Raw genomic sequence first — 72,089 nt, 5'->3', positions numbered from 1 at the left:
AGACAGAGTATTACTCCATCGCTCAGGCTGAAGTACAGTGGTGTGATCTTGGCCCACTGCAACCTCTGCCTCCTAGGTTCAGGTGAGTAGCTGGAATTACAGGTGCACACCACCACATCCAACTAATTTTTTTATTTTTAGTAGAGAGAGGGTTTTGCCATGTTGGCCAGGCTGGTCTCAAACTCCTGAACTCAAGTGATTCACCCTTGTTGGCCTCCCAAAGTGCTGGGATTACAGGCGTGAGCTACTGCACCCAGCCTCTGCTGATAGTTTAGTGAGGACTCCTTTATATGTGACTTGATAGTTTTCTCTTGTAGCTTTAAAAATATCTTGTTGTCTTCAACTTTTGACAGTTTGATTATAATGTATCCTACAGAGTGTCTTAATGGGATGAAATCAATTGGGAACTCTTGAATTTTCTGAATGTGGGTGTCCATACCTCTCTCAATGCTCAAGACTTTTTCAGTTGTTATTTTGTTAAATACATTTTCTGTGCCTCTCTTTATATCTTTCCCTCAGCCTCTCCTATAAAGCAAATATTTGTTAGTTTAATGATGTCCAACAAGTTCCATAGAATTTCTTCATTGTTTTTAGTCTTCTTTCTTGTTTTTATTTGCCTGACTGGGTCATTACAAAAGACCTGTCTTCAAGTTCAGAAATCATTTCTTCTGCTTGATGTGCACTATTGTTGAAATTCTCAATTGTATTTTTTATTTCATGCACTGAATTCTTCAGCTTGAGTTTTTGTGTTTGGTTCTTTTAAAAGAAATCTATCTCTGTTGGACTTATCATTCACATCATACATTATGATTTCATTGAATAATTTCTGTTCTCTTGTTTCTTGCTGCATTTCCTTAACATTATTATTTTGAACTCCTTTTCAAACATTTTGTTAATATCCTTTTCTTACAGGTCTGTCACTGGAGACTTACTGTGTTCCTTTGGGGGTGTCATGTTTCCTTACTTTTCTATATTTCAAGTGTTCCCAAGTTGGTATCTAAGCACCTGGTGAAATTCTTGTTTATTCTCCAATTTAAAGAAGCAGTTTTCATAGGGAGAGACAGTTTTCTTTATATATTGGTTTAGATTATCTGTCGAGTATTATGCATTGGCTTTGTTTCTGGGTGGACTCATTGGCATGGTCTCCATATAGTTTTTTCAGCTGAAATCCTTGTCAACGATGTCTGTGATTATTTCAGTGGGCTAGGCTATAGGAAGCTGTAATGGTGGTAGCATGGTTTTCCTAAGGGTAGGAGTGCTGGGCTGGTTGTCCAGCCAGGTGCATTCAGGCATAGAGGATCAACAGGCTATCTGGAAGGAGCTCCCAGGAGGTGATGTCCACCAGTGGACTCGCTCTCATGGCAGGATTAGGTATGTGTAGGGACAGCCCAATAGGTGTCTATGTATCTGTCTATTTGAGGAAGTACTGCTGCTGTCAAACTGTCAGCTCTGCTCTGCAAACAGGCACAGTGGTGCCAGGCAACCCTATGGCAGTCTGATTATGTTGGCAGGGACACCACTGGACTGGCTGTTGGGTGAGCTTGGGTATATGTGGGCTTGATGGACCAGCCAGCTGTGCAGCACATGTGCAGGCAGTTGAGGTGGCCAGGGAGTTCTTTGGTGGGTTCTCTACCATGGAAGTTCACCTGGTGTGGGGATGCTGTATAGGTTTGAACACTGGGGTCTCAGTAGTTCTTTCTGACCTTTTTAATTTTATTTTTATTTTATTTGTTCATTTATTTATTTTGAGACGGAGTCTTGCTCTGTTGCTCAGGCAGGAGTGCAGTGGCGCGATCTCGGCTCACTGCAAGCTCTGCCTCCCAGGTTCACGCCATTCTGCTGCCCTAGCCTCCCAAATAGCTGGGGGACTATAAGCGCCCGCCACCATGCCTGGCTAAATTTTTTTTTTTTTAATTTTTAGTAGAGATGGGGTTTCACCGTGTTAGCCAGGATGGTCTTGATCTCCTGACTTCATGATCCGCCCACCCTGGCCTCCCAAAGTGCTGGGATTATAGGCGTGAGCCACCGTGTCCGGCCCTTTCTGATCTATTTTCTATGCAACCTCATGTGGTGCAGCAGGCATTCATGTGAACATGATGGGAATATGGCAGGACCTCAGAAATGGACAGAGTCAGTTGCCTATGGCCTCCAGGGCTAGATAAACTGTAGTAAGGGGGTCCAGTTTCAAAATGGCACTGAACCATAGCAGCTAAGGTTGTGAGAGTGAAAGTTGATGAAGATGGGCTCCTACTTTGATGCAATTCAGCTGTGTAAACTCGCAGTTAACCTCCAAACTGGAATTGAGATTTGTGAGGACTGGGTAACTATCCTGTATCAAGGGTTGTTGGCATTTGTGGTAGCAATGGGGACTGTAAGGGATCTCTAGCTTACCTTTTCTCCATAGAAAGAAGTCCCCGCTGACTTCTTCAGCATAATTCCTCAGTCTGTCTAGTTGAAATATATGGAGGGATGATTGCCAGGTAACTCTACTTGACCATTTTGCTGATATCTTATGATGAATTATTATATCTATGGGATATTCACATCAGAGATCTGGTAGGTTATTAGACACCTGGTTCTCATGCTTAAGAGAGAGAGTGGTCTGGTAAACAAGTTTAAATCAAATAAGTATTGAAAGATGACTAATGGATTGAAAGGAACCACTAGAGAAAAGTTATAAGTGGAAGATACAGAAAACATGCTAAATGAGCAAGTCCCTTGAAAAAGAGGGGAAAACTGTATCTTAAGTGGAATTGGAGAGGTTGAGATCACTCCTGAGGCAGCAGACCACTGCCCTTTTTTTGTTAGGATGGAGGAAGACATGCACACAATAGCAAAGTGGAATACAGAACACTGCCTTAGAAATGGAAGAAAATTCATTACTCACTCTGCTGTAATTTTTAAATCCTTATTGTGATAGCTATTGATTATGTAAGGTTTGATGCATATAATAATGAGTAAGTGATTTATGGAGGTTTCAAATTTAAATATTCAAAGAAAAACATGTTACTTTATAAGAAAAGAAAATTGACAAAAGAGATGTAAGTAAAGGTCTCAAAACAATAGAATAGTTGGAAATACTTGATTACATTGTAAATGGGGTTAAAATGCAATAAAAATTCTTAATACACAAAAAAGCCAAAACAAAACAAGACTAGCATTATACTAATTGTAAGAGAAAAAAATTAAACAAGAATATAATTTTGGGTGAACTAGTAAATGACGAAAGTTTCAGCTCAACACTGATGACAAAAGATAAGGTAATGTTTTAGAAAGTTTAGAGTTTTCCATTTATTCAGTTCATTATCAATATATATCAATCACCTACTATGTACCAGGAACTTTGACAAATAAGGAAGGATAAAACATTAAGAAACAGAGGATATATTTATTACTTAGTTCCCTCTGAAGTCGTGTTTGACTTTGTAACAACATCCTCACCACATTCTTGGTAATATAATTTTCTTTTCTTTATTTCCTTTTTTTTTTTTTTTTTTTTTTTTTTTTGAGACAGAGCCTTGCTCTGTTGCCCAGACTTTGGTGCAATGGCACAATCTTGGCTCACTGCAACCTCCCCCTCCCGGGTTCAAGTGATTTTTCTGCCTCAGCCTCCTGAGTAGCTGGGATTATAGGCATGTGCTACCACGCCTGGCTAATTTTTGTATTTTTAGTAGAGATGGGGTTTTGCCATGTTGGCCAGGCTGATCTCGAACTCCTGACTTCAGGTGATCCACCCACCTCGGCCTCCCAAAATGCTGGGATTACAGACATGAGACACCACACCTAGCCCCAGTAATACAAATTTTAAGAATTGGTTTAAAGGATAGGATATTTTACCTATTGAACTATAAACCAAAATACATTATATGATAAGAACAGAAAGGTACACACACACAGGCACACAAAATTGCATAGATTACTTGAAAAATAAGTAAGCAAATGACTGAAATATAGGTAATTTTGCTTATGTGCAGCAAGCTGAGATGGCAAATGCTTATCTATGTATCTGAATACAGATAAGGATATATTGCTATGTATATAGGAAAGTATACATGACCTATATGTTATCATTAATATAATCAAAGTTTATCTTATTAGTCTAAGCTTTTCTAAATATTATATTTGATCAATCCACATGTACCAGTATTCCATGACAGAGAAACCAACCTGTGAATTACACTGTCAAGCATCAGAGATTAAATTGATTTGCTCTGTAATTCTAGTAAAGTACACACATGAGAAATAATATGCAAGTGGGATGTGAATGATAATGGGAGGGTCTTGACAGTTTGCTCTTGAAAGCCATGAAGCAAAGCTAAAAGGAAAATTCAGATGCTCTCTAGCATTAAAAAAAATTGTTTTAAGTAATCAAAAGTTTAATTTTTCCCTCTGGCAAAGTAAGCAACTTCACAGAATCCTTTCTGAAATAATGATGAATTATAAATAGGTGAACTTGAATAATGATAATCAATTAAAAGTCTACGACCAATAAAAGTGTGTAAGTGGATATAATTCACTGAGTTTAGCTAGTTTTTGAAACCAAATCAAAGCTCATGACGTGAATTTAAAAAACACGTAACAAAGATGAGTCACCTTAAAATGAGAATTGGATGTATGTGTAGATATAAATACACATTCTATACATATATAAACACATTTCTATAAAAGTTGATAATGTCTTTTTGTTCATAAGTGGTTTTATAAATAGAGTAGTACTCTCGTGGTTAATATTATATAACTGGAACAATTAGAATTTTTTTCGTTATTTAAAAATCCACCCCACAAAAACTTCTAAGAAATAAACCTAATTGTGCTGTCTTAGAATTTTATTTAGCAAATAATACTCATCAGAAATTTATTTTGTTAATTTTTATAGAATACCTTTACTGACAACATTTCCTAGACTTAAAAGTTCTTAAAAAGTAAAGTTCTGTTCAGCATTAGTCTGACTGTCCCACCAATGGCCTCTTGCCCAGGAAGAGGAAATGAGTAAGAGTTAGGAAGGCTATGCTTAAAATCAAATGTCATTTTGAAAAAGTAACTTAAAAAAAAAAATCCCTTTTCCTTGAGACATAATGACCACATTACCTGACTGGGCTAATGCTTGGAAGGAAGCCTTCGGATAATGAGCTGTGCTTGAAGAGTATCTGCTCAGTTCACGTCAAGGAGGTAGTTGATAAGATAGGAAGCCTTTAGCTTACTTGTATGCAAGTTCTGTACTTCAAATTAGGTCAGATATTATTTCAATTTAAAATAAGCAGTGCTCAAGAACCAGAAATTCTCTGGTAGAATGCTTAGAAATGTGTGACATGCAGACACACTCCTGATGAATGTTGTGATACCTTTAGAGATGGCCTGCTTTAACCTCCATTAGCAGTAGCCACATGATGATACCAGACATTACTCTTCTAGAATTCTGTCTTTCATACCAATCCTATTGTTGCTTATTGTTTTGAGATTATAGTAATAGTTATCACCTTCTATGTTCTAGGAGGTGTAAATACTATTATAAATACTTGTGCCCTATTTTAGTAAGTGTTAAAAAATGAATAATAGGATGGGAGGTAAATATTTAAGAATGTTACCTGCACTTACCTCACCTTTTGACTCCACGGTGTATAATGGTTTATTTCTAATTATTTAAATTCAGGTGTAGGTTAATAGAATTCATTCTTTCTAAGATTTTTATACTACATTTACCATATACTTTCCATTTAAATAATTTTTATCTATCTGAGTCTAAAAATATGAATATTTTTCTTATGTGTAAAAAATTACTACCCTGTAGACTAATTAGTATGGTTTTCCTTATTTTTCCTATGAATTTAGAAAAAAATAAGAGTCACAGTGACAAATATAAATTCAGAAATAGTTTAATTCAAATTGAAATTCTTATGGAAATGATGTTTTAAAAAGGAAGCATTGCTTAGAAACAGATTCTCATGTAAATTTGTCTTTGTGGTAATGGCACTTATATGCATTCTATAGTAGAATCTTTTTTTCTTTTTCTATGATATTCATTAAGATTTGTTTAAAGAAATTATTCTCTACCCTCAACTAATTTGTTAAGAACAACACACTGATTTACTGGTGCTTATATTAACTCTTACAATTCCATTGCAAAACAGCAAAAAGCATAATTTCTGTTTTACCTTAATAGGGTTTCCAAAGCTTTAGGTATCCATGGGGTTTTGAAATGCTTGTTTCTGGCAATACGTGCAGCACTTTTTGTTATATGGAGGTGCTGAAGATTGAAAATTCATTAAAGAAATTGGAGTGGAGATTAAAAAATGGAGAGGATTGGTAAAAAAATTTTTAAATAAAAATATAATCTATTATGGGAACAATATGATTACGAAAATAGTAATAGTAATAATAAGAATGTCTACTTTGGGCATATATTTCAACAGAATTAGTAAAGCGTTTGAAAAAGAAGCACATGGGGCTGTAAGTCAAGATGATTTTTTTGATCTGAAGTTGAGCAAGGTGTTCTAACATTTTGCCTTGGTATTGAAAACAGCAGGGTTGACTACATTCTGGATAAAAATATTTCACTATTTTCCCTTAGACAGGCTTCACTAGGGCACTATCAAAGACAAGCTCAACACTTTGTGGTCAAGCTTGAAAAGCATCATTGCAAAATGACAAAAATCTTTTCATAAATTCCAAGTGAATCAGGGTTTAACGATTTACCAAGTGGCCTTCTATAATATATTACAACATTAATCATATCAAACAGAGAAAATAATTCATAGCTAGTCCTATTTTTTTAATTTGTCAATTGAAATGCTTGGTTTGATTTAATTGATCTCACTATATTTTGATGGGAGGCTAGGGAGAGCTAGAGGAAACTGCTTGGTGCATTATTAATTCTCTATATCTTTATTGTAGTGCCAACACTATTTATCCCATTTTGAATTCTCCAGGTCTCCAACTCTGGCAGTGACAGCGGTCATGGCTTTTGTGGCTACTTTTTCCATTTCATTTTCTCCTGACTCAAAGGGCAGGGTGCAGCTGCTGTTCTTTTCAAGGCCGAGTAAGGGATCAGTTTTTGGAGGCACTCCAGTGGCTGAGAAAATGTCCCTCTCTCCTTTATCATCAAATGTCTCTCCTTGAGGAAGTGATCAAGATCTAGTCACTCAAGAAGCCAAGACTTTGAGATTGTTCTTTGGCCTGACAATTTAAAATCCTTTGCCGCCTTCCTGGACAAGCCAGTCAGTCATGACCTATTTTTAAAGTCAAAACTTTAACTCTTGCTTAAATCATTCAAGCACAGTTTCTGGATTGTAGCTTTGGGCAATAGTAGGGTTTTGTTTGTTTGCTTGTATATAATTCTGGGGATGTTAATGCCCATTTTTTTGCTCTGTCATATTGCATTTCTGCAAATTTCCATGGTGTGTATATTTATACAAATTTAAAGAGTGTAAAAGATCACTTTCAGGTATTCATGAGTAGTCAAGTTATTACATGATATTTTCATACGTAGAATAATTATTTTTCTTTTAATCCCAATAAAAATCAGCTGTTCTTTAACATAAGTAAAGTTTTCATGCTTCTTACATTTTTATTCTACTGATTTCCAGTGCCCGATTTCTCTTTTATCAAGAGACACTCCCCATCAATTGCAAACTGTCAACCAAGTTTACAAAATATTACGTCCTTTCCATCATTGAGTTTCATTCAGTTAAATACATCACACATCAGAAGTAGGAAGCATACCACAGAAAAATAATACAGAAGCAGGGATTTTGTTTTTGCCTGCCTTGAGAGTTAATCCAAATGAGCTAGATTAAAATGACTTTGCTGAGACATGTCTTTTCAAAAATAATCTCTGCAACTGGATGAGTATAATTCACACTTTTGGTAGAGTTGCACTTAAATATTTCTTTTGTCAAAACGTATGATTCAAAGTTTTGTAGTGCTTTCTTGAAATACATTCCATCATTATTTCCAACTCCTTCAGCTTATTTGCATAATTCTTTGTACCATAAATCATTATAGAAGTAAATCTTTCGAATCCTCATATTTAGGTTGAATGAACCAAGCCTCATAACTGTCAAATAACTTGCTCATGGAATCATATAACTTGCAAGGTACAGACCTGGAATTTCTATTTGGACTTCTAAATAAGCATAGTAATTTTTTTCCTACTGTATTCTAACTTGTTTGCGCTAATAGAAGGATCATGTATCTCATGATGTTTTTTTAAATGGTTAAAAAGGAAAATGAGTAACAAGAATGTGTTCTGTTGTGGTCCCAGGGTTAAAAATAACTTATGTAATTTTTCCCAACAAGACATAAAGCTTCATTCATCAGCTTTAAGATTTCCTCATTAAATAATCTGGAGAAATAGGTTATGGTGAGACTTCTGATATCTATGTCTCATAAGAAAAGCCTATGAAGTTGAGATGTTTAATTAGTAGAAGACAAAGAAGAGATATATTTGTTTTAAAGCATTCAAAGGACTACAATGTGTGAGAAAGTGTTATATTTTGCTTTTTTTGAAGAAATAGAACAGGATCATTGTGTAGAAGCCACGGGAGGTGAATGTGAGTTCAGATATCTGTATAGATATAAATGTTAGATGATAAATAAAGGGATAGATAAACAGGAGTTACACATTACAGGAAAAATTCAAGCAAGAGATTCTTAGAGGAAATTTTGCACTGAGTGTAAGTTTGAATAAGCTTCTTTTCTACCCAAATTCTCTATTATTTTGTTGCTTATTGATTTTTTTTTTTTGGCAAAGCAAGCCACCTAGTCACATCTGAGTTCACAGAACGATGAATTAAAATGCTTCTTCAGAGAGGAGGAGGAAATATAATATGAACAATTATATGTTCTAAACATGCTCATTGTAGAATTTTCTTTTAAAGTTTTTATTGTGTTTATTTTATTTGATACTAATGTTATTCACTTTCATATTAGTGTTTTTCACAGTTTTGAAATTTTGGTTTACAGCATCCCACGTCCATGTTAACCTTCTGATGGAAAAATATTTTTTAATCTTAAAAAACCCCACAAAATACACAACAACAACAAGACAACAACACAGTTGTATTTGATAACAACAAAATAAAATTTTGTGTTGAATGCAAGTTATTATAAGTACTGCAAACAAATAAATAATACACTGGAAGAATATAATTGCAGTCTAAAACTAAAAATATATTAACACCTGGAATTTAAGTGGAACTCCAGAGAAACAGAAATAATTATATCAAAATCCAATGGACAAAGACTAGGAATATGCCAATTATAACGATTATTACAGAAGACAAATTAAAATACATGTGAAATACAGGTGGTATCCCCTAGATTTATTTTAAAAATAACACAAATAGAATATCAGATAATATCACATGTTAGAATATGAGAAGATAAAAACTTCACATACTACTGATAGAAATATTCAAGTATAGCCGTTCTGGAAATAAATCTGAGAAGATCTAATGAAATTAAATTAAATATAGTACATACTAAAACTCATTAATTCTACACGTGGGGTAGTCAGGGCAGTGTTTCCTTTGTAGTGGCTGCATACCCTGAAATACTCCACAGCAATAATGAATTAGAAGTCAATGCAGCAACTTGAATATCTTAAAAATATAGCGTTGGCCTTTTAAGCAAAGATGACTAAACCTATAACTATATATATGTATGTATTATATGTATACATATATATGTAGAGTATACATATGTATATATACTCTCTCTATATATATGTATATATGTTAATATCTTCATCCCAAATAAGACATCCTGTTTTCTCATTTCTGTTGCATTTTCTCCATGTTACTTTATTTTTCTACTACTCTTTCTAAAAAAATTTTGAATTGTTCTTTTTGTCTTTAGTGTTCTTAAATCTTTTGCTATAATATATCCAGGCTCCATCTAGTATAAATCATTGAATTGTGTTTTTATTGTAGATTTTGCCTTTCTCAGTTATCTAGTTTTTTCTTGCTCTGTAGGAATAGTATGTAACAGCTACATTGGCTGATAATGTGTAAATCAGGTTGAAAAGCCAAACTCAAGCCTTAGCTTACACATCTCTTGGTAAATTTAGATTGTGTGAGTCAAAGGAAGATGTAACATAATGTAGAGAGTTTGTGCTCGATCACTTTATATTTACTCCTCCCCTATCCCCAGGAATTACATTCTCTAACCATTTTCTCTTAAGGGTATGTATAGTTACTTAGGCCTCATTGGTAGGAGTGAAGGATAGCAGAAGGAATGCTTGGGGGCTTACTATTTTTAATTGCTTACTTACTATTTCTTTTCTGCTTTCTAGCTAGGCTTGTTGTGCCATGTCTATGGTTGTATATGGCTGGTGTCATAATTTTTCTACCTCTACTGGTGATAGGAGTGAGGGAAGAGAAAACAATAATCTATTCCAGGATAGTTTGCAGACAGAAAAATAATAAAACTAAAATGTTACCCTATAACCTTTTCTCGTCTGTAGCACTTTCAAGGTTGGGCCGAGGTGGGAGTGAGGGAACACAGGAGCTTGTGTTTGTTTATCATCTTGCCAGGAACTAAAATTGTGCCACTCAGTCTGGCACACTATTATATGCTAAAAAATTCCTCCAGGAGCCAAGTAGGTCTTATGGTTTGTGAACCTCGTATTTTTCACTAGATCTAATTTGCTTGTGCAAACAAAGTGTATGCAAATTGTGAGTTTTTTTCTTTTTTAAATTTATTTATTATTATTATACTTTAAGTTGTAGGGTACATGTGCATAACGTGCAGGTTTGTTACATATGTATACTTGTGCCATGTTGGTGTGCTGCACCCATCAACTCATCATTTACATCAGGTATAACTCCCAGTGCAATCCCTCCCCCCTCCCTCCTCCCCATGATAGGCCCCGGTGTGTGATATTCCCCTTCCTGAGTCCAAGTGATCTCATTGTTCAGTTCCCACCTATGAGTGAGAACATGCGGTGTTTGGTTTTCTGTTCTTGTGATAGTTTGCTTAGAATGATGGTTTCCAGCTGCATCCATGTCCCTACAAAGGACACAAACTCATCCTTTTTTATGGCTACATAGTATTCCATGGTGTATATGTGCCACATTTTCTTAATCCAATCTGTCACTGATGGACATTTGGGTTGATTCCAAGTCTTTGCTATTGTGAATAGTGCCGCAATAAACATATGTGTGCATGTGTCTTTATAGCAGCATAATTTATAATCCTTTGGGTATATCCCCAGTAATGGGATGGCTGGGTCATATGGTACATCTAGTTCTAGATCCTTGAGGAATCGCCATACTGTTTTCCATAATGGTTGAACTAGTTTACAATCCCACCAACAGTGTAAAAGTGTTCCTATTTCTCCACATCCTCTCCAGCACCTGTTGTTTCCTGACTTTTGAATGATCGCCATTCTAACTGGTGTGAGATGGTATCTCATTGTGGTTTTGATTTGCATTTCTCTGATGGCCAGTGATGATGAGCATTTTTTCATGTGTCTGTTGGCTGTATGAATGTCTTCTTTTGAGAAATGTCTGTTCATATCCTTTGCCCACTTTTTGATGGGGTTGTTTGTTTTTTTCTTGTAAATTTGTTTGAGTTCTTTGTAGGTTCTGGATATTAGCCCTTTGTCAGATGAGTAGATTGCAAAAATTTTCTCCCATTCTGTAGGTTGCCTGTTCACTCTGATGGTAGTTTCTTTTGCTGTGCAGAAGTTCTTTAGTTTAATGAGATCCCATTTGTTAATTTTGGCTTTTGCTGCTGTTGCTTTTGGTGTTTTAGACATGAAGTCTTTGCCCATGCCTATGTCCTGAATGGTACTACCTAGGTTTTCCTCTAGGATTTTTATGGTATTAGGTCTAACATTTAAGTCTCTAATCCATCTTGAATTAATTTTCATATAAGGAGTAAGGAAAGGATCCAGTTTCAGCTTTCTACTTATGGCTAGCCAATTTTCCCAGCACCATTTATTAAATAGGGAATCCTTTCCCCATTTCTTGTTTCTCTCAGGTTTGTCAAAGATCAGATGGCTGTAGATGTGTGGTATTATTTCTGAGGACTCTTTTCTGTTCCATTGGTCTATATCTCTGTTTTGGTACCAGAACCATGCTGTTTTGGTTACTGTAGCCTTGTAGTATAGTTTGAACTCAGGTAGCGTGATGCCTCCAGCTTTGTTCTTTTGACTTAGGATTGTCTTGGAGATGCGGGCTCTTTTTTGGTTCCATATGAACTTTAAAGCAGGTTTTTCCAATTCTGTGAAGAAACTCATTGGTAGCTTGATGGGGATGGCATTGAATCTATAAATTACCTTGGGCAGTATGGCCATTTTCACGATATTAATTCTTCCTATCCATGAGCATGGTATGTTCTTCCATTTGTTTGTGTCTTCTTTTATTTCACTGAGCAGTGGTTTGTAGTTCTCCTTGAAGAGGTCCTTTACATCCCTTGTAAGTTGGATTCCTAGGTATTTTATTCTCTTTGAAGCAATTGTGAATGGAAGTTCATTCCTGATTTGGCTCTCGGTTTGTCTGTTACTGGTGTATACGAATGCTTGTGATTTTTGCACATTAATTTTGTATCCTGAGACTTTGCTGAAGTTGCTTATCAGCTTAAGGAGATTTTGGGCTGAGACAATGGGGTTTTCTAAATATACAATCATGTCATCTGCAAAGAGGGACAATTTGATTTCTTCTTTTCCTAACTGAATACCCTTGATTTCTTTCTCTTGCCTAATTGCCCTAGCCAGAACTTCCAACACTATGTTGAATAGGAGTGGTGAGAGAGGGCATCCCTGTCTTGTGCCAGTTTTCAAAGGGAATTTTTCCAGTTTTTGCCCATTCAGTATGATATTGGCTGTGGGTTTGTCATAAATAGCTCTTATTATTTTGAGGTACGTTCCGTCAATACCGAATTTATTGAGAGTTTTTAGCATGAAGGGCTGTTGAATTTTGTCAAAAGCCTTTTCTGCATCTGTTGAGATAATCATGTGGTTCTTGTCTTTGGTTCTGTTTATATGCTGGATTATATTTATTGATTTGCGAATGTTGAACCAGCCTTGCATCCCAGGGATGAAGCCCACTTGATCATGGTGTATAAGCTTTTTGATGTGTTGCTGAATCCGGTCTGCCAGTATTTTATTGAGGATTTTTGCATCGATGTTCATCAGGGATATTGGTCTAAAATTCTCTTTTTTTGTTGTGTCTCTGCCAGGCTTTGGTATCAGGATGATGTTGGCCTCATAAAATGAGTTAGGGAGGATTCCCTCTTTTTCTATTGATTGGAATAGTTTCAGAAGGAATGGTAGCAGCTCCTCCTTGTACCTCTGGTAGAATTCAGCTGTGAATCCATCTGGTCCTGGACTTCTTTTCGTTGGTAGGCTATTAATTATTGCCTCAATTTCAGAGCCTGCTATTGGTCTATTCAGGGATTCAACTTCTTCCTGGTTTAGTCTTGGAAGAGTGTAAGTGTCCAGGAAATTATCCATTTCTTCTAGATTTTCCAGTTTATTTGCATAGAGGTGTTTATAGTATTCTCTGATGGTAGTTTGTATTTCTGTGGGGTCGGTGGTGATATCCCCTTTATCATTTTTAATTGCATCGATTTGATTCTTCTCTCTTTTCTTCTTTATTAGTCTTGCTAGTGGTCTGTCAATTTTGTTGATCTTTTCAAAAATCCAACTCCTGGATTCATTGATTTTTTGGAGGGTTTTTGGTGTCTCTATCTCCTTCAGTTCTGCTCTGATCTTAGTTATTTCTTGCCTTCTGCTAGCTTTCGAATGTGTTTGCTCTTGCTTCTCTAGTTCTTTTAATTGCGATGTTAGAGTGTCAATTTTAGATCTTTCCTGCTTTCTCTTGTGGGCATTTAGTGCTATAAATTTCCCTCTACACACTGCTTTAAATGTGTCCCAGAGATTCTGGTATGTTGTATCTTTGTTCTCATTGGTTTCAAAGAATATCTTTATTTCTGCCTTCATTTTGTTATGTACCCAGTAGTCATTCAGGAGCAGGTTGTTCAGTTTCCATGTAGTTGAGCGGTTTTGATTGAGTTTCTTAGTCCTGAGTTCTAGATTGATTGCACTGTGGTCTGAGAGACAGTTTGTTATAATTTCTGTTCTTGTACATTTGCTGAGAAGTGCTTTACTTCCAATTACGTGGTCAATTTTGGAGTAAGTACAATGTGGTGCTGAGAAGAATGTATATTCTGTTGATTTGGGGTGGAGAGTTCTATAGATGTCTATTAGGTCTGCTTGCTGCAGAGATGAGTTCAATTCCTGGATATCCTTGTTCACTTTCTGTCTCGTTGATCTGTCTAATGTTGACAGTGGGGTGTTGAAGTCTCCCATGATTATTGTATGGGAGTCTAAGTCTCTTTGTAAGTCTCTAAGGACTTGCTTTATGAATCTGGGTGCTCCTGTATTGGGTGCATATATATTTATGATAGTTAGCTCTTCCTGTTGAATTGATCCCTTTACCATTATGTAATGGCCTTCTTTGTCTCTTTTGATCTTTGATGGTTTAAAGTCTGTTTTAACAGAGACTAGTATTGCAACCCCCGCTTTTTTTTGTTCTCCATTTGCTTGGTAAATCTTCCTCCATCCCTTTATTTTGAGCCTATGTATGTGTCTGCGTGTGAGATGGGTCTCCTGAATACAGCAGACTGATGGGTCTTGACTCTTTATCCAGTTTGCCAGTCTGTGTCTTTTCATTGGAGCATTTAGTCCATTTACATTTAAGGTTAAGATTGTTATGTGTGAACTTGATCCTGCCATTATGATATTAACTGGTTATTTTGCTCGTTAGTTGATGCGGTTTCTTCCTAGCCTCGATGGTCTTTACATTTTGGCATGTTTTTGCAATGGCTGGTACCGGTTGTTCCTTTCCATGTTGAGTGCTTCCTTCAGGGTCTCTTGTAAGGCAGGCCTAGGGGTGACAAAATCTCTAAGCATTTGCTTATCTGTAAAGGATTTTATTTCTCCTTCACTTATGAAACTTAGTTTGGCTGGATTTGAAATTCTGGGTTTAAAATTCTTTTCTTTAAGAATGTTGAATATTGGCCCCCACTCTCTTCTGGCTTGTAGAGTTTCTGCCGAGAGATCTGCTGTGAGTCTGATGGGCTTCCCTTTGTGGGTAACCCGACCTTTCTCTCTGGCTGCCCTTAAGATTTTTTCCTTCATTTCAACTTTGGTGAATCTGGCAATTATGTGTCTTGGAGTTGCTCTTCTCGATGGGTATCTTTGTGGCATTCTCTGTATTTCCTGGATTTGAATGTTGGCCTGCCCTACTAGGTTGGGGAAGTTCTCCTGCATGATATCCTGAAGAGTGTTTTCCAACTTGGTTCCATTTTCCCCCTCACTTTCAGGCACCCCAATCAGACGTAGATTTGGTCTTTTTACATAATCCCATACTTCTTGCAGGCTTTGTTCATTTCTTTCTCTTCTTTTTTCTTTTGGTTTCTCTTCTCGCTTCATTTCATTCATTTGATCCTCAATCGCTGATACTCTTTCTTCCAGTTGATCGAGTCGGTTACTGAAGCTTGTGCATTTGTCACGTATTTCTCGTGTCATGGTTTTCATCTCTTTCATTTCGTTTATGACCTTCTCTGCATTAATTACTCTAGCCATCAATTCTTCCACTTTTTTTTCAAGATTTTTAGTTTCTTTGCGCTGGGTACGTAATTCCTCCTTTAGCTCTGAGAAATTTGATGGACTGAAGCCTTCTTCTCTCATCTCGTCAAAGTCATTCTCCGTCAAGCTTTGGTCCGCTGCTGGCGATGAGCTGCGCTCCTTTGCCGGGGGAGATGCGCTCTTATTTTTTGAATTTCCAGCTTTTCTGCCCTGCTTTTTCCCCATCTTTGTGGTTTTATCTGCCTCTGGTCTTTGATGATGGTGATGTACTGATGGGGTTTTGGTGTAGGTGTCCTTCCTGTTTGGTAGTTTTCCTTCTAACAGTCAGGACCCTCAGCTGTAGGTCTGTTGGAGATTGCTTGAGGTCCACTCCAGACCCTGTTTGCCTGGGTATCAGCAGAAGAGGCTGCAGAAGATAGAATATTTCTGAACAGCGAGTGTACCTGTCTGATTCTTGCTTTGGAAGCTTCCTCTCAGGAGTGTACTCCACCCTGTGAGGTGTGGGGTGTCAGACTGCCCCTAGTGGGGGATGTCTCCCAGTTAGGCTACTCAGGGGTCAGGGACCCACTTGAGCAGGGAGTCTGTCCCTTCTCAGATCTCAACCTCCGTGTTGGGAGATCCACTGCTCTCTTCAAAGCTGTCAGACAGAGTCGTTTGCGTCTGCAGAGGTTTCTGTTGCGTTTGTTCTTGTTTACTGTGCCCTGTCCCCAGAGGTGGAGTCTACAGAGACAGGCAGGTTTCCTTGAGCTGCTGTGAGCTCCACCCAGTTCGAGCTTCCCAGCAGCTTTGTTTACCTACTTAAGCCTCAGCAATGGTGGGCGCCCCTCCCCCAGCCTTGCTGCTGCCTTGCGGGTAGATCACAGACTGCTGTGCTAGCAATGAGGGAGGCTCCGTGGGTGTGGGACCCTCCCGGCCAGGTGTGGGATATGATCTCCTGGTGTGCCTGTTTGCTTAAAGTGCAGTATTGGGGTGGGAGTTACCTGATTTTCCAGGTGTTGTGTGTCTCAGTTCCCCTGGCAAGGAAAAGGGATTCCGTTCCCCCTTGTGCTTCCCAGGTGAGGCAATGCCTCGCCCTGCTTCAGCTCTCGCTGGTCGGGCTGCAGCAGCTGACCAGCACCGGTCATCCGGCACTCCCCAGTGAGATGAACCCAGTACCTCAGTTGAAAATGCAGAAATCACTGGTCTTCTGTGTTGCTCGCGCTGGGAGTTGGAGACTGGAGCTGTTCCTATTCGGCCATCTTGCTCCGCCTTCCTTCAAATTGTGAGTTTTGAACGAGTTAAATTAGTGACTAGTTTTTTATCTTGCAAAACAATTTGCCATAATATTCCTATAAATAGTAAATCTCCCTAGTATATTTAAATGTCATATGATTCAAAAATTTCAACATATATTTAGTTTTGAGGAATGCAGGTATTAGAGTGCATTATAGAGAAATCTGGAAGGCAGAGAACTTTGATTCTAACTCAGCCACCAAGTAAATAAATAATTCATTTCTTCATTCTTTTCTCTGTTCCTTTATCCTTTCACTCAGTCTGCCATTTGTATATTTGATCTAGTTGTGAAGCTGTGGTATCAGCTCTAAATCTACCCTTTTATGCTCTGCTTTGTTATGCTAGTGCTGGAACTCTCCATGTCCCATTTCTACTCTGCTAGCTGACTTTATGTTAGGCTAAGCTAATATAGAATGTGAAAAAACGAATGGAAAGCTGGAGAAAGAAGAGATATGCTCTGCCTCCTCAAAGGTCTGGACCCCGTACCCCTCCTCATCCCCCTGCAAGGCTTGCAGATTGCAGCATCAGTCAAGGAGCTCCTCATCCTCAGAAGTCCGAAACATCAGATTCATGTGCTTCTTCTCTAGCATCTGAGTTTAAATAATTCCAACCTATTCCCTTTGAATGATAGCTACTTTTGCAATGATATTTTACCTTTACCTCCGTGACACCTTAATATTCACTTTCTACACTTTTAATTCTTCACTATAACTCTGTTAAGATAACTAGTATGGTTTATATCTCCTGATTGGAGTCTGACAGATAAAATATTCAACATATTTTTATTTTAAAAAATCTGATAGTATAAATATCTGCATTGTGCTGGTCGCTATTAATGTTGGTCAAGTCACTCATGTTCTTTGCATTAAGATTTTTAGTATATATTAATTATATTTCTGCAAACTATTTTAGAGTTTGTATTTTTGTGTATAAAGGAAATTGTTATATGAGGCAATGTGATTGTACTACGAAAATTGGAATCTTTGACGTTCATATGGTATTCTACAGATTGAAAAGTACCTTTATGTTCATTATACCTTCTAAAAGTACAAGACAGCTATTATCTATAATTAAAGCTGAAAAAACTTGATGTTCAGAATTTTCCTCATTTTTTGAAACTTAAGTTTCTTCTCATTATCAAAAATATTTAAAATCATTAAGTTTTAAAATGCAAAAGCAATATAATACAAAAATCATGTACAGTCTCAAATTCTAGAATTTTTGTTTCTTCTACAATGTGGGAAAATGGAAGTCGTATATTTAAGACAAAATATACATGAAAAAACTGTGGTAGGAGGTTGGAATAATTTTGGTGAGCCAGTGATATCTGTGTGTGTGAGAGAGTGTATGTAATTTTCAAAAAGACATTCAGGAGAAAAACCTGTAAATTTCAGCTCTAAAAAAACACCAGTCTTGATGATTACGAGAATACCATAATTTATGGTATTTCCTTTAATTCAACGCAGTGTTAATATCATGGGCCTTTTCACAACGCACAAGTACAACATTTGACAATCACTTACTGCCCATAAAAAGTTCTACTTTCTAGGCTTCCACCCAAAAACTAATTTTGGTTGTAAGTGGGTGTGACAAAACCTCTTAAGAATAAAAACAAAAAATGGAAGGAAAAAAAAACTTTTCCCCAAAATTATTCAGTTAAATTGCTTCTATATGATGATGCAACAGATTTATATCCCTGGCTATCCTTTTTCCATGATATATTGTTGCAAACCTCTTGGTGGGGCCCAGATTAAAAATGACATCCTTAATGCATTTTTTTTTTAAATTAGGACTCAGAAAAATTACAAAGAATGATACCATTTGTTTATTGTCAAAATTTTATTTCGAAGAGATACTTTATAGTTTTAGTAGGGATAAATGCAGTAGGAGTAAGGGTTCAGCATACTTCTAACACTGGCTTTCTTTGTTAAGCCGTTTTTTAATTATGAAGATTATTCATTTAAGAACTGAATATCTCTAAACATGTCAAGTGTTTTTGTGTGTTTTCCCTAACAGGTAAATCAGGCTGTCAGTGTCCCACAGAGCCTCAGAGAGTGCACTGAGGACATTGAAATACTTTACCTCACTAGCTCTTATGAATGTAGCTTTTCAAATGACATTGACTAAGTATGGCAAACTAAGATGGGGAGAGATAATAAGCTGTTTTCTGCCTTCCTTTTTCTCAGATTATGTTCCATACGTGATTTTTCTTCTAAATTGGCCAAAATATTTTCAATATTCTATGTGAAACCGGATTTTTACTTTTCCAGTCCCCTTTGCTCTTTTGAACATTTTTCCTGCTCCTTCATTGTGTAAGCCAGAATCTGACTTCAAAATAGGACATTACTTTGACATAAATTACAGCATGCTAGAATGCTTAATCTTCTTGGTCTCATTTTATTACTGTCCTGTATAAATAACACATAATAATTTTGTTTCATTAATACAGTGATCCATCTTTATTGCCCTGTGCTTGTTAATGAAGATGGAAAATGAAAGACCTTAACTATAAATTAGAAGTGTTTAAACAACTACAAAAAAAAAAAAAAAAACAAGTTTTCAGGTATTAGATAAAGCTTTTGTTTATTGGCTATCTATACACATAGAATTTTGAATCCTTTTTGTTTGAAGAGAATTATATTGTCATATGTCTGTATGCTTAGAAGTACGGTATACATTTATTAGTTGAATTAATCAATCAAAACATATTAATTTCAGATGAAAGGTCTAAGGTGAGCTTTACTGAGCCACTAGGATTTGAGTAATTCAGTTTCATGGGTCAAGAATACTTCTAACTAAACTGTTCAGCATGGAGAGTAATCAAGAGTTTGAATGGATTCCTTAGGGTTAGCATCTAAAAGAAAGAAATAAAAAGATCCCGAGAAACATTTCCTCCTTTATTCGTCTGCTACCATTGACCTTCTTTTACTCTTTTCCATGATGACAATGTACAACTTAAAGTTTCTGAAATTTACCAAACTTTCTTTTGCATCACATTTTTTGCGTATGTCTTTACCTTTGACTATAATATTCTCTCATGTCCATGTTCCTCTAGACACCGCAGTACTGTGAGTCCACCAACCTTAACTTGTTTGCAAGAGCTCTTTCAGACTTCAGCTTAGCTGATATTTCCTCTGGAAAGTCTTTTCAGTCCCACGACTGTAAATTTCCTTCCTATGTACTCCCATAATATCCTCTTCTTGTCCCTGTTATAATATTAATACTTATCAATATGTCTGGTTATATGTTCATTTATTTTTCTGAATTCTACCTTATAATATAGGCTTCTTGAAAGCACAGATGGAGTCTTATTCTGGGGTTATAGTCCTAGTACATATTATGATAGCTGACACTTAATAAATATTGAATATCTATTGATTGTATTGACATCAGTAGCTGGGAAAAGCATGCAATATATCTGAAATGCAGAATTGATGAAGCACTACATTGTGATGGTTTTAGGGTGGTTCAGATTACAGACTATGGAGCCAGATTGCTTGGGTTTGATTCTCAGCTCTGCTACGTAGTTAGTCTATGACCTTGGGCAAGTTATTTTACTGCTCTGTGCCTTGGCTCCTTCATGTATAATATGAAGACAATAAAGGGATTCTACCTCACACATTTTCATGAAGTTTAAAATAACTGGTATGTGTATAGAAGACTCACTAGATCATAGCAAGTATTAGATGAGTGTTTAGTAAAAAGTAAAAGTCTAGACAGGAACTTTAATTGTAGGACTGTCAAGTGAGGAATTGGAGACATTGTAGTTAGTAAAATATGGGGAGGCTGAGAGTCCAAAATTCCAGATTATACTTTATATAAAGTGGGAGATTACCTAAATGTCTGGCTATAGCCTGTGTTTCTCTTCTTCCTGCTCAGTCTTAGTTTCTAGGACATGTAGTTTTGTTACTTTATCCCTAGAGCAATATTTCTTGCAAGATTGTCCTTCAATCTTCTGAATAAGAATCACTAGATTTCCCTGGTAACAGGTAGCTGCCCAAGCATCACTACAGAATCCTTGCAGGAGGAGTCTAGGGTGCTGCATTTAAACAGCATCGCGGATATATGATGTCTGAGAACTACACATGGAGTTTCACAACTCTGGTCATATTTCTAGAAGTATGGACGGGTAGAAGAGGTTTGAAAAAGACTTCCTTTGCATGCATTTTATCCCTCTACTGCTTTCAGTCATCATATTTATAGTTTTTATGGTGTTGCTTATTTATTACGTGTACTTTGATGTTTGCAAAAAATATGATACAATTTTTACCTCAGGTAGTTTATGGTATAGTAAGTTGAGAGATTGGTGTCAAACATTAATAAAACTGTGTAAAATTTAGAAACTTAAGTTTTCATATTGACTTTAAATACACACAGTGTAAAAGAGAAGGGCTATATAGGCTGGAGTAGTCTGGGAAGATTTTGGAAAGTGCGTCAGCCATTAAACATGAATAGGCATTGGCTGGGCAGGAAGGGGTGGGAATACAGTTGAGCAGGAATAAGAATGTGAGCAAAGGAATAAAGATGGGCTTGAATGTAACAGTTCGGGAAGAGTAGAGAGCCCAGACTCTGATGTTTCATGTTAAGAAGTAGAAAGAGTGGGAGTGAAAACAAACAGCATCATCTCCAATTATTTCCCATATTCTTAAAAACAAACAAACAAAACATAAAGGAAGACAGAATTTGACTAGATTATAAAGAATCCTAAGATAGTCTCTCTTTAGGGATTTGAAAATAACACCTGGAATCTAGGCAGATCATGACAGTAGGATAAACCCTCCACTTCCTCTAATATAAGTGTAGAATACTTTCCTGGAGTATGTCTAAACTAGTTGGAAAAATAAGTGTTAGTAATTGAATAAAAACAAATAACCTAAATCAGTGCAAATTACAGGAAGAGTCAGTTGCTGGTAGATTGTGGCTATATTGATTCCTGATGAAAGAAATACAAACTGGTATTTCTTAGATACGTTTGTGTTTGTTCATTCATGTGTGTGGCTGCAGGAAGCAAAGGAGCTGGTTTGAGAAAAGACTAGAGATCAAACAGAGAAATCATAGTAGTGGTCTTACATATCTAAATGAAGGAGGGGGAGAGAGAGAAAATGATAAAGCTGGTAGAATCCACGTTTAGCTAATGGAGAATGCAAAGGTTAGGATAATCAGCTGCTAGAACAGTATTTAAAATAATGATAGGAGAAATTTAAAGGAGAAAAAGAATAAACAGATTCCTTTTCCTTCTTTTCAAATTTGCTCTACTCCCCTTTTATATTAGAATGTAAAATTTCTCATCCACTGAACAAGTCTAAAAATATATCTACTATTAGGATGATAAACTTGGCTCAGAGAGTTTAGGTAATTTGCCCAAAAGCAAGGTTTCTGAGGGAGCATGTACACTGAGATCTAATTGTGAAGATCTCATATTTTCTAGTCATCCACTGGCTTAAATAAGCTGAAATAACTTTGATTATAATTATTTTTGCATTATCTTACGCTAAAGGCCTCTTGTCTTCTCTTGTACTTGGTTGGTTTATTTCTTCAATTCTCACTATTCTCTTGCATTTTAATTTTTTTGCTTGGATTTTGGAATTTCTACTTTGTTCTGACACTCTATCACCTCTCTCTCCACACGAATAATAAGCCATTTTTCTGACAGGTGGCCAGAGACATCCTTCCAAAAGACAAATTTGATCATACCATTTTCTGAAGAAAAACCCTTTAGTGGCCCTTAGGGATTGGGAGATGTCAGCCTTTGGCTAATTCTTTACCCTCATATCCAGTTACTCACTCTTATTTCTGTATGATCCAGCCTTGCTTACTTTTTTCTTTTCTTTTCTTCTTCTTCTTCTTCTTCTTCTTCTTCTTTTTTTTTTTTTTTTACTTGCTCAGATAACTCAAGACTTTTATATTAGTTTTCTAAAACTTCCATAACAAATGATCACCAACTTAGTGGCTTAAAATGTTGGAAGTAGATTTTTTTTTTCTAGTCTGGAAGACAGATATATCCAAAGTCAAGGTGTCAGCAGGGTTGTATCCTTCTAGGGGTTCTCTCTGAGGGAGGTTTCATTCCACCCCTCATCTCCTAGCATCTGGTGCTTTCAGGCAATCTTTGGCATTCCTTGGCTTTTATATGCATCATTTAAATTTCTGCCTTAGTCTTACTGTGGCCTTCTTCCCTGTGTGTGTCTGTGTTTTTTCCTCCTCTGTCTTGTATTAGGATATTTATCATTATATCGAGGGCTCACTCTAATTTAGGATTATCTCATCTCAAAATCCTTACCTAGTTTATCTGCAAAATACTCTTACTCCAAATAAGCAAATATACTGAACTTCCAAGTGAATATATCTTTTGTAAGGACACAATTTGACCTATACTCTCTGTCCTCTGGCACCTGAAACTTTATGTCCATTCCACATGCAAAATACGTTCACTTCATCCCAATATATCCAAAAGTCTCAGTCCACTATAGCATTAACTCCAAGTTCCAAATCTCACTAGAATATTATAAACTCAAAAATTCACAAATCTCATCACTGAAATCATCTACATCAGATATTGGTGAGACTATAGGGATGATCCATCCTAACATAAAATTCTTCTTTGCCTGTGAACCTGTAAAACTTGAAAACAAGTTACCTGCTTCCAAAATACAATGGTGATGTAGGCATGAGATTGATATTCCCATTCCAAAAGACAGGAAATGGAAGGAATAAAGGGGTCACTGGTTCTAAACAAATGTGAAATACATGAGGGCAAATTCTGTTAGATTGGAAGGCCAGAGAATAATCCTTTGCCTCATGGTTCTGCCTCCTGCACTCTAAGTGGCAGTTTCCTCACCTTCTGTGCCCTTGCTGGCAGCTCCATTGCCCTCTGAGTCATTCTTCCTTTTTCTTGAACAAGAGCAGATGTTTGCAGCCAGGTAGCTCTATCAGCATGTTTTTTGCCTGCAGAATTTTGGAAGTCTGATAACCTTCCATCATTTCATCTCGTCTCTGTTTGTTTTTGTCCAGGCTGACAGTGTTCTACTGGTATCACATTTTCAGAAACCTTATAGGCTTCCCCTGTATATCAAGGTGATTCATGCCATTGGACAAAAGGATTCTCCACAGGTCTTTCCTAGATAATTCCATAACTATACCTAGCTTTTGTACAGAAAGTTGATTGGACTCATGAGTCACAAAAACAATCTCTTCAGCAAAAGTTTGTTTAGCCACACACTTGGACTTCTCTCCAGAATGTACTTTCTCAACCATGATTTTCTTAATTTTAACATCCTTTGCAATCTGGATAGGCTAAGAATCTCCCAAACCATCAAGTGCTTATATCTCTCTACTTAACAGTTCTTTCCTCAATTTATCTCCTTCCTCTTGCATTCAACTAAAAGCAGTAAGAAGAAACCAGCCTACACCTTCCACACTTTTCTTGGAAATATCCTCAGCTGAATATTCAAGTTCATTGCTTACATGTTCTGCTTTTCACCTACCTGTAGAATATAATTCCGTCATGTTTTCTGCTACTTTATAGCAAGAATTTACTCTTCTCCAGTTTCCAGTAATTTTATTCATTATCTTCGAAAAGCTTACCTTTAACATTCATATTTTCACCAAAAATCTCTTCAAAGTAAGCTTTTTCTATCCTGCTCCTCAAAAATTTTTCAGCCTTTATTCATTCCTCCATTCCAAAGCCACTTCTCCATTTTAAAGTATTTGTTACAGTAATACCCCATTCCTTGAGCAAAAAGTTATATCGGTCAGCATTTTATTATGTTTATATTAGATATAGATATAGATTATATATAGACAGAGGCTTATGGGGAAACAGAGGAACATAATGTGTATATATGTTTATGTGTGTCTCTGTGTGTACATATATATGATTTATTGCAAGGAATGGCTTACACAATTGTGGGATCTGGCAAGCATTACATAGAGCAGCCCAGGAGTTAAACTCTCAGGCAAGAGTTGAAGCTGCAGTCCACAGATGGAATTTCTTCTTCCTCAGGGAAACCTCAGCTTTTGTCTTAAAGCCTTTCAACTAATTGAATGAGACCCATCCATGTTATCAAAGAACATTTTCTTGAAGTCAACTGGTGGTAGATGTTACCCACATCTATAAAATACCCTCACACCAATGCTTAGATTAGTGTTTAATTAAATAACTGGATACTATAACCTAGCCAGACTGACACATACAACTAACCATCCAGCCATTGAATATACTTTTTCAGCTACCTGAATCTGCTCTATTCCAGCAAACTTGTATTCATGCTTCAGGTTGGAGCACTAATAACGTCTCACTCTTGGAAGATAGTTTACTCTGAATCCCAGACTAAGTTCACTCCCTGTTAAATGTCCCCAACTGTATCCTGTACTTAGGTTTATCATACTTTTTACTCTTTAGTCAGTATCTAAGTCACCTGCTGGATTGCAAATTTCATGAATTTCCATGAGTCTGTGTTGTTCCCCACGTAGCTGGCACTCAATAAAGTCTGTTGAGTGAGAAAGTGAATAAATCACAGGTTAGGCTGATCCAGATGGCAGATTCTCTCCGTCCACAGCTCTGGGATTTAGGGCCAGCACTTGCTATTTTAATAGGAGCTGAAAAAAAACATTAAGAAAAGCATTTTCTTCCTCAATCCTACTTGGTTTTTAAGAACATTGTGTCTAGGGACTAAATAAAATAAAACAAAATCTTAAAAGCAAGATTTAACAGTTAAAATTGAGCAATAGCTTCCATTTCTACTCAGTATCTACCCTTCCCTAACAGTACAGAAAACCACTGGGACAATGAGTGGGGAACTCCAGGATAACAAGAATTTTAGGATTTGACATTAAATCTGAAAATATATTTTAAAGCATGTTTGAAGAATGGGCTTTGAAGTGATATAGACCGGGATTCATGTCTTGATTATAACACTTATCATCAAGTAATCTTGACCAAATTACTTTATTAAGCCTCCATCTCTTTACAATGTTAGTCAAGAAATGTCAGTAGACTCAGTCTGTTGGAATTTAATTCTATTTGAGGTGATATCTACTTCAACAGAAGTAAAGGAGACAAACGTAGGTGCCGAATGAAAAGGGCCTCTATTTTTCCAGGACCTAGGCTGCACAAGAGAATGAACGTGTTCAACGTATGCCTATACATGGAAGAACAATAATCCAGTGGGGAAGTGGAGACTCCACTGTTGATAATGGAAAATAGTAAAATAACGTTAAACACCATTTGCTGAACTCATTCTTTGGGCCAGGCAAAATTTACATACTACTATCTGATGTGCAAAACACTGTATTTTCTTCAGTTTCATTTAGAGATAATAGAGCAAATTAATTGGGACAGTTATGCTTATACAACTTAAATCCCACTTATAATCTTCATTTGTAAAATAAATATAATAATACTCTATCATAATGCTCCACTGACAGTCCAGTGCTTGTTGGGAAAATCAGAATTAAAATGAGATAATATGTTTGAAATTGGTTTGTACCCTGTGAAGAAAATAAAAATGTATGATTATTAAGGAGCATGTATCTACATGCTTCAACAACTGAACAAATTTGTACTTAAAAAACAAATCACTCAAACTGGTTGTTATTTGGCATCATGTGGACAAAACAATTGTTGATTTGATAATCCTTCACATTTTAACTGGTTGTCATGGCATCATGTTGACTGAAAAGAAAAGTGATTCTCTCTCCTCCACATCTTTCAGATTCCATGAAACATTAAATAAAGAGATCTGAAAATAGAGGACAGTTTTAAAGTCTCCACTCGAGGCTTAGTCATAGGATAAATTTTAGAACATGTCTTTTGTTGTGTCCTGAATAAGCTGATATTGAACATGCCCCATGCTGTTTGTCTTTTGGAGATGCCCTAATTTAGACTCTGCTTTTGACCTTCTGGACAGATGTAGAAAAGGAATGGCATGCAACTGGCCAAAAAAAATGAACAATGGTGGTTTCTCTTTTAGTTATCAAGAGTATAAATCAAGAATGATATAATGTTATAATTGAAAAAGCCTTTAAAACATTATTTATGGTTGCTTTTCCAAAGATCACATTTCAATTTAATGTAAGTGTTAGGTCTGTAATCCTGGCTTTCCAATGCCAAGTTAAATATCCCCCACTCCCATTTCTTGCCCTCAACTGTGCTGCACTGTAAAATACATGGAAATCATGTTAGCTTTAATCTTCCTTCTCTTCTATTTGAATCCTACATAAAAATAGCATGTAAAGTCTTTATAATTCTTAATAACCTCACACATATTTTGTCTAGATAAACTTGATAGAAGATGGCATGCACCTTCCCCATTTCTCAAAATGCTGGATGACCTGTGGTTTCAGTCTGCCTACTATGGACACAGTTGAGGTTGTACCTCATCCACCATTATACCCTCTGACAAGTTCTTAAGAAAACTTCTTAGTACATTCAACAAAGAGACAGAAGGTAAAGCCTGCTGTATGCCTATCTAATGATAGGAAGGCTGATCAGTTCCCATTTCAGAGCCCATTTATCTGGGTCAGTTATTCCGAGTGGATGGATCACTTCGCTGCCAAAAGTACTTATTTTCCTTTTACCCAACATTTCCCAGAAGCAATCAGGACATGAGTCTTAATCTTTGTTAATAGAAGGAGGCATGAACCTAATTTAAATGTTGCAGTAGTAACCAGTAGACCTATATAGCCAAACAAAACAAAACAAAAATAACCTTGATATTAAACCAACCAACACAGTATTTTGAAAATAGCCAAATGGCTCTCTGTATATTTTTATGTGGGAAAGGCTGCAAAACCACTTGAACCATAGAAGTTTCAACTAAAACCAGAAATATAATTTTAATTACTGGCCATATTATGGGCTTGAGGAAATGAGAATTCATTGAAGCTTAAACGTGAAGTTGAAAAATGGCTACCATGTTATCCATTATATAGACAATTGACCATCTTTTATCACCACTGATTAAAGTCCATTTAAAATCACCAATGTAGTTAACTGTTTTCATAAAATTCTATTTTCAGAGCATTTTACAGCATACTCCTGTCCCCCAGTCCCTACTAATTACATGTATATGTTTTAAAACTGCTTGTGGATGTTATCTCAAAATATATTTTTTATTAAAATATTGGAGAAGTCTCAGAGATTTAAGCGGATTGTCTAAAGCTACATAGCTAGTATATAAGGAGACCAGATTTTCTGATTGAAGAGCTGTTTCCAACATGTTACACTGCTTCTAGTAGAGCTAGTCCTGGACAACTCATGGATTTTTTTTGTTCGTTTGTTTGTTTGTTTTCCTTACCAGACACTGCATTGCTTCTTCCATCTGATGTAGCATAACTCCTGATTTCATTTTCTTTCTGTGTTCTATTGACCAAAAATTCTTTCATGGTGGCCATACAACTACACAGCTTACATAAATAAATTGTAACTTTTTAAAGGATTCCTTCCAGAGTGCACATTGTAAAAGTAACGCTTATGTTAGCTTATGTTGGGCACTTCATGGCTGGAGTTAAAAACATTTTTCAGAGAATCAATGTTTAAAACATAAGCTTATTTGTCAATATTATGCATAGGATGAAGTAGAGGCTTCTGGTATAGTCCTGGGCAAACTGAAAGCTCTAGAACTGGCATCAACTAGAATCTAGAATGAAGAGATGAACCTTATTTTTCTTCCTGGTGTCTATGTTTAGGATAATTAATGTTGTTTCCCTTTGTAGAGAGTGTATTCTCCACAAAGACAAACATTGAATATGTCATTAGAGTGTGAGTTTCACAAAAGGGTAACTGTAGGGAGCATTCTACACTGCTTTTGGCCCACTTATTTTGAAAGGCTCATATCTCCTCTTTCTCAGTGCAATGCTATGCATATTTCATGCAGATACCCACAGCCTGTTGTAATGTGTTGGAAAGGCCCAGTAGATCACAGCTACTGTTTATAGTGCCTATTCTCACTGATGTTAATCTATATCTTGTTTTTAAACCGCAATTTCTCTAACTTCCATTGGACAACAAAATAGTTTGGGGAAATGGCTTGAATTTATTAAACCTGGTTAAAAATCTCCATTTTGCCATTTACTAGCTCTGTGACCTTGGACGAGTTACTTAACTTGTCAAAGGGTAGTCTCTTAACATGTAAATTTAAGTGGAGATTGATAATCACTTCACTTCATTTTAATATGAGGATTATGTGAAATATTGTACATGAGAATGCTTTCATATAAATTGCTTTATAGCAAGTTTCAGAATGTTTCAAGAAAGGAGGTAACAGAGCTTTTGTACAGTTTCCAGTGTTTTTATTTCTGATCTCTCTTTGTTCTTTGTCAATAATAAAGTTATATTCCATGCTTGTCATAGTACAAAGGACTTGGGAATCTTTTAAAATACAACCTTAGGCAAAGATACTACACAGCAAAAATAACGGTTCCAGAGGAAATAAGGATAGAAACTCTGAAAATCTGATGCGTAGCATTAAACAGAATATGCAAAATTCATACTACCTTTTGATTCATTAGTAGGGGAAAAGGAGAAAGAATATTCAGAATTCTCACTTTAAATTCTTGGGTGAATCGGAGGAAAAGAGAACTACAGAGGCAGGATTCCACGAAACTGGACGGAAAAAGTTATTGGGTCAACATCAGAAATGAAATGCAGATCTTGAACTGGACTCTTTTTCTCCTTTAGTGTTTCTTGTTTTGAGTGGTATTTGACCAAATGAACTGAAAAATCAAATGTGTGGTGCGATGTGGCTATGATGGAGACAAATGTCCATTGAAACACGTGGGACCTAAAATGAAAGTAAGGGGATACAGAATTAATCCAATGTATCACCACTCTCCCATATGTCAGCTTTAAAGATTTGGTCTCTCAGAAACTAAAGAAGTGAGAGGCTAGTGAATTAATCCAATGCATCATCACAAGATCCCTTGGTATCTATCTTTAAATTCTGGTCTCTAAAGGTACAGGGGATAAGTTTAGTCATGTTAGAGTATTTATGGATTTTGCAAGTTTCCCTTTAGCTTATTCACTGGAAGTTTTCCATATAAGACAAATGTATAGACTAAATCAACAGCAGCATTAAATTGGAATCATAAACTAAAAATAGGAAAAATTTAAACAAAAACTAGGAGAAGCTCCTTTCCCATATTATAAGAATAAATTCTAACCCAATTATTTTCTCCTACTCAATTCAGTTACCGTATTGTGTCCTTGGGATGATAATGAGAATTTTACTTTCCTTTTCTTCGGTGGCTCTGCCTGTCAAAGAAGAGTCCCATGGGAGCAGAAAGTATTATGTCTTATATTTGTGCCTACAACCTGTATTTACTCCTGATGAGGCTGCTGTGTATGGCTCTGCTTTCCATTTAAAATCTAATTTCTCATTAAATAGTTTGTTTTTAATCAGCCAGTCAGCAGGTCGTAACAGCTAATCTTGTAAAAGGGTTAAGTTTTTATCTGATTCACATTTATTTGAATCTCGCAGTTCAAATAAGAGAGAAAAACATATCCAACTTTTCTTAGGCTGGAGACACTGAGTGGGATATGAGATGTTACATAGTCATGAGACAGTTGCTCTGAATAATAAGTGAAAACCATAAAGCCTACAATATTTTGGCTTGAATATCAGATCATTAGGTAGTTATAAAAGAAAGGATCTTGATGATGGATTTAAATAGGACTCCTAAAAATATGTTTATATAGATAATTCTCCTGTAAGTGAGAACCTAAAGCTTCCTTTCTTCATACATGTAATCCTAAGAACAATATTTTGTTTTAATTTAAACTTAAAATTACAAAACTAAGCCATGCCTGATTCTGGAAAAGGCAACTATTTTCACAAATGCAGTAAAACCATCTTGGCTTGACAGTTTTGCAAATATTCATTTGGAAGCTGAAGTTATTAGCCTCTACTCCTGGTACCAGAATGACAGCATAAATCCTCAGACCAACGTACACTGTAGTACATTCATTAATATACGCCCAAATTTTTGGATTGCCTAGTTATTAGGTGACAATGCTATGCCATTTTGTGTCAAAGGGCAGTGGCGGCTGTCACAAAGAACAGCAGGTGGTCTTGCAATTGCAGTATCTCTAACTTTTCACAACTCTTTGAGTTAGGAGTGAACAGTAGCAAAAGGGACACCCACATTACTCTCATTTATTTAACAAATTTGAAAGGTATATTGAGGTGAATTACTATCCCTTGTCAAAGTGGTCTAATCGCTGCTACAGTTACCTTTAAAAGGGTAGGAGTCAGTGGCCTGAGGGATTGAGTGGAAACCACATTGGTTTTAGTGGTAAAAGATATTTTCCAAGAAAGAAAGGACAGTGAAGAATTCATGTTGATCCTTTGTCTAGGGCTTAAAGTGCTGTAAAACATTCTTATAACTCAGTTGGCAATCACATCAGGGAGCAAATAGAACTGTTTGGTTTTCCTTGAGTGGTAACTTAAGGTAAATTATATTTTAACAAGGGCTGTTTGGGATTGGATGCAATTGTATAAACCCAGGAGAATTTTTATTTGTTTTACTTCACTTTTGGATGGCTGTCCAATTCCTACCATAAGTCCTTAAGAACTTTGTTGTGGGACTCGGAATACTATTTCTTTAATCATTAGCTTAGCAAAGTTTTCTGTGCAAATTTTGAGTACTAGGCCACTGACATTTCCTAATTCATAAGCAGACATTTTTTTCAAGGTGGTCTTGAATGCTTTGTGTTCTCCTTCAATTTCTCATGAGGTTGGAAAACATTTATTACATTTTTTTTTCTAATTTATTAGAATCATTTACTTGAACTATTTAGATATTCGGAGATACTTTCAGGTATTCATAGACTGAAAGTATCTCCAAATTTTGCACCAAAATTTACAGCGTCCCCTAGGTCAGTGATCCCTGACCTTTTTGGCACCAGGGATCGGTTTTTTGGAAGACAATTTTTCTTCCAGAGAGGTGGGGGGCGAGGATCATCAGGCATATTAGATCAGCAGACATTAGAATCTCATAAGGAGCAGCGCAAGTTAGATCCCTCGCATGCGCAGTTCACAATAGGGTTCGTGCTCCTATGAGAATCTAATGCCCTGGCTGATCTGACAGGAGGCGGAGCTCAGGCAGTGATGCTCCCTTGCCTGCCACTCATCTCCTGCTGTGTGGCCTGGTTACTAAAAAGGCCAAGTATGGGCCGGGGCGGTGGCGGACGCCTGTAATCCCAGCACTTTGGGAGGCCAAGGCAGGCAGATCACCTGAGGTCAGGAGTTGGAGACCATCCTGACCGACATGGTGAAACCTCGTCTCTACTAAAAAACTACAAAAATTAGCCAGGTGTGGTGGTGTGTGCCTGTAATCCCAGCTCCTTGGGAGGCCGAGGCAGGAGAATCTCTTGAACCCAGGAGGCAGAGGTTGCAGTGAGCGGAAATCACGCACTGCACTCCAGCCTGGGCGACGAGAGTGAGACCCTGTCTTAAAAAAAATAAATAAATAAAATTCCAAGTATAGTACTGGTCCGCGGCCTGGGGAAGCGGAAAGGAAATTATCTTAAGATTCTGAGTTTGTTTCCTTTTTTTCTGCCGAGAACCAGCTGTTCCTTTGAAAATCACTTCATTCTCCTCAGTACACTTGGCTGCTTTCTCTTTCTGCTAGAATATTCTGTAACCATTTGAGTAGTGAGTGTAATGGGTCAGGAATTAAGAGTTTGAATCAGACCAAAGGCATTCTTCAAAAACCTACTATGTGCCAGTACTTTCTAGGTTAGGCAGTGCTACCACAGAGAGGGAAGATTCTATTTTATCTCCAAGAACAGTTAAAGGCTTATCTTTAATTAAGTGCTGGATTGAGTGATTCAAGGTGTAGACATTACAGAGATTCAGAGAAGGAAAAGACTGAAAACACCCAAGACCAGAATCATTTACTTGAAATTAGTAACCTTAGCGTTTATTTATAACCTTAGAAAAGTTCAAATAATGAAGTACAATTGGTAACAAGATGAAAAAGCTGACACAAGTACTCCGTGTTCACATGAAAATAGTAGACTAAACAGTATGTTGCTCTGATCCAGCTGTGATATTGAAAAATGTCACTTTTACTTGTTAAGTATTATCGCCTCTGAATTCTTTTCTATGTAAAACCCGAAGGTCACCTGACACCATCGGGCAATTACTTCCTCTTTCATTGTACATGTCAATGACTGATAAAGTACACATCATTACAGTTTAGGAATGCTCTATTTTTTTCCTTTTCACTGGCACTTCCTTGGTGATACGCATGATTTGGCTGGGGTAGAGAAAGTTAGTAGGAGTAATCACACAGTTGCATGCTGTGAAGAAGAGTGAGCTTTATTTACAGCACAGCACTCAGATTTGGCTTTAAGAGAATTACATCAACTAAAAATTATACATAATAGACTTGGCAGAAACACAAGCTGGTGGTCAGGCCTGATTATATCAAATTGAAACACTTGGAAAGTAATGTTTCCAGGCTCTTACTCAGATTTATAACAGGTGTCCACGGGACAGTAATCCTTATAGATCCTTAAATGCTTTCTAAATGTTAAGGTTTTGAGCTAGAGATACCCTGTGGCTGCTTGACAAAAAGCCTTATGCTAATTAAGATCTATCCAAGTCTCCTGGTCTAAGATAAGTCAGAGCCTAAAAGGAAATCATGTTGTGAATTGATTCTCTCACTGTGATATAGATGCCATAAAGTTTGGAGGAATTTTTAGGCTACAGATATAAATCAACTTATAGAAAAAATTTAAAAATGGTATTATTAGCCAGAAAAAAATAGATGTTGAAAAAAACTCACTGATAATAAATAATTAGTATATACAATCATTAGTATTTCTTGGGTTAAATTTGCCATTGTTTTCCTCAAAATACTATGTTTAGGGCTTAATGTAATTGCTTTCAAAGGACTGGTTCGTATGAGGGGCTATAACGTGTGAGTCTCTGTTGTAGCAAATAACTTCTAAGAAAAATAATAATTTGTCTGCTTGATTGTTTTTTGTTCTAGATTGTGAGTTTGATAAAGGCAAAGAATGTCAATTATTTCCACCTATATTGCCAGTACCTAGCACAATTCCTGTCTCATATTATATACTCAGAAAATGTTGGGTGACAATGCTGAACAAAAACATTTTCAATTGTGAATTTTCTTAGCAATAGCAAGAATATTAAGGCAAAGCAAACAAAAAATGGATAGTGACTAGAAATTGTGAAGGCATTTAGTTGTCTGAGCAAAACAAGACTTGTATTCCATCAGATCCATTTTTAAGTAAACGGGAAATGTAAAATAAAGTAGCAGAGTTCTTGGGTTAATGCAGTAATTCTTTTGTTTCCTTTACATAGCAATAAGCAGATTTTCAAGACTCATTTAGATATGGTCTTGGATTTGTTTTGAATTGATCATTTGAGCAACTTCTGCCACCTAGACTTCTGTATTTACACTCTAGGAAATCATTTTGCCATGCGGTCAGAACTTTTTTGAGTTGGTCAGTAATAACCTGAAAGGTCAATGATAACGAAAATAAATTTGCAACTGTTGAGGAGAAGAACTCTTTCATAAGAAAAAATGTAGCCAGGGATGGGCAGCTGATGTAATCATATATGACAAGGAGTGTTCAATGTAATTATTCTAGCAGATAGAAAAATAGTTTATTAAATTTGCTTTGAATTTTACATTTGAGGATCTCAGAGATACTTAGTTTTGTCTGATATATGTTCTAACCTATCAGGACATACTAAATTCAATGGCTAAACTACATACACACCTTTAAATTGATAGAGTTAATTTTCATTTTCAGATCATGATATATAGGATATATAAACTTCTCAGCTATAATATGAAATATGGTATAATATTTAAATGTAAAATATATATTTGAGGAGTGGGACTGTCTGTTTTCTGTCTAAATATTCTACTTTTTAACATCAAGATTATATTTTTACCAATTATTTGAATGACCAAGAAGCCAGCCCTGCCTATTAGGTAGGTGTATTATAAACATTTTGTAGATAAGCAGCAGAGGGTAACATATTGCCAAATTCACGCAAGTAGTAAATGGCAGAGAGAGAATTTGAGCTCTGGCATTGGGCTTAGAAATTTCTGTTTTTATATTAAACATTATTTAAACAGAAAAAAAAAAATGCTAAAGTTCAGTTTAATGACCACCATCCCAATCCCAGTCTACTTCTCCTTGATTTTCCTCGAAGGTAATTAGTGACCTCTCCATGTGTTACTTATTCTTCTAGACCTTTCACTGTGTCTTTGCATATATATCTATACTAAATTTTATGGCCTTAATATATAAGTGATGTAATAGAGTTTTTGTCATTTTGAAACAACTTTAAATTCCACCATGTTTTAGAGACACTTCAGTTTTAACGTATTTAGTTCTACCTCTTCTTTCTAACATGTGCATAGTGTTCTGCAGTGTGACCATATTTCCTTTATTTTAACCATTTCTTTCTGTGATGGTTAATGCTGAGTGTCAACTTGATTCAGTTGAAGGATACAAAGTATTGGATCCTCCGGGTGTTTGCCAGGGTGTTGCCAAAAGAGATTAACATTTGAGTCAGTGGGCTAGGGACAGTAGATCCAGCCTTAATCTGGTGGGCACATTCTAATCAGCTGCCAGCAAATATAAAGCAAGCAGGAAAACATGAAAAGTAGAGACTAGCCTAGCCTCTCAGTCTACATCTTTCTCTCATGCTGGGTGCTTCCTACCCTTGAATATTGGACTCCAAGTTCTTCCATTTTGGGACTCAGACTGGCTCTCCTGCTTCCAGACGGCCTATTGTGGGACCTTGTGATCATGTAAGTTAAACTCCTATATATATCTTATTAGTTCTGTTCCTCTAGAGAACCCTGAGTAATACCCTTTCTTATGAACAATAAGGTTATTTTGATTTTGGAGAGAAAAGATGCATATTTATGGTAATAACTTGATTTCTATTAATTTCTCAATTTTTAACTATAATTGGTCATTGATATTATCACTTGCTCTTCCATGTATCCATATATCTATAGTTTTGTTTTCAAAATTTAAGTGTTTTATAAATATTGAATGATAGTCTTATTACATCAGTTCAACTCATGTATTTATTGAATATTTGCTATGAAGAATATGTGGATTTAAGTATGATGAAAATTAAAATAGATATTTTATCTAAAAGCCTATGTTATAGTGAAAGACACGACTATAAAAAATTGTGAAAAATGAATATGTCACCTAAGTTATAGAAAAAAGGCAGCATTCAACTGGATTGTGGGGGAGAAAAAGAATACTCTAAGGGAGCTGTGAACTGCTTCTTGAGAGAGATGAAAATCTGAGAGACATGTTAATTAGAATATAGGAGGGAAGAGATTAATGGATTGGTCTAATTCCTTTTTGTATGAAGTAGTCTTGGATAGTTTGTTCAGACTGACATTCTAGAGCCGATGAGTCCTTCTGGCATGAGGATCTTTCTAGAGTCTTACTAAGGAATCTAAAAGCCCTTGTTATATGTTAGAACTGTGTTGGAAAATCAAACATGCAGTCATAGTAAAGTGTCAATCCAAGGAATCCTCAGATAAGCAAAAAACAGCTTTGATGTAGTGCTCTACCAAGTGAGGGGCACACCAGAATGCACGATAGGAATTCTGGAAGATGAATATAAGTCAGTGTCTGGGGAAATATCATAATACACTAGAATTCAGAATCTGGTGTCTCTTTATGGAGTATTTCTAACTGCACCATAGATAGAAGGAGGGATTTTATTTTATTTTATTTTTTATTTTGAGACATGGAGTATACTGACATGAACGTGGCTTACTGTAACCTCACCTCCCTAGGCTCAAGCAATTCTCTCACCTCAGCCTCCCAAGTAGCTGGGACTACAGGCACATGCCACCAGGCCTGGCTTATTTTTAAATTTTTTTTTGTAGAAATGGGGTCTTACCATGTTGCCCAGGCTGGTTTCAAACTCTTGGGCTCAAGTGATCCTCCCGCCTCAGCATCCTAAAATGCTGGGATTACAGGTGTGAGCCACCATACCCAATCAGAAGGAAGGATTTTAAGGTCAAACCGAGGTTGTGGATTAGGGAAATTCAGAGGTTTTCATCAAGCAAGTGATATGTTTTAGGATGTATTTTGGGTGATGCATGAAGGGAAGAAGAGGTACAGGAGGTATAGGAGATGGTGAGGATGCTGGAAATGTGGATTTCAGCACATTGTGACCAAATGCTAAGGTTGGTGAGGTTCTGATTTGAATCATAAATGATGAAGTGTTAAATATTTTCTTCCATGAGGAGACACATGATCAACTCTCTTCTTAAAATAATTCTCTTGCAGGACCTGTGATTGGACTAAAGGAGGAAAGATTGGAGAGAATAACAGTTATGAGACTCTTAAAATAGACAAGGTAGTGGTACTGCAGTCTTAGGTAAGAATAATGGAAAGGAAAAGAAGACTAAAGAAATTTGAGAGACACTACAGAAATTGACACCTTCGGATGATTTTTCAGCTGATTTGATATAGGATGAGGGAAAGGAAAGAAGTCAAAGATGGTAATAACAACCATAGTTCAACTATATATATTTATTTAGCTATGTGCAGGTCATGTATCCATATTTATATATTTAATTTATATTCATATTTTAATTTATTTGTATACCATTACTGCAAGCCTTTTTTTATTCTGAAGGAAACTGAGACTCAAAGAAGTAAAGTAACTTGCTGAAGGTCAATATCAAAGTCCTTGGCCCATGTAGCAATATTAATTTAATTATGACCCCCTGAGACCACGTGTTAATATTGAACATCTATTCAGGAAGACAGCAAATTTTTGTGGAATATTTTCGTATTTAATAATTTGAGTTTATACATTTCTTTCATAACTGTTGCAATAGCATGTGCATGTAATATACAAGAATGAAACTTTTATGTCTTATATATTCTTATGTCTTAAAATGTTTTTCAAGAATCATGGCCACTAAGTTTCAAGGATATAATAGAATACAAGTCTTATAATCAATAAAGTACTAAAAAGAGACTAACTGACAATCTTTCTGATTTATTGTTTTCTTGATGCTTGAAACACTTTATGTCAGCTTTTTCAAAGAAAGGGAAAAATAACAATAACGTAATTTCCTAAGTTCCCTTCAGTTTTGAAAATGAAAGTCCAGTTCCAGATAATGAAGTTGTGCATGGTGGGTTTTAAATTCTATCCAAAATGGTTACATTAATTTGCAGTTATTTATCCCAACAAAGAAGAAGGATCCCTGGATAATTGAAATCCATAGATAATCGAAAAACTGCAGTTAGCAGTATTTCTCAACTTCAACCCATACCAAATTTGTTTATTGGCATTATAATCAAGTAACAAAAGCATCTCATTTAAATTTCACTTCCTCAGCCTTTTCTTCTCACTTAATGGGAAGGAAAATGCCTAAATTAATAAATAGCAGAAAGTAAAAGATGCCCAGTTACTATCTGGTGGAAAGTCAGAACCCAGATACCTGAAGCATTTGTAGTATGTAAAACAATGATAAAACCATAAAGTTTTAAGTACAGTGGTTAAGGAAATTTTGAACACTTTGAAATTAGAGAAATGAATTTTAACTAGTTTTTATTATCAAATAGAGGTTGAACTTTATAATTCTTTGAACTAAAAAAAATAGCCTATTGGCCTTTCTGCTGCCATTTATTAAGTAATATGGTCTCATGAACAGAGTGGTAGGTGTATAACCTGTCACTTATAATTTGGTAAATTTCTTAACATATCTACATTTCAATGTGGTATCACAAGGTAATGAAATCTATAGTAATTTGGCAAATATACATTATGCGTTGTTCAACTAATTAAGAGTTGCAAGGTATATTTACAATACTGAGTTTGTTGCGTGTTGTGTTTTAGTAACTCCAATATTTCATTAAATCATACAATATGTATTTACCAATAACCTAATCTATTCCTAGGAGTAGAATAATGAATAATAAAGTCCTTGGTGACCTTTCTAAAACTGATATGTGGTTGGTCTCATGAGGTGAATAAACACAGGATGCTAAGGCTCTAGGTCAATGAAAGATTCCAGAGGAGATGTCCTACAAGATCAATTATGAAATAATGTGGCATAATGAATTTGAGTATTCAAAATTATTCATACACTGTTTATTTGTTTATCACAGAAAATTTTTTAAAGTGAAAACATAGCTATCTTAACACAAATTCAGATAGTAATGATCTCCTTTGATAGAAGCTTGGGTGGAGACCTGGAGCTTTTTCTTTTCAGCTTTCCATCCATCTTTCCCTTCATTTATTCCCTAGATAGAAGTGAATTTGATTGGGGGTAGATGGTGCTAAAGTCATCACCAACTTGCTAATCAGAGTTAACCCTAGATAAGACTTATCTCTAATTTCCTGTCACCTTCATTTCATATGTTTGTCACTCCCTCCCTTCCTCTTACTGTATGCTAAACATACAGAGATCCATGGCTGCTTAGTGCTCCTGCTCTGTTGCCACTACCAACGGGCAAGGTGCCTTTCTCTGTTTCCTGTGGGATTTTATACTGACTCATTGATTCATTCATTCATTGATTCATTCACCTGATCAGCATTATTAAACATGCTATGTGCTAGGCACTGTGTACAATATAGGGATTTTATTTTTATTTTCCTTTTAAAAAATAATTTTAACTTTTATTTTAGGTACAGGGGTACATGGGCAGGTTTGTTACATGAGTATATTATGTGATGCTCAGGTTTGGTGTATGCGTCTTGTCACCTAGGTAGCAAGCCTAGTACCCAATAGGTAGTTTTTCAACCCTTGCGCTCCTTGCTCCTTCCCTGATCTAGGAGTCCACAGGGACTATTATTCTCATTTTTATGTCCACGTGCACTCAGTGTGCACTCAAATTATAAGTGAAAATATATTGTGTTGGTTTTCTGTTTCTGCATTGATTCAATTAGGATAATGGCCTCTAGCTGCATCCATGTTGCTGCAAAGAACATTATTTCATTCTTTTTTATGACTCTGTACTATTCCATGATTTACACGTACCACATTTTCTTCATCCAGTCCACCGTTGATGGGCACCTGGGTTGATTCCATGTGTTTGCTATTGTAAATAGCACTCTGATGAACATAAGAATGCATGTATCTTTTTTGTAGAATGATTGATCCTCCTTGGGATATATACCCAGGAAGGTGATTGCTGGGTCAAACAGTACCTCTGTTTTAAGTTCTTTAAGAAATCTCAAAACTGCTTCCCATAGTGACTAAACTAATTTACATTGCTACCACCAGCTTTGAGCATTCCATTTTCTCCACAGCCTTGCCGCATCTGTTATTTTTTGACTTTTTAAAAATAGCCATTCTGTGTGATAGTATCTCGTTGTGGTTTTGATTTGCATTTCTCTGATGATTAGGGATGATAAGCATTTTTTCATATGTTTTTTGGCCACTTAAGTATTCTTTTGAGAAATGTCTGTAAACAACGTCGGTAAAGGTTCAGGATGTAAAATCAACATACAAAACTCAGTTGCATTTTTATGCACCAATAACATTCAAGCTGAACATCAAATTAAGAACACAATCCCATCAGAAAAGGAAAATGCTTGGGAATACAGCTAACCAACGATGTGAACTATCTTACAAGGAGAGTTACAAAACACTACTGAAAGAAATCAGAGATGACACGAATAAATGAAAAAATATCCCATGATCATGGATTGGAAAAACTCAATATTGTTAACATAGCCATACTGCCCAAAGCAACTTACAGATTCAATGCTATTCTTATCAAAATAGCAATGTTGTTTTTCACAGAATTAGAAAAAAACTATTCTAAAATTCTTATGAAGCCAAAAAGAGTCTAAATGGCCAAAACAATTCTAAGCAAAAAGAACAGAACTAAAGGCATCAGTCACATTACCCAACTTCAAAGTATGCCATAAGGCTACAGTTACCAAAATGCGTAGTAGTGGTACAAAAACAGACATGTAGACTGATGTGGAACGGAATAGCGAACTCAGAAATAAACCCACCTACAACACATCTACAACCATTTGATCTTCTACAAGGCTGACAAAAACAACCAATGGAGAAAGGACTCCCTACTTGATAATTGTGCTGAGATAACAGCCTAACCACATGCTGAAAAATGTAATTGGACCCCTACCTTTCAACATATGCAAAAAGTCACTCAAAAAGGATTAAAAATTTAAATGTAGGTCCTCAAACTATACAAATCCTAGAAGACGACCTAGGAAATATCCTCTCAACATTGATTTTGGCAAATAATTTTGTCTAAGTCCTCAAAAGCAATTGCCAGAAAATCAAAAATCAACAAGTGGGATCTGATCAAACTAAAGAGCTTATGTGCAGCAAAAGAAATTATCAGTAAACAGACAACCTACAGAATGGGAGAAAATATTCATAACATATGCATCTGACAAAGGTCTAATATGCAGAATCTATAAGAAATGTAAGCAAATCAACAAGGAAAAAACAACCCCATTATGAATGGGAAAATATGGGGATTTTAGAGACAAATAAGACCATCAATCATAAATTAACAACTCTATGAAGGTATAATTTTCATATTATATATTCAGCCATTTAAGGAGATTTTCAGTAAATACATAATTATGCAACCAGCAACAAAATTCAATTTTTGAACATTTCCATCATCCCCAAATGGTCTCTTGTGCCCAATTTCAGTCACTATCCATTCCCTCTCCCAATTCCAGGCAACTGCTAATTTGCTTCTGTCTTTGTAGATTTGCCTTTTCTGGGCATTTCATATAAGTGGAATTATGCAACATGTAGTATTTTGCATTTGCTTTCTTTTCATACAAAGTTTTGAGGTTTATTCGTGTTGAAGCATAAATTAGTAGTGCTAATTCATTACAAAATAATATTTTATTGTGTTGTATATGTTGCATTTTCTTTATCAATTAAGGCAATCATGTTTTGTCATTAAAATAAGCTAAAGGTTTTAATATCCTGTCTATAGAAAAAATTACTACAATTTTCACATTTTAAAACATTGGAAAGTTGCTAAAAGTCATATTTGCTATTTAAATCAGACCTCGGGGAGGCTGAGATTCTTATTCTCCTGGGAAAATTTTGAGGGAAAAGGAAAAGCTCCAAAGCTGCAGTCCCCAAGATGGAGCTATTACAATACCCTATTCTTGAAATGGTTAAAGGAAAGAACATGATTACAGCATACAGGTACCACCTATGATAATTAGCAAGACTGACTCAAAAACTAATAATGAGAGCAGAGTTTCCACTTCTGGAATGGCAACATGTGGAACCCCATAAAAATGTTCCCCAGTGAAATAAGTACTGTATACATATGTATTTGTGGATGCATATTTGTACATGTGTGTGTACACACACATCCCTCCACCACACCCCTAACTTAAAGTTTCTGAAAATTATCCTAAGGGCATATAACAAATAAATGAAGAAACATTTATTCTGAAATTTGAGCCACATCCACTTTCTTCTTCTGCCTTCTCTCGACTCCCTCACCAGACCTTTGCCCACCAACTCAGCTTGACAGAAGGGCCACCATTCTGGGTGGGTATGGCTAAGAAGACAGTGTTTCTCCTCTTTCCAGATCCCTATCAAGGGACAGGGCATCTGATAGGAGGTGTGGGCCATCAGCATTTCTAAACCCCTCTAACTTTTAGTTTTAGGGGCTAAATTGTTAGATGAGTTGCTAGAGGTTTCATTTCTTTATCCAGCCTCTACTCATAGAGCTCTAACCAGACTAGACAAGCCAAGAATATTAGGACCCATATTACTTTCACTCTAGTTCACTCATAGGGCAGACTCTCAATGTCAGGAGAGGCAAATTGAGACCAAAGGGTACTCGCCCCCACCCAGTGTCCAGAACAGCAGCTTAGAGACTAATAGTGCTCTCAAAAACAATGAAGATTTAGATGATAAACATTTAAGAAGATGCTGTTAGTCCTATGAGAGAAACAAGCTAAACTGTAAGCCAGCTATTTTACTAGAGACAACCAGGGAAATAGACAACTATGAAAAGCTCTTCTAAAGTCAAAACAAACCTCCAAGAAAGTACTGAAAGCCCATTCCTGCCCAAATTTAATTGGACCAGACTGCAGAGTAATTTATGCCCCAAGACATTGTCAAAAACAATAAAGCAATCAGCTCACAATTAGTGGAGTCTTAACAGTTGGGTGTAATACCAATAGAGGCAAGATAGCTTAACAGAGATCAGAAAAAGAGACAAAGAGAGTCCTACTAAAACGACTGTTATCCCATGATGATTGTGCACATATCCTAGCCTATACGCTACGAAGAATGAAATCAGAGTCTTCACACAGTAGGAAGAATAGACTTCACTAAAATATTTCAGCCAAGTCAGTAAACAAGTAAACAAGCAAACAACAATAAAAATACACTCTAGAGAGAAAGATGAAAATCAATATTCAGAGGTGTGACAATATATCACCTAAAATATCCAGTTTTTTAATGTATTTTTGTATTTTTTTTTACTATACTTTATGTTCTAGGGTACCTGTGCACAACGTGCAGGTTTGTTACATATGCATACATGTGCCATGTTGGTGTGCTGCACCCATTAACTCGTCATTTACATCAGGTATATCTCCTAATGCTATTCCTCTCCCCTCCCCCCTCCCCACAGTAGGCCCCGGTGTGTGGTGTGTGATGTTCCCCTTCCTGTGTCCAAGTGTTCTCATTGTTCAGTTCCCACCTGTGAATGAGAACATGTGGTGTTTGGTTTTCTGTTCTGGCGACAGTTTGCTGAGAATGATGGTTTCCAGCTGCATCCTTGTCCCTACAAAGGACATGAACTCATCCATTTTTTATGGCTGTATAGTAGTCCATGGTGTATATGTGCCACATTTTCTTAATCCAGTCTGTCATTGATGGACTTTGAGTTGGTTCCAAGTCTTTGCTGTTGTGAATAGTGCCACAATAAACATACATGTGCATGTGTCTTTATAGCAGGAAGATTTATAATCCTTTGGGTATATACCCAGTAATGGGAAGGCTGGGCCAAATGGTATTTCTAGTTCTACATCCTTGAGGAATCTCCACGCTGTCTTCCACAATGGTTGAACTAGTTTACAGTCCCACCAACAGTGTAAAAGTGTTCCCATTTCTCCACAGCCTCTCCAGCACCTGTTGTTTCCTGACTTTGTAATGATTGCCATTCTAACTGGTATGAGATGGTATTTCATTGTGGTTTTGATTTGCATTTCTCTGATGGCCAGTGATGATGAGCATTTTTTCATGTGTCTGTTGGCTGCAAAAAATGTCTTCTTTTGAGAAGTGTCTGTTCATATCCTTTGCCCACTTTTTGATGGGGTTGTTGTTTTTTTCTTGTAAATTTGTTTGAGTTCTTTGTAGGTTCTGGATATTAGCCCTTTGTCAGATGAGTAGATTGCAAAAATTTTCTCCCATTCTGTAGGTTGCCTGTTCACTCTGATGGTAGTTTCTTTTGCTGTGCAGAAGCTCTTTAGTTTAATGAGATCCCATTTGTCAATTTTGGCTTTTGTTGCCATTGCTTTTGGTGTTTTAGACATGAAGTCCTTGCCCATGCCTATGTCCTGAATGGTATTGCCTAGGTTTTCTTCTAGGGTTTTTATGATTTTAGGTCTAACATTGAAATCTCTAATCCATCTTGAATTAATTTTTGTATAAGGTATAAGGAAAGGATCCAGTTTCAGCTTTCTACTTATGGCTAGCCAATTTTCCCAGCATCATTTATTAAATAGGGAATCCTTTCCCCTTTTCTTCTTTTTGTCAGGGTTGTCAAAGATCAGATGGTTGTAGACGTGTAGTATTACTTCTGAGGGCTCTGTTCTGTTCCATTGGTCTATATCCCTGTTTCAGTACCAGTACCCTGTTGTTTTGATTACTGTAGCCTTGTAGTATACTTTGAAGTCAGGTAGCATGATGCCTCCAGCTTTGTTCTTTTGGTGTAGGATTGTCTTGGCAATGCAGTCTCTTTTTTGGTTCCATATGAACTTTAAAGTAGTTTTTTCCAATTCTGTGAAGAAAGTCATTGGTAGCTTGACGGGGATGGCATTGAATCTATAAATTACCTTGGCAGTATGGCCATTTTCAGGTTATTGATTCTTCCTATCCATGAGCATGGAATGTTCTTCCATTTGATTGTTTCCTCTTTTATTTAATTGAGCAGCGGTTTGTAGTTCTCCTTGAAGAGATCCTTCATATTCCTTGTAAGTTGGATTCCTAGGTATTTTATTATCTTTGAAGCAATTGTTAATGGGAGTTCACTCATGATTTGGCTGTCTGTTTGTCTCTTATTGGTGTATAAGAATGCTTGTGATTTTTACACACTGATTTTGTATCCTGAGACTTTGCCGAAGTTGCTTATCAGCTTAAGGAGATTTTGGGCAGAGACAATGGGTTTTTCTAAATATACAATCATGTGATCTGCAAACAGGGACAATCTTACTTCCTCTTTTCCCAATTGAATACCCTTTATTTCTTTCTCTGGCCTGATTGCCCTGGCCAGAACTTCCAACACTATGTTGAATAGGAGTGGTGAGAGAGGGCATCCCTGTCTTGTGTAGGTTTTCAGGGGAATGCTTTCAGTTTTTGCCCATTCAGTATGATATTGGCTGTGAGTTTGTCATAAATAGCTCTTATTATTTTGAGATACGTTCCATCAATACCAAATTTATTTAAAGTTTTTAGCATGAAGGGCTGCTGAATTTTGTCAAAGGCCTTTTCTGCATCTATTGAGATAATCACGTGGTTTTTGTCTTTGGTTCTGTCTATATCCTGGATTATATTTATTGATTTGCATATATTGAACCAGCCTCACATCCCAGGGATGAAGCCCACTTGATCATGGTAGATAAACTTTTTGACGTGCTGCTGGATTCGGTTTGCCAGTATTTTATTGAGGATTTTTACATTGATGTTCATCAGGGATATTGGTCTAAAATACTCTTTTTTTGTTGTATCTCTGCCAGGCTTTGCTGATCGTTCCTCTGGAAGCTTCGTCTTAGAGGGGTACTCGGCCATGTGAAGTGTGAGGTGTCAGTCTGCCCCTAGTGGGGAGATGTCTCCCAGTTAGGCTACTCAGGGGTCAGGGACCCACTTGAGCAGGCAGTCTGTCCATTCGCAGATCTCAAATTCCATGCTGGGAGAACCACTACTCTCTTCAAAGCTGTCAGACAGGGAAATTGAAATCTGCAGAGGTTGCTGCTACCTTTTGTTTTGCTATGCCCTGTCCCCATAGGTGGAGTCTATAGAGGCAGGCAGGCCTCCTTGAGCTGCTGTGGGCTCCCTTCAGTTCGAGCTTCCCAGTCACTTTGTTTACCTACTCAAGCCTCAGCAATGGCAGGGGCCCCTTCCCCAGCCTCGCTGCCGCCTTGCAGTTTGATCTCAGACTGCTGTGCTAGCAATGAGGGAGGCTCCATGGGCGTGGAACCCTCTGAGCCAGGTGTGGGATATACTCTCCTGGTGTACCGTTTGCTAAGACCCTTGGTAAAGCTCAGTATTAGGGTGGGAGTGACCCAATTTTCCAGGTGTTGTGTGTCACAGTTTCCCTTGGCTAGGAAAGGGAATTCCCTTCCCCCTCGCACTTCCTGGGTGAGGAGATGCCTGACCCTCCTCATCTCTTGCTTGGTGGGCTGCACCCACTGTCCTGCCCGACATGCCTCAGTGAGATGAACCCAGTACCTCAGTTGGAAATGCAGAAATCACCCGTCTTCTGTGTCGCTCATGCTGGGAGCTGGAGGCTGGAGCTATTCCTATTCGGCCATCTTGGAACCATGCCCCAATATCCAGTTTTTAACAAAAATTATGAAACATGGGAAGAACAGAAAAATGTGACTCATACATGGGAGGAAAAAGCAGGCAAAAGAAATTGTCTATGAGAGGGGCCAGATGTCAGATTCAGAGAAACAGTAATCCCTCTGGAAGGAAGCAACTCCTGTCCAGCCAGAATGGAAAGACTTTCTAGAGTTTCAGGTCTTTAGATTCCTGGTGAAAGACTCCTGGAGAGGAACCAGAGTGACAGTAATGAAAAGACGTGTGACTGTGAGTAATAAGATGCTGCAATGTTGTGTAGCTTATCTTTTAAAAAATTTAATACTTTGTTTTGTAGATGTGCATATATATATGTAATATAAAACTAGAAAAATAATGAAAAAATAAAATATATTTGTATCTGAAAAGTTAATTTATTACTAATCCTCAAAAATGTTCCACCATTTTCCTAAATACTAAATGGAATACTTAATAGAAACATTACTAGTTGGATTAAATTTAATGATTTAAGAAAATACATCACTAAATATCCTCATCTTTATTATTATATATTGAACCCTAAATACTTTCCTGCACTTATATCAAGAATATAAAACACAATTTATAAGATCATTTCCCACTTAAACTGATTTTTCTTCTTTCCTACCAAGAGGTTGTTTTAATCTATTTTTTTTTAGACTACTACTATAGATATTTATAGAGCTGACACAACCATCTTACATATTTGACAGATATGTTGTAATATGTTTACTGTGGGAAATAATTATATCTAATAAAATAAATTATTTGTTGCTTCATTGCTTCTAAAACCCACTGGTATATGAATTTCCTCTGTATTTTACAGTTTGTGATGAGAATACCAGATGTTAAACTAATAAATCCATACAGAAGTTCAAAGAACACAAATTAAAAGAGATTTCCTAATTTTTCCACAAGTGACCAAATTAATAATTGAATAGAAACAAGAAGGCTGTTCACTTAAGATAGAAAAGAGTGAATTCTAAGATGTTTTCATATCTTACTGAAGAAAAAAGCCATGTAAGAGCATCTTAATACTACCTGCCCACATGTAAAATTTTGTCTATGCACCCAGGTTGGATAAAATAGAAATAAAAAGAAAATTGATAAATGTTTAGAAATTCTTCCATGGCAAAATTATAATATTATTAGAATATATTGTGGATTAATTCAAGGAATCATGTAGATTACCTGTGAAATTAAAAAAGAAAAACATTTCAATCAAGATATAACTACGCTTTAAGTTCCTATCATTCTTTTTTTTTAAATCATGAGGATCTATACCACAAGGGTTAAAGATTTTAAATATTTAGCAAAATGTACCTTTTAACCTTTTCTCTCTCAGAAGGCAATCCAAACTCTATTTAATTCATTAAATTAATCTTTTGTGGCCACGGCAGAATAAAAATTTCATTTCTTTAGTATGCAAATGATGCTATTAATGTGAGGAAATATACAGCACAAAAGTCATTTGCTTGTCTGCGTTAATTTTGTTCTAAACCCCACGATATATTTCATATACAAGAAATAAAGATCAAATGCAATTTACAACTTAATCTGTCAGAAAATACCAAACATTGGTTTTGTTTTTATGGATAAAAATTTTGTTTTAAAAATTGTTTTGGAAAGATTATGGCTATTTTCTTTTGGCATAAAATTAGAATGGGCTCTCCATTTAGATTTAGAGAATTATTTCAAAGAGAGTAATGAGTATTTGTTCTCTTTACCCGGTTTTCTCTATAATGAACAACTAGAATTAGTGTGGTCCATTTGTCACAACTCACGAAATGATATTGGTACATTATTATTAACCCACGTCCATACTTCATTTAAATTTCTTCAGGTTTTTTTTCTGTCCTTCCCAAAATCACATCCAGGATGCCACATTACAATTGGTCTTTATATTCCTTTAAGCTTCTCTTGGTTGTAACAAGTTTTCAGACTTTCCTTGTTTTTGATGACCTTGACAGTTTGAGGAGTACTAATCATGTATTTTGTATAATGTCCTTCAACTGAGATTTGTTTGAGGCTTTTCTCATGATTAGTATATAGTTGTGGGTTTGGAGAGGAAGACTTTAGAGGTACAGTACCATTCTTGTCACATCATATCTAGGGTACATACTATCAATCTGACATAACTTTTCATGTTAATCTTGATCATGTGGCTTGGGTAGTGTTGGTCAGGCTTCTGCATTGTAAAGTAATTCTTTTTTTCTCCCTTTCCGAAGTGTACTCTTTGGAAGCAAGTTGCTATATATGAGTTTATACTTAAGGAGTGAGGAGTAGTGCTTCATCTCCTTAAATGTGGAATAATTACCTAAATTATTTGAAATTTGAAATTCTTTTGCTCCAGAATTTGTCTGTTCTCCCTCATTAATTTATTTTTTCAATCATTTTTAATATAAGGAGGCACACGTGGGTATTTAATTTATACTTTGGGTTGCAACCCAAAATTACTTTATTTTCTTGCTCAGTTGTTTCAGATTTGGTCATTAAGAGCTCTTTCACTTGACTCCTGAGTCCCTATGATATAACCCCATTTTCCGCCTCTTTTGAGCCCTTCCATATTTTCTGGCAGTGCAAGATACTCTAGGCTCCTCTTGTGTATTTCCTGTCCCATTCCTAGAATCAACAACTTTCTCAATTAGCCCTGGTTCTTTTTATTGGAGAATGACATTGAAAACCAAGATCTGTTCAGGAGGTGTGCTCATTACTACTTGGTTCTTGTTGCTTCTATGCTCTCTAAGCTGAACAAATAGATATATGTATGTATATTAATCCATGTATATATGCACATATACAAATACGTATACATACACATACAGGTGTATATATATATATTCATCTGTATCTATATTAAAGTAAAATAGTTCATTAGATTCTCTAATTCATTACCACATACGTCATTCTAACCTCCTTTTCTTGCTTGTATTCCTATTCCAACAGTGAGAAACCTGGCTTTCACCATCTGCTGTTCATTTACTTAATCATTCAATTCCAATATCCATGCACAGGAGTTTCAGAATTGCTAACACATATGCCAATGGGAAATAACTTTACCACATAGAGAACAGTGCTAGGGACAGTTACTTTTGCCTTTAGTCTTATAGATTTCATTCATTGCTAAAGTTATTGGGTTAGAATCTTTGTTTTATACTTTTAAAATATATTTAGGTTGTTTCATACTTTAAAAATATATTTAGATTATTTTGTCATCTTCTCTATTCCATCTGAGGATCTACCAATCTGCTAAATATGTATTTTAGACTTATATATGTTAAGGTTCACTCTTTGTGCTATAAAGGTCTAGGGTTTATAATGAATGCAAAATGTTATGTATTCACTATTACAGTATGGTACAGAATTTCACTGCCATAAAAATGTCCTATGCTTCACCTATTCAACTCTAGGTCCTACTCTGAACCCTTGTGAACCACAGATCTTTGTTCTATATCTTGTTTTTTCTTTGCCAAAATGACACATTATTGGAATCATATAGTGTGTAGATTTTTCAGACTAGTTTCTTTCACTCAGCAAAATGCATTTCAGATTTATTCATGTATTGATAACACATTACTTATAATCATTGAATAATGTTCCCTCATATGAATTACCATAGTTTGTTTATTCATTCATCTATTCAATGACATCTTGGTTGTTTACAGGTTTTGGAGATTTTGAATAAAGGTGCTATAAACATTCATGTGCAGATTTTATGGTGACATTTTTCAAATCAGTTGGTTAAATGACTGGGAACATACCGTTGTATTTTATAGTAAGATTATGTTTAGCTTTGTAAGAACGTCTCAAACTGCATTTCAAAGTGGCTTTACTATTTTGCATTCCCACCAGCAATGAATAAGAGTACATGTTGCTCCATGTTTTACTGCTAATTGCTATTTTCAAGTTTTTGAATTCTAGAATTTCTAATAGGTGTGCAGTGGTACCTCATTGTTTATTTAATTTGCATTTCTCTAATGACAAATATGTCAAACATCTTTTTAGATTCCTATGTGTCATCTGTATATCTCCTTTGGTGAGGTGTTTGTTAAGATAATTTGCCCTCTTTCTCATTGAGTATTTTATTTTCTATTGTTAAATCTTAAAAGATCTTTGTATATTCTGGATACGGTGTTTTAGTATATCTGTGATTTGTAAATATTTTCTCCATTGTCTTTTATAGAACAAACGTTTTTATAAGATCTAGTTTCTCATTTTTTTTCTCTCATGAGTCATTATTTTAGTGTTGTATCTAAAATCTCATCTCCAAACACAAGGTTACTCAATTTTTTCTATGTTTTCCTTTGGAAGCTTTTGAGATCTAGATCCATTTTGTTTCAATATTTACGTAAATAGTGAGGTTGTGTCTGGGTTCATTTTTTTAATGGACATCTAATTATTTGAGCGTCATTTGCCGAAAAGACTTTTCTTCGTGGAATTGTATTTGTGCTTTTGTCAAAAATCAGTTGAATACATTTGTCTGGGCTTATATTTTAGTTCTCTGTTATGTTCCATTGATCTAGTGTCTATTTTTCCTGCCAATGCAATGATATCTTAACTACTGTAGACTTGTATGAACTCTTAATATTTTGTAAAAGTAGTCCTCCAACTTTACTCTTCTTTTTCAACGTTGTGTTGGCTATTCTAGACCTTTTATCTTTCAAAATACACTTTAAAATAAATTTGTTAATGTCTACAAAATAGTTTGCTGATATTTTATTGGAATTGTCTGAAATCTACAGATCGAATTGAGCAATTGTCATCTTAACAATATTGAATATTCCAATACATAAACATGTCATATGTCTTTGTTTACTTAGATCTTATTTGATTTTTTTTCTCCATCAGTGTTTTGTAATTTCCTGCATGTACGTTTATACCTAAGAATTTCGTGTTTGGGGATGCTGTTGTAAATTATATTTTTTAAAATTCCAAATTCCTATTGTTCTTTGTTGACATCTAGATAAGCAATGAACTTTTGTCCATTAACATTTTAGCCTGTGACCTTGCTATACTTTTTTTTTAGTTCCAAGAGACTTTATTTATTTATTTTTGCTAATTCTTCGGATTTCTGCAGAGACAAACCATTATTTGTGATTAGAGATATTTTATTTTTCTTTTCCAATCTGTGTGTCCTATTTATTAATTGATAAATCATAATTATAGATATTCACAGGATACATCATGAATATATTACACACATAATGTATAATGATCAGATGAGAGTAATTAACATATCTGTCATCTCAAAAATTTATCATTTCTTTATATTGGGATCATTTAATATTCTCCTTCTAGCAATTTGAAACTATATAATGTATTATTGTAACCTATAGTCATTTTACAGTGATATAAAATGATAGAATGCATCTCTCCTATTTAGCTATGATTTTCTATCTTTTAACAAATTTCTCCCTAATCTTGCCTTCTCCCATACCCTTCACAGCCTCTAGTATCCTGTGTTCTACTTCTTACTTCTAACATCAACTTTTTTTAGCTTCTGCATGTGAGTCAGAACATGTGATGTTTAATTTTATTTCCTTTAATTGTCTCAATGAACTACCTAGGACTTTCAGTATGAAGGGTGATGCCATGTTCTTGACCTTAATAGAGGGAAAGAATCTAGTTTCTTACCAAGAAGTATAATGAGTATGATGTTAGCTGTTTTAATATATTTTTAATCAAGTTAGGGAAGTTCTCCTCAGTTTCTAATTTGCTCAATGTTTTTATAACAAATATTTACTGAATTGTGTCATTGTGCATTAATACATCAATTGATATGCTCATATGATATTTCTCCTTTAGTTTGTTGATGTGGTGGATTACACTGGTTGATTTTTGAATATTGAACAAGGCTTGCCTTACCTGGAACAATGTTCATTTTTTGGTGCTTATAATTCTTTGGATATTTTGTTGGCAATTGTTCATTCTTACAGTGTTTTTATCTAGTTTAGGTATAAGGTTAATGATGACCTCAAAGAGTGACTTAGGAGGTATTCTCTCTGATTCTACTTTCTGGAAGAGATTCTGTATACGTGTTATAATTTTACCCTTAAAACTTTATCAAAACTCTCTGGTCCTGGTATTTATTTCAGGGGGAAGAATATTTGTATTATTTCAATTTCTTTAGAAGATCTATGGCTTTTAGGCTTCTCCTCCTCCTCTCCTCTTCTCCTCCCCCAACTCTTCCTGCTCCTTCCTCCACTAACAACTCTCCTTCTCCTTCTCTCTTCTTCTTCTTCCCTCCTCCTCCTCCTCCTCTTCTTCTTCTTCTTCTTCTTCTCCTTCTTCTTCTTCTTCTTCTTCTTCTTCTTCTTCTTCTTCTTCTTCTTCTTCTTCTTCTTCTTCTTCTTCTTCTTCTTCTTCTTCTTCTTCCTCTTCTTCCTTTTTTTCTTCCTCTTTTTCTTCTCCTTCTCCTTTTCCTTTTTCTCCTACTTTTCCTTCTTCTCCTTCTTGTTTTCCTTCTTCTCCTCCTTCTTTCTTCTCCTTATTCTCCTTCTTCCTCCTTCTTTCTTCTTTTTTTTTCCCCCAAGAAACAAGGTCTCATTATGCTGCCCAGGTTAGATTTGAACTCCTGCCTCAACCTCCTGTGTAGCTAAGACTACAGACATGGGCCGCTATACCCAGCTTATTTCTTCTTATTTGAATTTTTATAGTTTGAATCTTCCAAAGAATTAGTCAATTAATTGATCAAATTTGTGGATTATAGACTTCTTGGATTATCTCTTTATTATTCTTTTAATTTTCATGGGATTAGTAGTGATGACTCATACTTCATATCTGTTATTAACAATTTGTGTCTTTTTTTTGGTGATTCTGGCTAGTGGTTGTTTAATTTTATTGACATTTTCAAAGAATAAGGTTTTGGTTTAGTTGATTTTCTCTTTTGATTTTCTGTTTTAAATTTTGTTAAATTATGCCTTATGTTTTATTTATTTTATTCTGCTTGCTTTAGACATAACGTGCTATTCTTTCACTAATTTCTTCAAGTGAAGCAGAGCTTATTGATTTTAGATCTTTCTTCTTTTCTAATCTATGCATTTAATGCTATAAAATTTCCCTTAGTTACTGCTTCACTGAATCTCCCAAACTTTGATAAGCTGTATTTTCATTATACTTGAGTTTCAAATACTCTTAATTGCTCTTGAGACTTATTTTGGGGCCCATGTGATATTTTAAAGTGTGTGATTTCCAAATGTCCAGGAATTGTTTAGCTATCTTTCTGTTATGAACTTCTGTTTTAATTCAATTGTGGTCTGAGAACAAAGTTTGTATGACTTCTGTATGACTTCTGTTCTTCAAACTCTGTTGTGTTTTATACTTTATAATGTGGTCTATCTCATTGCTTGTTTCATGTGAGCTTTTTCTTTTGTTGTATGGATTGTCCAAAAAAATGTCTATTCAATTAAATTGGTTGATGTCGCTATTCAGATTAACTATACCCTCACATCTATTGTGTCTGCTTGATTTATCAACTACAGAGGAAGGTGTTAAAGTCTCCAACTATAATTTCTCCTTTCAGTTCTATCATTTTTTGCCTTATGTATTTTGCTTCCTGTTGCCAGGTGCACATATGTTTAAGATTGTTATGTCTTCTTAAGGAATCGCTCCTCTTATTATTATGTAGTGATCATCCTTTTTCCTATTAATTTTTATTTTCAAGTGTTTATTGTCTAAAATTAGATAAATATGTGAGCTTTCTTTTAATTAAAGCTAATTTTTAAAAAGTTTCTTTTAATCAGAGTTATAACTTTCTCCATTTTCTTTTAACTTATCAGAGTCTTATACATAGAGTAGGTTTCTTGAAGATAACTTACAGTTGAGTCTTGTTTTTCTATCTACTCTGAAAATTTCTGTCTTTGGATTGGTATATTCAGGCCATTAATATTTAAATTTTAAAAATATATTTGGATTAATACCTACCATGTTTATAATTATTTCATATTCATTGCATTTGTTTCTTTTTATTGATTTCTATTTTTATTTCTCTGAATTTATTGAGCATTTAAGTGATTACACTTTGTCATCTCTATTAGTGTATCAATTATAATCCTTTTGTAATTTTTTAGTGGTTGCACTGTGTTTAAAATATACATTTTTAATTAATCTAAGCCACCTTCAAACAACACTAATCCACTCTCATGTAGCAGCAATACTTTTTAATAGAGTATTCCCAATTGCTACTTCCTTTCCCTTGTGATATTACTTGTCAAACATTTCATTTATCCGTATGCCATAATTGTCCATATCTTGTTGCTATTATTGCTTTAAACAATGGTTACCTTTTACATCAATTAAGACTAATAAAAATAAAATAATTTAACCTTGTTTTATTCCTTATCCAACACCCTCTGTATTAGGAAGTATATCATTTTTTCTCTTGCCTTAAGAAATCTTTTAACATTTCTAGCATTACATGTCTTCTGATGGTGATTTTCCTGAGTTTTTATTGTCTGAGAAAGCCCTTATTTCTCATTAACTTTTGAAAGGTAATTTTGCTAGAGATAGAATTCTAGATGGGTGAGGTTTTTTTTTCTTTCAACACTTTAAATATTGTATTCCATTATCTTATTGCTTGCAAGTTTTCTATTAAGAAGTATACTGTAATTCTTACCCTTGTTACTCCTTAGGTAGGTGTTTTCTCCCTCTAATTTCTTCAAGATTTTCTTGTCTTTTGTTTTCTGTAGTTGGAAGATAACATATCTAGGAATGACTTTTTTTTTTTTTTGTACGAATTCCACTGGGTTTTTATCAAATTTCTTGGATCTGCGGTTTGAAGTGATTTGTCATTTTTGGAAATATTTTACCCATTATTATTGCAAATATTTCTTCTGCTGAGATCTCTTTTTTTTCTCTGCATGGCATTCCAGTTACCTTTATATTAAACCTTTTGAAAATTTCCCACCATTCTTGAATGTTCTCTTCTTTTTCTTAAACTGCTTTTTCTTTGCAGTTAAGTTTGGAATTTCTACTGACCTGTCTTTAAGCATGCGGATTCTTTCCTTGGGCATGTTAAATCTACTTATAAACCCATCAAAAGCATCTTCATTTCTCTTCCAGTTTTTAAACATTTATATTATATCTTTCTTATTCTTTTTTTGTTTCATTTATCTGCTTTTATGACTCATCTGTTCTTGTAAGTTGTCTATTTTTTTTTTTTTTTTACGTTAGAGACCTCAGCATATTAATCATGGTTATTTTCCATCTCATAATTCCAAAATCTGTCTCATAGCTGAGTCTAGAACTGTTGCTTTTCTTTTCTATTCAATGTGTTTTCCTTTTCCTGGTTAGCAGGACTCATATTTTTTAGTTGAAACCTGGATACAATGTATCAGGTATGGAAATTAAAGTAATAGGAATCTAGTGTGAGGCTCTGTGTTAATATGGTTAGGATTTGAGCTGTTCTTAATGTTTGCTGTACTGGTAGTTCTGATTACAGCTTTTTCACCTCAGAATATGATTTCCCTTGCCTTTTGGTGTCCCTTATCACTTTTTTGTTGTTGTTGATTTTGGAAAACCAGATGAGGTGTACTAAGAAATAGAAAATGAATTAAATGGGCCTTTGGTTTATGTGGCTATGTGTTGGGCTCTGTTTAATGTTTGCTATAGGTGTAAGTGGTAATGTCTTCACATTTCTCTGGTATTTTTATCTCCATCTTCTAGACTCACTAAATTATTCTTCTTAGAGAAGAAAGTCTATGTCTTGCAACTTTTTAAGTGACAATTCACTATTATGCTGAAGCCCTGTTGGTGAGATGATGAGAGGAAAAACAACTTACAATCTTTCAATTAAGTCTTAGCCTTTTAGTGGATCTGTATTTCTGACTGTGACCTTCAAATATGCTGCTTCTACCGGGGCCTATCATGGGGAGGGGGGCGGGGGGAGGGATTGCATTGGGAGTTATACCTGATGTAAATGACGAGTTGATGGGTGCAGCACACCAACAAGGCACAAGTATACATATGTAACAAACCTGCACGTTATGCACATGTACCCTACAACTTACAGTATAATAATAATAAATAAATTAAAAAAAAAAACAAAAAAAAAAAAAAAAAAAAAAAACAGCTTCCCATTCTGCCATCTAAACCACCCACACCTGTTGAGACAGAAAGGCTAGAAGAAGCTAGAACAAATGGCTTTCCCTCGTGGTCCTGGAACAAGGCTCTGATAAATTCTTTCCCCCTAGGAAATGGTTTTGTCATGTAGATGACACTTAGCAAGTTTCACAATGATTACTTCTTTCCTCACTTGGCTATATTTAGAACTGCAGCTTTCTCAGATTTTCACTGGGAGAATCTCGTGGGGCTTCAGACAGGAAATGAAAGTGTGAGGTTCCCTTATGCCTGAGGCTTCCAACACTGTCTCACACTTGTGGTAGTTCACACTCAACATCCAGTAATTAAAATATTATTTATTTGACTTTTTTTTTTTTTAAATTTTTTGGAGACATAGTAGGCATATATATTTATGGGGTACATGAGATGTTTTGATACAGACATGCAATGCACAATGATCACATCATAGGAAATAGGGTATCTACCACTCAAGCATTTATCCTTTGTGTTACAAACAATCCATTATACTCTTTTAGTTATTTTTAAGTGTACAATCAAGTTATTATTGACCCTAGTCACCCTGTTGTACTATCAAATAGCAGTTCTTATTCATTCTTTCTATTTTTTTTGTACCCATTAACCATCTCCACCTTCACATTACACTTCCCCACTATTCTTCCCAGTCTCTGGTAACCGTCCTTCTACTCTCTATGTCCATGAGGTCAAATGTTTTGAGTTTTAGATCCCACAAATAAGTAAGAATATGTGATGTTTGTTTTTCTGCACCTGGCTTATTTCACTTACCATAATGATCTCCAGTTTCATCCATATGTTGCAAATGACAGAATTCTTTTGTTATAGATGAATAGTTCTTCATTCTGTATATGTAGTACTCCATTGTGTATATGTACTACATTTTCCTTATCTATTCATCTGTTGGTGGGTACTTAGATTGTTTCCAAATCTTATATATTGGGAACAGAGCTGCAACAAACATGGGATATCTTTTTGATAAAATATTTCCTTTCTTTTGGATACATACCCAGCAGTGGGATTGCTGGATCATATGGTAGCTACATTTTTATTTTGTTTGATAAACCTCCAAACTGCTTTCCATAGTACTTGTACTAATTTACATTCTCACAATGGTGTACAAGGGTTCCCTTTTCTCCACATCTTCACTAGCATTTGTTATTGTCTGTCTTTTGGCAATAAATGATTGCCAATAAAATAAGCCATTTTAACTACGGTAAGAGATATCTCATTGTAGTTTTGATTTGCAGTTTTCTGGTGAGCAGTGATATTGAGCACCTTTTCATATACCTGTTTGCTTTTGTATGGTTTCTTTTGAGAAATGTCCATTTGAATCTTTTGCCAATTTTTTGATGGGATTATTAGATTTTTTTTCAAAGTTGTTTGAGCTCCTTATATATTCTTGCTATTAACCCTTGTCAGATGAGTAGTTTGCAAATATTTTCTTTCATTCTGTGGGTTGCATCTTCACTTTGTTAACTGTATCCTCTGCTATGCAGAAGCTTTATTACTTGGTGTGACCCAATTTGTCCATTTTGCTTTGGTTACCTGGACTTGTGGGGTATCATTCAATAAATTTTTGCTCAAACCAATGTCCTGGAGATTTTCTGTAACTTTTTTTTTGTCATAGTTTTATAGTTTGAGATCTTAGATTTAAATTTTGAATCCATTTTGATTTCATTTGGTATATATCAAGAGAAGAGGGTCTAGTTTCATTCTTCTGCATATAGATGGAGTTTACCCAGCACCATTTATTGAAGAGACTGTCTTTTCATTAATGTATGTTTTTGGCACCTTTGTCAAAAGTGAGTTCACTGTAGTTGTGTGAATTTTTTTCTGAATTCTCTATTCTGTTTCATTGGTCTATGTGCCTGCTTTTATGCCAGTTTTTATGTCTGTTTTTATGGCATGCTGTTTTGGTTACTATAGCTCTGTAGTATAATTTGAATTTAAGTAATGTGATTCCTCCAGTTTTGTTCTTTTTGCTTAGAATAGCTTTGGCTTCTTTTGCTTAGAATGCCTTTGGCGATTTTAGTTTTCTTTTTTCTTTTTTTCTTAATTAAACAAAATTAATATAAGTATCTCTACAAGTTTGTGGTTCTACTGCTTCTGCTACAAGAAAGGAGATTTCGTCCGACTATCTGAAGTCACCTGTCTCTCCCGATTTTGGGGTGGCTATTGTTGATGAATTCAGGAAAAGTCAATGATTTTTCAGTGTGTCAAGGTTTTTCTTGTTCTTCCTAGGCTTTTATATGATGGAGTTAAAACTAGAAGTCCCTGGTAGGTTTTTAAAGCAGTTTAATTTCAGAAAATTATTAGAAATTTTACTAACTTTTTCCCAAGTGGCCATATGGTAAAATCTATAGTCATGTAAAGACCTCCCGTTTCAAATTTGTAATAAATTCTCACTTTGGACAAGTTGTGGAAGAAATTGTTAAACTCCAGTAAGGTGAGGAAGGGGGTTTCAAACTCAGTGGTTACCCTCAACATCTGAGATATTGCCTTCCACAATTCTGAATTTCAATTTTGAGTTTTGAGTTACATATATGTTAAATATTTACTGAATAGATTTGAATTCACTTTAGCTATGCAGGGCTTCAAATAAGATTAGATTTGTGTGATGCAAATAACCATAGAATCAGTATTTCCAAAGAATTGTTAATTGAAACAATATAGGAGGATTTTTTTATATTCAAGGAATGTATTTTTTATCTAAAACACAGATGTTTAATAAGGGTATGGTTTAAAAATGTATTCCAGTTGCCTTAATCCCTTGCTTCTGGAAGTAGTTTATTGAAATACAGAACAAAATTAGTCCATTTCTTGATTTCCCATTTATCTTCTAAGACTGAGTTAACAAGGCTAGTAATGAGAATCCATTACTTGGATGTGACTTAAGTAGCCCAATAGACCGATGACCTCTCAGATTATATTATGCTGTTATGAAGACAATTCTCAGACCCTTACTTACAAAATGAGTAATTATACAATTCTGTTGTATGGGATTCAAGGCATTCTATATGATATCAAGGCATTCTATACTATATACTATCTATATACCTCACTTGCAAAACATTTCCTTCTACATTCCTCAAGTGGATCATTAAACATACACCAAGAGACTTGTGCAATCAGTCCAACACCTTTCTCTTACCTCGGAAAGACTTTTATAGAACCGGCACTCATCTTTTAAGATGTGGATAATTTACATCTTAATCCACCTAAAGACTAGAAGATTGTCTGCTAACTCAGAAATCTGTAGTAGGCATAGGAAATACTGAGCTGGAGACTCAATTCATCTCACCAGCCCACTCATATAAATTCACAGTTTAGTGGGAGAGACAGAGAAGGAACAGACAGTTACACTACTCTGAGATAAATATTATGTTTGAGGTTAATGTACAATCTTCCCCAATCCCTATGTTTGGAATAATTTGATCATTTTTCTTTGCTTATACTAACCTTATTTTACTTATTTTATTTTATTTTGTATTATGATAAATTATTTTCATAATCTGTTAATTCAATATAACATTCATGAAGACAGATAAAATGTTATTCATGGCTTTATTTAGTATAACGCTTTGACCAGAGAACAACTTTGACCAGACAACAGTTGTTCAAAAAGTTTTGCAAAATAAACCTTTAATATTTTACTAGTATATAAATAACACTTCTTATCAAAATAATCTTTCTATTAAGAAGCATATAAAAATTTTTGGAAGTCTTTACAGTTAGTACTACATGATATAGCTTGTAGGTAAGCATTTTATGTTTAGAGCTCAGTAGCTTCTTTCAGTTCGAGTTTATGATTTATTATTGGAGCATGGTTAGACATTGTGTAAAAAAATAGAATATATCAAATGTAAAATGCTTCTAAAGAATATGACAATTGTGAAATCTAAAGACACTTGGTGAGAAGTTTTAATATAGTTAAAAAAAGAAAAAAGTTTAATCTGAAGTAAATATTAAGAAAACTTTGACAAAATCAAGTTCTTTTGAAAGTTAAAAATGAGTATATATTGATATAAATCACGATATTGGTTGAATATTTAAAAAGTTATGTCAAAGCCCATATTTAATCACTGATTTTAAGATACCATTAACATTAGTAGGTACAGGCTAATGAAAGCTAAAAAATAATGAGTTTAATAAAGATATTTAACTTCTATTCATTTTCATTTGCATTCATGTTCAGTCAAAAGAAGTAAAGTCCAATTGCCTGCATTATATTGTTTAACAACAGTAAGTTTCCTCCAAAGTGTAAAATGTACCTACACAAATTGATTGTTGCTATGAGTTGATATTCAGCAATGGTTTGGAGTGGGGAAGGAGAGGAAGGAAAGGGAGATTATAATTCAATCAGAGCTCCTCCTTGAAGAAGTGGACAGTCTGGTATAAAGATTACATAAACATCATTTACTTGAATGACATCCTAATGAATGATAAATAGGCATGAATGAGGCAAGCCCTCTTGAAGATGTTCAGAATTAAGTAATATATGCATGTGTTTTTTTAAATAGAACCAAGTGGGAAATCTCTTATTTTTTTTCATTTATTCACTCAGCGTATATCTATTGAATACATACTATGTACAAGGATAATGACTGGTGAGAAGAGGTTTCTGAAAGTGTTACCTCATCCTTCTCTTGCTCTTTTCCTTTGTTCAGACAATGTGTAATGCAATATTTATTCTAGAATTTTATGTGGATATTTGCTTTATTTGTCATTGTCCATCTTATTTTGGTAGTTGAAATAACTTTGTACAGCAGATACTATACAGTGTCAGCCAGAACACTCCCTTCAGAGAAGAGGCACTCCAAGCTATGGCTGACAGGCAGCTCACAGTTGCATTCATCCAACTGCTCTCACCTAAATGCTGTATCCCTTCCTCTGGAGCAGCCTGCATCCAATGTCTGGTTGAGGTAGGGGGAATAAGGCCTGGCCCCTGTGCCTCGGTTTGGGAAAACCCTAAAGTGTCAACTTAGCTCCTGTGCTGTCTGTAGAAATGCCTGAAGGCCTGAGGCCTCTGTTGCACCTACATTGAATTTGAACTTATCCCTCTGCCAGTCACTTCCTGTCAAGGGTTGTCTCCAAGTATAAGTCAGCATAATCTGCACACATAGCTCCTCAGTTTCTATACAGAGATGATCTAAAAGAGTTAGTACTAGAAGTGACCTAGAAAGAAGGCTCTAAAAGGAGATTTTGGAACTACATCACCTCTGCTCAACAGGCAGGAAGTACAGTTAGTGGACTGTTAGGATGGTGTAATTGTTAAGAATTGTACTGGTGGTAAATTGGATAGAAATAAATGTGTTAATGATTGCACTATTTTGAGTATTTCAGAGATACAAGAAAATTAATGTAAAGACAATTGAATTAAATGGCTGTTTCTGAGTAGTATTAATTTCTTAGAGAATGACAGGGTGAGAGTGATTAATCATTACATAAAGCTCAAAAGTGAACATTTGACAGTTTCCTTGGCAGCATATGAAAAGACTTCCATCTCCTGCATCCAGAGAACAGAAAAAGCTCAGGATGAGGTGAGCTCTAGAGAAGATTCAATTCTCAATCCTAGGAATTTTCTTGTAGCAGAGTTAGGGCTCTAATTGAGAAGAAATGAGACTTGAACACTTGGATGGAGATATGTGATATGATGCACTTAAGACTTTGGAACTCAGAATGCATCCATGAACCTACATAAATGGAACTCTGCTCCTTGGTAAAGTCTAGCAAGTCCCTTTTCTTGAGGCTAATGGAGAGACTTCTGCCTCATAAGACAACAGAAGGGTTGTTCTGAGCCTGCTGGTGGAGGAAAGGGACTATATGCAAATAGAGCTACAGGTTCTAGCCAACACATGCTGGCCTAGCCGTAAAAGTACATGTGGAATTGATCTTGATCAAGATGGTGGGTTAGAATATAAAACTCGAAGAAACAAAATTTATTGACATGGAAACATGCTATCTAGAAAAGAATTTAAAGTCCTACACAAGACCTCTAGTGGTATCATGAAGTGAGGATGGGTCTTGCAAGGGGGAAAAGTAATGGCCTATACTATATTACTATTAAGTAGAAATCTATGGCCGGGCATGGTGTCTTACACCTATAGCACTTTGGGAGGCTGAGGTGGGTGGATCACTTGAGGTCAGAAGTTCGAAATCAGCCTGGCTGACATGGTGAAATCCCATCTCTACTAAAAATACAAAAAAAAAAAAAAAATAGCCTGCAGTGGTGGTGGGTGCCTGTAATCCCAGCTACTCAGGAGGCTGAGGCAGGAGAATCGCCTGGACCCGGGAGGTGGAAGTTGCAGTGAGCCAAGACCGTCCCACTGCACTTCAGCCTAGAAGACAGAGCGAGACTCCGTCTCAAAAAATTTAAAAAAAATTAAAAATATACATATCAGATAGAGGAAAGAATAAAAATGCTTAGAGAAGTGGGCATTCTAGATAAACTATGTGACCCTGGAAAATATACAAGCTGGTCATAATTCAAGGAAAGCCTGAAGATCATGCCAGTTACCAACTTGGTAAAGAACGGTACCAGTGTTATTGAGAAGCTCAATGGTAGCTCTCTTCTGTAGGCCAGAGATAAAGTTGGGAGACTTTCTCCCAATAGAAATGGGCTCCCTAGAAACAATGGATATAATGGGACCGCAATATGAGAGAAAACAGATTTAAATACTGGAAGCAATGTGGGAACAACTATTACAATCAGTGGCAAGCTTAAGGTGTCAGCCAGGTGACCTTTCCTACAGAGAGTTCTGAAGATACTTAGTAGACAGTTTTCAGAGGGGCAAGGTAGATGGTCAGTCAGTAAAGGTATTTTTAAATTTATAAGGTCAAAATGAATTAGAATTTGTAACTGGAAGGCAGAAGGCAATCATCGTAATAAAATTTAAAAGCTTATATTCTTAACTCAGTTCTCAGATCTGGAACCTATTGACCAAAGAGGATGAGGTCCCATGAGAGAGGATCTTAAATCACTACAAAAATCATGTATAATAATGATTTCTCCAATCTGTTCCTGAAGGGAATTATGGCTACTTGCTCAGATAAGCATTTATCGGAGAAGGAGGGCTGCCTGGACATGCAGAGAACTATTAGGTACAACATCCTCGTTGACACTTACAACTTGATCCAAAATGCCATCATGATCCCGTGTTAGAAAGATTATAGGTGTCAGTCGTGGCTGCCAAAATTTTTATTCAACTATTTTTTGTTTCTGTAAATTTCCTTAACAAACAAAACAAATTGGAGTCCTGTTCTGTCCAAATATTCTATTAGAAGAGAATTAGCAGCATAAGAGTGTAAGAAGTAAATTGAAAGTGATATAATTCTCTGATCCCCTATTTAGAACAGAGACACTCACTCAGCGTCTGGAAGCATGGGTTGCTAAGAGCTCGCATCAGTAACCCTCATCAGGGTTTGTCTTTGGCTTAAAGAAGCTTTTCTCCCTTTTGCTTTCATTTCATTCCCAAAGCCAGAATGTAGATATGTCAATTTAGAACTTGAGAAATATGCAATTGGAATCAGATGCTGTCTGTTCCAAAACATGCTGCCACAGTACTGCTGCTGTGAAACAAGCCAGAGGCCCTGGTGATGCCAGTGAAAATCAGACAGTTCAAAGAACTGTTTTTGTTTGATTCTGCAGCTGCTACTATTGATGCTGAATTGTGTGTCTTGGATGGTCTTTTTTGGCACTAGACCTATAACTCAGACATAGTCCTTTGAGGTTGGAAGACCACCAAATTGCTCCCAGATACTGATTGCTCAAGAGCCTACCTAGCTTTTTTCATGACACAACTTAAAAACACACATACACGCCACGCAACACAACCATTTTCCCACTATTTGCTTTTAGATCTACATACTGGGCTTGATCAGAACCAGATCATTTGTCTAGGCTCTTTCTAAAAAGGAACAGGTTGGGATCCAAATCATTTTCTTTCCAATTGGATGTTCATGCCTTATGCTAACTTTCTCCCATATTGCCCAGAAAATTTGAATTCTACATACCAAAAAATTTCGGGTGAAGTTGTTAAAAAAACAACAGCAAAATACACACACACACACACACACACACACAAATATAATATGTTAAACGTTCTCCTAAGCAATGGGTACTCACTGTCTTATATCTGGTTTTGAAAAGAGATTACACGAGAGATTCTTCCCAATGCAAAAACAGTAATACCAAAGGGTCTTATCCCTCTGTGTTAGATCTAGAAGTTTAATGTCAGGTTTTTGCTAATAATGTTAATAAAATATTTAATGGACCACCTTACCAGACATGCTTTAAAATATATGTGAACTTTAGCATTGATAAAGGAAAGACAAGGTAGATATATGTTTGAAAGTGTATTAATCAATATTGTTATGCTGTTAAATATCAGTTAAAAATGAAATCCAGTCTAATGGCTTGTTTCATGTAACTATTTCATATATTTGCAGTCTAACTGTCACCTAATGTTTGCTATAAAGTTGGATTTCTTTTTAAGGCATAATATCATACAAGCAAAGTAAATAGTGCAAGTTTGCAGTAGAAATGAAATGTTAGAACTTTGGTTATACAGACAGGTAAGTGAAGTCAAAGTTTAAATGAAGGATTTTTCCCTTGAAATACACAGATTGGTTGTCTGCATTTGATAAATATATTTTTATAATTGCTCAAGTCATATTTCAAGCTGCCTTTATGAATAGTCTTCCTTGAATATTTTAAATCTTTCAATGCTTTTATTAGGTGCATGTATTATAAAGTGTGAAATGATTATTTAATGAACTTTCTCTTCTGCTTCAGTTCCTACTATGATGCACCCACCCACAAAACTATATTGAAGTGAAAGTAATGTGTCATATATAGAACATTCCTAAAGACTGTGATACGAATAATTTTAAAACTTTAAGTTGCTAACTGGTGATAAATGAGGTTTCAAATGGAAATAAAAAAACTTCAGTTGATATTTTATTGGAAGTCAATGGGTAGCCTATCTGATACAGGAAAACAGTTTTTAAAAATAAAGCCTGGGGCGGAGGGCGGTGGCTCACGCCTGTAATCCCAGCACTTTGGGAGACTGAGGAGGGCAGATCAAGATGTCAGGAGATGGAGATCATCCTGGCCAACATGGTGACACGCTGTCTCTACTAGAAATACAAAAATTGGCTGGGTATGGTGGCACTTGCCTGTAATCCCAGCTACATGGGAGGCTGAGGCAGGAGAATCTCTTGAACCAGGGAATTGGAGGTTGCAGTGAGCCGAGATCACGCTACTGCACTCCAGCCTGGCGACAGAGCAAGACTCTGTCTAAAAAAATATAAATAAATAAATAAATAAATAAATAAGTCTGGAACTGCTGTATCCAGTGGGGGAGTGTGTGTTACACAGGCAGTGTGAGGAGGTTCATGACTTGTGCATGGACAGATGTGATTTTTTTTGGTTCAAATACAGAATGGGAGTTCCTCATAAAAGGACAGAGACTGTAAAATTTTCCAATACTTTTAATGAAATTCAGAAATGACTATTAAAGAAAGGCAGAAAACTACAACCCCATGCAAAAAGACTGATGCCATTTTCTAGTAGCAACTTGGCATCGCATTTTGCAGAGGGTATTGGAAGAACAGTCTCCTTGATATTGTAACTGAAGTCTCTTGATTCTTATTTATATCTTTACTTTGTAATCTTCTTTTACAGGGGTGGGAATTTCAGAAAATGAAAAGCACTATACAGAGATAAGTCCACAGGTAGCCATTGATCTGTACACTGAATGCCATACTAATATGTTTTAATGGAATATAGGTAGAAAAAGAGAAGTGGCTAGAAGCATATTCTATGCAACACTCTGCCATATGCATTGTCATTGGCAATACCAATAATTTACTTTAAATATTCCTCTCTCAGGTTTTTGTTGCTCATACAAGAGAATTAACTGTCTCCACAGAATCAGGGGTGGTGGTGGAGTAGAAAGGGCCTACAGACTGGGTAATTCATTTGATCTTGCTAAATCTCTGGCACGATTCTCTGTATCTTTCCCCCAAGCAAAATAAACCAGACATTTCAGGTTTACATAATAGTGTCAGAGCCGAACAATGAACAAAACTCATTTTAGTTTAGAATAATTAATGATCTTTCAGTGTAACGACTTCTGATTTAATCTTAATTTTTTTCAACATTAAGGATATATAACTGAAAATACAAATTAGACCAGAATGATACTCATTAATAAAAGAAACACATTTCTGAAATTATACCACATCCCTTTTGACCCTTTTAATGAGCTTGTTGGAGAATCAAAACTAGAATAGGAAGAAAATTGCTATTGAAATAAAATCACAAATTTATTTTTTATTACATTATAAAGTATAACATTACTGGGTGAAGATTCATATAATTTCAACAAACAAATATTAGACATTTATTATATGCCAAGAACTGCACAAGTTGCTCAGGATAAAAATGTAAAAAAGACACTATTTCCCGCCCTCAACTTGCTTACCGTGCAGCTATGAAGCCAGAGATGCGTAAGACAGATCAATAAATGGTATCTAGCATCTATCCCATATGGGTGATGTGGTGAACTAAACTAACTGTAAATATGGAAGCAAAAAAGCCATTTTTTAAGCCATAGCTTTTGAAAATTACGAATATATAAACTGGGAAGGAAAGGATACTGTCAATTACTACCCTGAAGTTCAGGCAGAAACAGATAAAAAGAAAAAGAGAGGGACTGCCAACTTGTATCAGGTTTTAACAATGTAGTTTCATTATTTGAAAGGGAGTGAATTTTTAAGATTATTAGAAATACCTGTATAGCCAAGCTATACTCACACCCAACAAAACCATAAACATTTTTTGAATTATCAGATACTTTGTACTATTTATGCTTCAGTTCCTCTCCATTAAAATAAAGACTGCATGTTGAATACTGGTGGACTTGCTTTCCATTTTCCCTGTCAGTGTGATTAAAAGGTGAACACATATTATTCAGCCCTAGGCAACATCTTGCACAGGATCTCTGACATTCAGTGGGGAATTATTTTGTAGTTAATGAACTACTGAAAACCTTTTTAGCCAAGCAAAATGTTTTACCAAATTCATTCTTTACTTTTAAAATATATGCTCATAATTTTTGGCACATGAAGGAAATGCCAACTTTAAAAAAGCCATTTAAAGTTAAAAATGGTTTCTAATCGAACACTGTTAGAGGGTTGAGGTGAAGTAAAGAGCAAAATATTAAAGCAGCATGGACCCAAACGGAAGCATGAGAACTCCTCACTGCTAAATGCTCCTGGGATTGCCTGAAAAAGCAGATGACTTTGAACTTCGCTTAGAAAGTGTGATTGTGTATTTTTAGGAAACTAAGCATCATTAATAATCACTGCAGAGAAGGTAATTAAAAAGTGAGTAACATTGTTTTCGTCTTTCCAAATGTAAATATATTTGCTGTTCTCTATTGTAAAAGTACTTCATGCTAATTGCAAAAATTCAAACCATATGAATGTGTTCAAGTATGAAAAAACAAACCAGCGCCCATGAAGCTTGCCATGCATGACCAGCTGGGTGTTAATTCACTCTGCCCCAACCACCCTGGTCTGCGGTTCTCCTGGAACCATGAGAGCATGCTCCAGCCTCAGGCTCTTTATCCGCAGTTCCCTCTGCTTGGATGTAAGAAGCACTCACTCCCTCACTTCTTGCAGTTTTCTTCTTAAGTCTTCGGGAGGTCTCCTATAATCACTCTAAATGAAATACCACTTCCCATACTGTCTCTCTTTATTATCCTCACTGTATTTTATATATGTGTGTATATATATATATATACATATATATATATATATATATATATATATATTCATTGCACTCTAACACTGCGAGAGTATAAGTAACTTGCCCTTGCCCAAGTCCACACAGCTAGTGAGTGGCAGAGCCCAGATTCAAACCAGCTATCTGGCTCCAGAGTCAGCGCTTGTAACCACTATGCTGTGCTGTCCTTCTGTGCTAGGCACTTAATCAGTATTTATGGAGCGAATTTAAGATATTTCCAGACACATTCCTATGTATGTATGCTTTCTTTGTTTTATAATAGAAGCATAAAAAATACACTTTAATTTCTTAAAATAGATGAAATTAACAAATTTATACGCCTATGCGTGAATATCTCTATCTCTAGCTATACATCATAATTATTTTAATCAATACATTTTTTCTGGATACTAGTTATCTGATTATTTCCTTAGAATAAATGTCTAAATATGATATTATTGGATCAAATAAAGGATAAGCACATATTAAAGGCATTTTAATCATTTTTACAAATTTCTGTTTAGTCCTTGATCCTGTCTTGCCCCTATGGCCAACACTTTGCCATTTGCCACATGCACTGTGAGCCCTGCAGTACATGTTTACTCAGCAAAATTCCAACTTTGTCATACTACTTTCTTAGCTATACAATTTTAGGCAAACAATTTAAACTTCTACCTTTTTAATCTTTTGTATTTTTAAATACTATATATATATAATTTATACTTTATTATACATGTTACACATATTTTCTGTTTCTTCAGTTTCTTTGTTTTCTATACATTTCTTTCTCTTTTTTAATTGGAGGAGCTGCTTTTGTAGTCTTGTTTTAGATTTTTAATAATCAAATTTACTAAACATCATTATTTCTGCCTAGATATAAGAATAAGAACTTTTGGTTAATCTATTTAACTTTTTCTTAACCTTTACTTTTTTTCACAAAAGACTGGCCTAATAGCAACCTATTCTTTCTCTACTGATTAGACGTGCTATTTCATTATGTACTTAATATGGGCGTATATGTGGGATTTAGGGATTCTAAGTTTCTCTCTGTTGATGGACCTGTATGTATCTGAAATTGTTTTACACTATTTTATTTGCAAAAACCTTCTAAAATGTTTTGATACTTAGTGGGGCAAAAGTCTTTTATTACTACATTTTTCTCAGCAATTTTGGGCTATTCTTTTGTGTGTGTGTGTGTGTGATTTTTTTTTTTTTTAATTGTACTTTAAGTTCTAGGGTACATGTGCACAACGTGCAGGTTTGTTACATATGTATACATGTGCCATGTTGGTGTGCTGCACCCATTAACTCGTCATTTACATTAGGTGTATCTCCTAATGCTATCCCTCCCCACTCCCCGCTCCCCACAATAGGCCCTGGTGTGTGATGTTCCCCTTCCTGTGTCCAAGTGTTGTCATTGTTCAGTTCCCACATATGAGTGAGAACATGTGGTGTTTGGTTTTCCGTTCTTGCAATAGTTTGCTGAGAATGATGGTTTCCAGCTGCATTCTTATCCCTACAAAGGACATAAACTCATCCTTTTATATGGCTGCATAGTATTCCATGGTGTATATGTGCCATATTTTCTTAATCCAGTCTGTCACTGATGGACATTTGGGTTGATTCCAAGTCTTTGCTATTGTGAATAGTGCTGCAATAAACATATATGTGCATGTGTCTTTATAGCAGCATGATTTATAATCCTTTGGATATATACTCAGTAATGGGAAGGCTGGGCCCAATGGTATTTCTAGTTCTAGATCCTTGAGGAATCTCCACGCTGTCTTCCACAATGGTTGAACTAGTTTACAGTCCCACCAACAGTGTAAAAGTGTTCCTATTTCTCCACATCCTCTCCAGAACCTGTTGTTTCCTGATTTTTTAACGATCGCCATTCTAACTGGTGTGAGATGGTATCTCATTGTGGTTTTGATTTGCATTTCTCTGATGGCTAGTGATGATGAGCATTTTTTCATGTGTCTGTTGGCTGTATGAATGTCTTCTGTTGAGAAGTGTCTGTTCATATCCTTTGCCCACTTTTTGATGAGGTTGTTTGCTTTTTCCTTGTAAATTTGTTTGAGTTCTTTGTAGGTTCTGGATATTAGCCCTTTGTCAGAGGAGTAGATTGCAAAATTTTTCTCCCATTCTGTAGGTTGCCTGTTCACTCTGATGGTAGTTTCTTTTGCTGTGCAGAAGCTCTTTAGTTTAATGAGATCCCATTTGTCAATTTTGGCTTTTGTTGCCATTGCTTTTGGTGTTTTAGACATGAAGTCCTTGCCCATGCCTATGTCCTGAATGGTATTGCCTAGGTTTTCTTCTAGGGTTTTTATGGTTTTAGGTCTGACATTGAAATCTCTAATCCATCTTGAATTAATTTTCGTATAAGGAGTAAGGAAAGGATCCAGTTTCAGCTTTCTACTTATGGCTAGCCAATTTTCCCAGCACCATTTATTAAATAGGGAATCCTTTCCCCATTTCTTTTCTTACTCAGGTTTGTCAAAGATCAGATGTCTGTAGATGTGTGGTATTATTTCTGAGGGCTCTGTTCTGTTCCATTGGTCTATATCTCTGTTTTGGCACCAGTACCATGCTGTTTTGGTTACTGTAGCCTTGTAGTATAGTTTGATGTCAGGTAGCATGATGCTTCCAGCTTTGTTCTTTTGGCTTAGTATTGTCTGGGTAATGCAGGGTCTTTTTTGGTTCCATATGAACTTTAAAGCAGTTTTTTCCAATTCTGTGAAGAAACTCATTGGTAGCTTGATGGGGATGGCTTTGAATTTATAAATTACCTTAGGCAGTATGGCCATTTTCACAATATTGATTCTTCCTATCCATGAGCATGGTATGTTCTTCCATTTGTTTGTGTCCTCTTTTATTTCACTGAGCAGTGGTTTGTATTTCTCCTTGAAGAGGTCCTTTACATCCCTTGTCAGTTGGATTCCTAGGTATTTTATTCTCTTTGAAGCTATTGTGAATGGGAGTTCATTCATGATTTGGCTCTCTGTGTGTTACTGTTGTATAAGAATGCTTGGGCTATTCTTATACATGGAAATTTATCCTTTATTAATGAATATATTTTAGCATAACTTTAAAAAGTTATAACAGAAGAACTTGCTCCTTATGAGAAAATCAAATGTTAAACAAATACACAGTGGAAATTCTCATCTCCTTTTTTCCTCCCTACCTTTACCTATTTTAGGATTGTTATTAACAATTTCTTGTGTATCTTCTATACGTATACAACTGCAACTTGCTTCTCAGCTATGCAATGTGTTCCTTCTATATCAGTAAATTTGTATATAACTTATTCTTTTAATTGCCTACATATATTTCCATATTGTAAAAATATTAAAAATTATTAAATTATTCATAAGTGATAAATTTCTAGGCTAACTCTAGTTTTTACTATTTACGTAGTGAAGTAAATTATTTTACCAATATCCTTTCATATTTGTGCCAATATTTATGAAGTAGTTGAATATCCAAGTATAGATACCTGGATATTCACTAAAAGAATATGCACATTTAACAGTTTTGTAGAAA

This window comes from Theropithecus gelada, chromosome 1 (genome assembly GCF_003255815.1).
Source record: "Theropithecus gelada isolate Dixy chromosome 1, Tgel_1.0, whole genome shotgun sequence".
In the NCBI taxonomy this organism is placed as follows: Eukaryota; Metazoa; Chordata; class Mammalia; order Primates; family Cercopithecidae; genus Theropithecus; species Theropithecus gelada.
This window is presented reverse-complemented; position numbering follows the sequence as displayed.